At 35.1% G+C, this 72,089-nt stretch overlaps 1 protein-coding gene across 1 annotated transcript; it reads right to left on the reverse strand.

The window, feature by feature from the left end:
* Positions 1 to 10,608: 10,608 nt before the first annotated feature.
* LOC306885631 (RNA-binding motif, single-stranded-interacting protein 3-like) lies at positions 10,609 to 51,956 on the reverse strand. Its single transcript, XM_079442291.1, has 11 exons — positions 51,639 to 51,956; positions 35,673 to 35,827; positions 32,448 to 32,506; positions 29,193 to 29,284; positions 20,156 to 20,313; positions 19,208 to 19,287; positions 16,671 to 16,774; positions 15,352 to 15,395; positions 14,444 to 14,540; positions 12,904 to 12,954; positions 10,609 to 11,829 (listed from the first exon to the last, which is right to left on the reverse strand). The coding sequence occupies exons 1-11, from the start codon at positions 51,711 to 51,713 to the stop codon at positions 11,665 to 11,667; spliced, it is 1,080 nt and encodes a 359-aa protein (XP_079298417.1). The 5' UTR covers positions 51,714 to 51,956; the 3' UTR covers positions 10,609 to 11,664.
* Between the last annotated feature and the right edge of the window lie 20,133 nt (positions 51,957 to 72,089).

Genomic DNA, 72,089 nt, shown 5'->3' on the forward strand with positions numbered 1-72,089 from the left:
GGGCCCAATGTATGCAGGTTGTACCAGTGGGCCCTGTTTGAAATTGTTTAATTTATATATTCATTCTATTTATTTATGCTATTTACACAATGTTTAAGTTTTTTCAAGTTTGTAGGTCCAGGTACAGAAACCGTATAATCAAATGTAAAATAGCACTGCATAGTCTTTACTGTAAAAATTAAATATACAGTCAAACCAAAATTTATTCAGACACCTTCAGCAAGAATTTGTGGGTATAATATGTCACAGTTTACTTTATTTTGCTATACTCACGTACGTAAATGAACTATAGTGTCCTACACCCACTAGTAAAAAGATTATATATATATATATATATATATATATATATATATATACACACTGCCCTCCAAAAGTTTGGAAACGCCCTAGAAAAGTGGGGTTTTGGACAATATTGGCATGAATCCTTTTTAATTTGTGATAATTTTGCACTGATACGAAAACATATTTTATTATATAAACAGTTTATATATAGAAAAAACTTAAATTTTCGATTCATCAAAATATCCAGCATTAGCAGCTATTACAGCTCTGCATAATCTGGGCATCCGAGCTCTCAGTTTATTCAATCATTGACGTTGAATTGGCAATCAATTGTTGAAGCTGCAGTATTAAGGTGTGCTGACCCAGAAATCTTTAAAAACCTGAGCCAAGTTTAAACCAGTAACCAGGCATCACAGCTGGCAAAGGAGCATGTCTGACTTTGACATGTATATTGCCATTATTATGTTTTATTGCTGGCCTTCAATGATAAAGGCAAATTACTTTAATGTATCTGGTGTCTGAATAATTTTTGGTTTGACTGTGGATTAACCATTCTTAAAACTACAAAGTAATTCAGTCAAGAGCAGTGAGTGAATTTCTTTCATTTTCATTAACATTGATAACACCGGCAGCTCTAATAAATTAGGCGGGGTCACTTTTTGGAGACCCCCCCCCCCCCCCCCCCCAGCCGTGGGCACCTATAATCGTCAGCACCTTTCACCCCACTAGCGACGGCCCTGCCAACTGGTCACGTGTACAAATTATTTACCATACTACATATCTTCTAAAAAGCTCATCTGACATATTTGCAAGCTTTCACTGCAAAAATGACAATTAGGCCTATATTCGTGGCAAATCTGAAATTGGACTGGATTCATTCGGATTGATGAAATTTGTAAACATAGGTTTATTTATGAATATCAATTTCTGTCTAAGAAAAGACTTTAACTTTTAACATTTCAAACAAGAGATGGCGAATCCATTACACACGAGCATTTCTTTCAAATCTTTTTATTACTCAGATCTTCTTTAAAGAAAAGCCAAGACATAAAATGTTTCCTATTCACATTTATCCTCTAGAAAACATTGAAAATAAAAGCACAGAATCGAGAACAATCACAGATACTTGAACCCATAAACCTGGACACACATTCACCTGATCTCCGATGGGTCCCGTGGGTCCTGCTCCAAATGCTGGTCTTAGGTTTCCGCTTTAAATAAATCCTAAAACCTGTGTGTTTTCAAAGTAGAATCTCTTCGCATTGACGTTTTTGTGTTGAATTTGCGATTTCACATTGAATTGGTCAGGCTTTGTTCTTAAAACGGTTCTTAGAAAAAAGTTACACACTGTTCAGGCTTTTCTAAGAGTGAGTTATAAAAGCTAATGATAAAATCATAAAAATGTAACTTTTAAAATAGCTTATAATATGCCTATAAACAAACCAACATATAAACTTACTAAAATCATACAATGTAAAATTAATAAAAGACAATTAAAATAAAACAAATAAAATAAAAATAATATAAAAATAAAGTGAAAATAATTGTAAATGAAAACCAATCAAATAAAACACTTACTAAAAATCAATGTAAATAGAAAAAAATCAAATACCATCAAAATATATCACAAAACAATTTTAATAGCTATTTTAAATGATAAAACTTGTTACAAGAAGCAACATATATAAAACCATTGCTAAAAATTAATTTTAAAATATGACATCAAAATAAAACAATTTAATAGTACTTTTAATTTTTTTATATATAAAACAATAAAGAACATCTAAAAATATAAAAAAATACATTTAAATAAAATAATTTAAAAAAAATACATTTTTATTTTTAATTAAAATTCTAAGGTGATATGTACTGAGATTATGAAATTAAAAATTAAACTTCGGTGCAGATATCTTTGTGGGCATTGCGCTAATCGCACCTTCTCTCTCACTTTGCTTCCTGACAGCTCTAAACTAAACTATAACAATAAAGGTAAAAATATAAATCTTAAAAATTAAACCCTTAAAGCTAAATCACATTTAACTAAACTGTTCTGACATTCGGACTTCAATATAACGCAGCACATATGATTGTAGATGCAGATGGGAAGAAAACGATCTCAAGAATGCGTCTTAAAGTTCAGACGAGGCTCAAATGACGTCCTGACATTCGTTTAACTTTAAGAGAATAAAAACGCTGTAATTCTCAGCAGCTCCATCATCAAAAAGCCTGTAAGACTCACAGTTGGAGAGTGTGTGTCTGCAAACGGTGTTCACACACTGCGGCGTCACTCCTCTTCTGAGCATCTCGGCGCGGTCAGCTGCAGATCAATGCATCTTGTGCTCAACCAGGAGATGTCAAGCGTTCTGACCGTTTTCTATGGTTTTCTTGTAGATCACATTCTACTTCTACAACGTTCAAGTGTGCACTGTACTGACACTTGAAGAACTAGTGTACTTGACTTAAGAAAGACAATTAATTAGCATAAATCATAAAAATGCACAATTAAAATAAACCTCATTCAAATGAAAATCATCAAAATTCATTCAAATGTAAAATTAAAATAACTTTAAATTGTAAAAATGTAAACATTTTAAATTATTAAAATGATATTAAAACACTTACTGAATTAAAAAAAGGAAATTAAATCTCAAGAATTGAAATTATACAAATACATAATTAAAATACATAGTTTTAACAAGAAATTAAATCATAAATCATAATTTTGACAGTTAAATCATAAAAATGTTCCTAAAAATTATAAATCACAAGTCTAATTGAAATAAATGATTAAAATAAAAACAAAACAAAAAAATTTAAATCATAAAAATGGGAAATTAAAATCAATAAATTATTAAAATAAAAACAAAAAATAAATGTCTTACTAAAAATTTGTTAAATTAGAAAAATGCTAAATTAAAACATAAAAAAAATTAATAAAATAAATTTGATTTGATTACCTTCATGTTATTTGTCCCTTAACCAACGTCAAAGAACTGCGAACGTGTTGTTAAACTATTGAAATATTCATTTGAAAATCTTCAATTCTTCAAGTATTTGAGGTCAAAGGGGTTCGGTTGACAGAATGCTTTTAAAGAATAAGTTGTTTCTCAGATTCAGTACGCTGGTCTGACTCTAGGCCAGATCGGTCTTGTCCTAAACACCAATCGTACGTGTTGTTGAAGACTAACAGCATTCAGCTAATGGCCTGTGGCAAGACAAATGGAGCTGTCAGGCCTAATCGAGTGTCTAAAGAGAGATACATCTCTAACACCAAACCAGCTCTTCCTCAGAGAAGATGAAGCATGGACATCATCTGATCAGATTCCTCCTTTACTGTTCAAATGGGCTTTCTGGAAACTGTGGATCTCACTCATGATTGTACAGAAAGAGATGCTCAATAATCAACTGGTTAACACGATGCAAATAACAGAATTGAACACAATAATAAAAACAACAACAGCAGCTGTAGAAACAACATCAACATACTCAGAGCAAACGATCTGCAGAAAGTTTCTTCTTTGGTTTAGAAACGAACGCTTTCATTCATAACTACACAAAACTACAGGAGCTATTTCTTCTATTGCTTTAGACTGACTGAGTTCAACTATCAGCATCAACAACCACTCATCCTTCAGCCATGTTTTTAATTTGTGATGGGTGAGTTCATTTAAATATAGATTCAACAGCAAATTGATCGAATTAAATCTTAATGTGAAAAAAATTATAATAAAAAAAGCAAAATAATACTAAAAAATGCAAAATACATCATTAAAAAAATACTAGAAAATAAATAAATTATAAAAATTTTAAATAAAAAAATAAAACATTACAAAGCAGGCTAAAACATTACATTTAATTAAAAAAATAAGGTTTAAAAGCAAATATAATATCTACAATGGAAGAAATGTATATAAAATGATAAAATATTACAAAGTAAAAAGATGATATATAAAAATTGATATATAAAACAATTAGAAGATGAAAAAAAGCATGTTTATCAATTGCAGCAAACTGCTGTACTGATTTTCCCTCTTTGTGAAAATTAATGTTCAGTAAAATAGAAATTAATTCAGGAAAATTATAATTCCCTCATTTTTCTTCTGATGAATAAAATGTGATATCAGGATTCAGTCCCAACGTGATTTACAAATGATAACTAAATTCAGATGCATTCAAAATTAAGGCAAATTTAGATTTGTGTAAATTCTTACAAAACCAAGATTTTACAGAAGAAAATCAACAGAATATAAAAATGTGATAGCTTAATATCTGAGGAAGACGATACGTGTTCTTCTTTTTCATTTTACATCGTATCCACGCAGTGTTTTCATATTTATGAACTCTCCGAAGAAGCTTCAGTCCAACAGACATAAAATAAAAAAATCAAGCAATAAACCTCATCCGGTCATGAAGCGGCCCTGCGGAGTTCTGCAGTCCAGGGGGAACGAGGCAAGTCAGTGTTTTTGGTGCTGAGGTCACCTGGAAGTTCATGACGTGTCTGATCTCCATCAGAAGGCCACGCTGACATACATTCACCTCTTCAGGATGCTATCTGACAACAACACACAAAATCAGATAGAAATGCAGCCTGGTCTCATAAAAATACGTACCTCTGTGCGACACCGTTTTACGTAGCTTACTGCACGTTTCGCCGCAGTTTCAAAGAGAAATGTCCACTGAGTGGCACTAAAACACCGGTTAAATACGTGAACCCTGGCATGTTTTTATTATGTTGCTACAGGTACGTACTGCGGTGGTTCAGAATCCAAATATCCGGGGTCTGTCCCTAAAAGTTAATGCTCTATCGTGTTGGAAATACGCCTTACACCAAACCCAACCCTAAACCTACCCGATAGTGTTAACACATGCAAAACTGGTATACAAACGTATTTGTTGATGCAACCGTGCCATTTCAACTTCCTTTTATGCAGATTTGAACTGCTTTGTCGAACCATAGTTACACGGGATTCGAACCGGAGCTCCTTGCCTCCTAAGAACAAAATTACCGTCTATGAAAACCCATAGATACGAGGCTGGATACGTGTAATGCTAACGTTCAAAAGCATCAGTTTTCAAAATCTCCCAGCATATTAATATCGTTTTGAAGTCTTAACATGATATTCAAGCAATTGTTCGAAAATTACTCTTTATTAATCAAAACTCTGCAAATTTGTGTGAAAAGCAGTAAAAGGTGTCAGTTTTACTGCCTCTAGTGTTTGTTTCTTTAGGAAACTGCAGTAATATGTAGTTATTGGTTCGTATTTCGTGTTAAAAAGTGCACCCAGGTACGTAAATGCCATGAGACCAGGTTGTAGAAATGCATCTGCACAAACTAAACTGTAAATGCAAACGCAAAGCAAACACCGTGAGAGTGTGTGTAGTAAATTAAGTAAATGAAGCAATGCTTGTTAATGTTAGTAAATGCATTAGGTATCATGAACAGGTATTTTACAATGTTTATATGAATGAATTAAATGTTTACAGCATATAATATTATATCTATTTATACAACTTTATATTACATTTACATTTATTTCTTCACTTCTACATGCACTGATACATTTTTACAATTCAAGTTAGTATATTTAATTTACAATTATTTTTTATGCCTAGATTAATTATTTTCATTAGATAATGCATTAACTAACGTTAACAATTTTAATTCTGTTTTGACCATTAAAAAATATAAAATTAATTGTAAGGTCTTCAGTAATATGGATTAAAATAATTTATTCACACAGTGTACAAAATAGCATTTATTTAATTTATTATAAAATATTATTAAACATTATATAAAATATAAATTTTTACATATACTAACATTTGTGCATGTAGTTAACATTTAATTCAGTATAATTGTTTTATCTAGATTAATGATTCCCAATGTATTAAATGCATTAACTGCTGTAAATTTTATTTTCCATAAAAAAAAAAAAAAAAAAAAAAATTATATATATATATATATATATATATATATATATATATATATATATATATATATATATATATATATATATATATAAAGACCTGTAAGGAGGGTTTTATATAGCTTATTTTTAATTTATTAATATATAACATTAATGTTATTTTTTACATATACTGACATTTATCACATTTCAAGTTAGTATGTTTAGTTAATTTAATAGTATATTTTTATACCTAAAATAATGACTCTCAATGCATTAAATGACACATTAACTATTGTTAAGTATTTTAGTTTTGACCATTAAAACATATAAATGCCTGTATGGTCATCAAGGTACATTAAATTAATTTATTAATATATACAATAACGTTTATTTCATTAGTAAATAATATTACTGTTAGTATATTTAATTTAGAAGTATATTTGTTGACCCAGATGAATGATTAATGACTTGATTAACTGTAAATATTTTCTATTAGTTTTGACCGTTAAAAAAATTTGAAAGGCCAGTACGGTCATCAGGTTGTGAGTAAAGGCTGTAAGGATGGCTAGTGTTGGTTTTGTCATGTTTGTTAAGTTGATAGTGTGTAGGGTGCAGTACACAGGACGTAGTGCGCACTTGGACTGGTAGGAGCAGGCTTGAATGTGGTTGCTGGTTTCCATGGTGATCTGTTGCTGTGCTACATGGACATCCTGTGACGAGGGAGTTTCTGCACCCTGAGAACAGGAAGTGACATCGTCACGCAGGCTGAAGTTTAATTAAATGATATCATGTGCCATGCTTCAGAGTGAAGTGCAGCATTATGTTCATTTACACATGAGCTGCTCATGATCCAACAGCATTTAGATAATTTATTAATACAGAACATGAATGTTAAGTTCTACAGTTACCTTCTGCACAAATTGTGCCGCCCTAGTATTTATGTAACTCATGAAACATGCATGATTTACCTCTACAGAAAGTGCTGATGGAGGGACCGGCGTTAACTGATGGATGAATGTTCCTTGCATAGCTGGAGCCGTTATATACTGAAACAAACACACACAGCAGACACACACACACACACAGATCAGCACTGGATAACATACACATGCAGTTCTCCTGCTGTCCTGATCGAGAGCTGCAGATCACATTGTCTTTCGTGTGTGTGTGAGTGTGTGTGTGTGTGTGTTTGATGGATGGTTCAGCTGTCTCTCAGAGTTAAAGGGTGTGGTCACGGTTATTAACATCCTGTACAGGAGCGCAGCATAAACTACAGCAGTATCACAGCACTGAAGACTGACTGCAAACACACACACACACACACACACACACACACACACACACATACACACAGAGACAGACAGACAGACAGACACACACACACACAGACATGGGCTATTCATATTTAAGCAGGTAAAAGGTCTGGAGTTAATTCTAATGGCTCGTTTCCACTGAGCGATATGGTTTGGTACAGTACGGTAAGGTACGCAATTATTAACCACTGTCAGAAGTTGTGAATGGTACCAAAAAGCAAACCACTTCTTTACCATTCCATTGGAGTACCTAGCACAGAAAAGGGTACCAAAAGGGTGGAGCTAAACTCATAACTTAATAAACATTGATTGGTTGAATCACTTTTGCGTGATACAAGGGGATAAAGTTTCTCCTTCGCTCGTTCCGCTCTGTATATTTACATCAGAGTGCGCAAACACAAAAAATACAACCCTGTATTTTTTAATTTTATATTTTCACAAAGACAATAGCAGTTTCTCAATATGCGTTCTTGTCTGCTCTTGTGGACCCAAAAACCCGTGTAATTTTCTAAATATTATTGCTGAAATGTAGTTTTAAGAATTTTTCAGGTGAGAATGTAGTTGTTTAAAACTCAAATCTGTGGTTTATTTATAAAGATAGCGCCTATTTGAAAATTTGCTATGCTGATTTCGGAGCTCCAGGCGATCATCGGGCGTCATGTATCCGCCTCGAGCTGCCTTACACTCGGCTAGTCCTTCAGACATTTGCCACTGGCTCTGATGTCTCTGTAGTGATTAAACATGAGATGCAACTCGTTTTGTGTATATTTAACAGGCATTCGTGGTCTCATTAATCTATTATTGGTTCCTGGTCATATCGTTTTGGCTGAACACAAAGTTATATATTTATTTTGAACTTTGTACCGTAGTACAGCGCTGACTTTGTAGCATACGTTTGACTGAATTGTTTGTGTTTGTCTTTACTTCCTCTTATATAAGCCTCTTATACTTTGTACTTATACTTTTATAATGGCTATTACTGTTCATTAAAACTGACATTTAACAAAAAGAGGCAGAGTTGTGCTTATTGTCGCGCTTTATCATCGATCGCTACTTTCCAGCATACACCACGTCTATCAAGTAAAGGGTACTGTTGGCAGTGGAAACGCAAGCTAGATCAGGGTGTTCAGTCCCGAACCGTACTGTACCATACTGACCCGTACCACTCGGTGCAAACAAGCCATAAGTGTGCCATTTGTATTTGGAAGCTGTTACTTTGAACCCACATCGTGTGGTTAACTATAACTATAACCTGAATATGTTGCAGCTAAAACACAACTTGTGCCTGTGTCCAAATTTATATGTACCTGACTGTAGTTAAGTATATAGTCTACTATTATAATCTGGTGTGTAATCTGGTATACAGTTCAGTATATAGTTTGTTATATAGTCTGGCGTATTGTTGAGTTTATAGTCTGCTATATAGTTGAGTATATAATGTTATATAGTCTGATATATAGTTCAACATATATTCTTTTATATAGTTCAACAGTCTGGTATATATTTGCGTATATAATATGCTATATAGTTGAGTATATAGTGTTATACAGTCTGATATATAGTTCAGTATATAGTCTGGTATACAGTCTGTTATATAGTACAGTGTATAGTCTGGTATACAATCTGGCATATAGTTCAGCATGTAGTCTCTTATATAGTCTGGTATATAGTTCATAACAGGCTATATACTTCACTATATAAAGGACTATATAACAGTCTATATACTGACTGTATAGTCCAGTCTATATACAGACTGTATATAGCTGGTATATACCAGAGTGTATAATGGACTACCGTATTGTCCCGAATATAAGACTGTTTTTTTCTTGGAAATACATCTTAAAAAACACGGTCGTCTTCAGGGCCGGAGTGGGACTCATTTTCAGCCCTGGAGTTTCAAGCCTTAGACTGGCTCACTTTTTTTTTTTTTTCTGCAGGTATTTTCAGTGCCTCCTTTGCGCTTTCTATTATCCATTTTTATCTATTATTTTTTACTTTTATTTGAATTTTTTTTTATTTGAGCAAGGAGCTGCTGTCAGGGGTGACAACAGATAATTATGTCATCATTAGGTTTGCCAATTAACTTCAGAAATGGAAAATAAGGGACAATTGTGATTCTTTATCTTTTATTCTTTGAGAAAATAGTGTTTATTCTTGTATTCTTGTAGAAAATAAAGTGTTTATTCTTTAAGAAAATACGGGGCAGAATAAGGGATGCTCCAAATATTTGTCCTGTACCATAATGTAGGCTATTTGCCTGCAGTTAAAAAGAAGTAATAATCTCAGAAATAATCACAATTATTCTAAAAATAATTTTAATGTCATACAAAAAATGTCATCGACTTGTGCAAATTATAGAACTGTGATAATTTAGGAGGTGAAAATACTGTGAAATTACATACAAATGGAAAGAAATTTGAAAGCATAACAACTGAAGGTCAATGAAACGTCAGTCAATAAAGCATTTTTTTTTTTTTAAACAATGGCACTTAAAGTTTTGAACCAAAATATGATTGCAACTATAGGCTATAGCCTTTGAATGAATGAAAATGCATATTTTTTCAATTAAAGAAAACTTAGAGAGTGTGGTGCTTCTGGTGCTTGGATTAATACTTTAATAATGAGGTTCAAGTTTAAGAATAGGCTACAAGAAGCAGCCGGCAGAGGATTCCGCTTGGTCTTAAAGCCTTCCGCAAACGGCTACTTCACACAACAATGATCATTTGCACAAGAAGTATGATTAATTATCAATTGAGAATTTGTTATTGATATGGTCATAACAATGGATATTTTGAATATCTTTTCTCCTGGTTATTGTTAAGAGAGGGAGCTGAGGGAAGTTCATGTTTTTTTCGGTCTTCATCTTTGTTTTGTGTATAGGTTAGTCAGCTCTTTTAATCCTTTAGTTAGCTGTGTTTTGTTTGTTATTTTAGGCTACACTCACTCTAATTAAACCTTACTTTCTGTTACAACCCAGGTTCCGTACTTAATAAATGGCAGTTACTGTTTCTTTAAAGAATTGTTGCGTTTTCACTCCAGGGCTGAGGCTTGAAGTGTTTCTCTTCTTGTTTTTCTTTATCTGCCTATAATTTTTTTTTTTATTTGGCTAATTTCTTTCTTTGTTACGCCTCACAATACCTCTAGACTAAAAAGAGGACGTAACAAATTGGGGGCTCGTCCGGGATGAAAACAATAATAAGGGCTGTGAGAAAATAATAGATAAAAAGAGTGGGGCTGCTATGAGTGCAGGCAGTCTAGGGTCAGCCATATCAACCCAGTGGCATGACAACACCGGGGCCCTCGCGGCCAAAAAAAACAGACCGGCCCACCGGGAATCCTCCCGGTGCTTCCGATTGGCCAATCCGGGCCTGGTCTTCTTATATTCAGGGTCTAGACTTTGACATGTCAATAAAACACCCACAACAATAGGTGGCGCTAAATACGCATAAAACGAGTGTGTCGTGAAATATGTAATGTAATGTGTGTTGTGAAGATCGTGAGTGAAAACACAAGAAATAGAAAAGCTTACAGCAGCACGAGTCCTGACTGTCATGTTAGCCTGATGGGACCAAACTTCCTCTGTAAGTGATTTTAAAACATAAGACAGTACCCAGATTTGAAGACTACAATAAGATTCCCTACTGATAATAAAATTTTGGTAGGCTACGATGAGATGGATAGCCTAAATATTATATAATTCAGATGGGCTACCTGTTATTTTTATGCACTGTAAAAAAACATAAAAAAATTGAGCCAACTTACAATTTTAAGGCAACCAGCTTTTTGCAGATTTTTGAGTTCTCTCAACTTGTAGGAGATTCTCAACTTTTATACAGTCTAGTATATACAGTACCAGAGTGTATACTGGACTACACAGTCTGATATATAGTTCAGTATACAGTTTGGTATATTGTCTGCCTTTTAGTCCATTTTATAGTTGAGTATACAGTACCATATATATTCTGGTATATAGTTGAATTTTTAGTAGGACATATTCCAGTATATAGTCTGGATATAGGCCGGTATATAATCTGGTACAGAGTCATACCTTTAGTCCGGTATATAGTCTGGTAAATACTCTGGTATTAAGTTTGATATATATTAATCTGAGCAAAATCCACTTATACCATCTGACTGTAGCGTTGATGTTCTTGTGATATTTAGTGTTGAGTAAATGTGAAATCAGAGCAGAGAACATATAAACCCACATTAGCAGAAGTTCCCAGGGTCAGCTGACTCATCTGTTGTGTTAGTGGAGTCATTACGGCTGCTGGAGGCACGGATACAGTGCTGTGTGTCTGTAGGGAACGCTCATCAGTCCAGCTCTAGAGCACAGACACAGAAAACATACATAATTAACATTTACTCACCGAAAAAAAAAAAAAAAAGACCATGTCATTTTTGTCTTGTTTTGCAGTTAAGATATCTAAAAAAATGATGCATTTACTTAAGCACAACTGCACAATAAATGAAGACTTGTTTTTATAGATTCTGTGATTAGCTTTTCTGTACAGGAAGGTTTTAAATACGTATAAACAAGCCAAAATAAGTTAAAACCTCACAGTGCAGCAAGACAAAACACACACACACACACACACACACACAAAATACTTTAAAGTTTGATGTCTAAAATAAGCAGTGTTGCTTCATGTAAATCTATAGTTTGGATAATTTGTAGAAATTTTGTAAGTGGAAAACCAAATAAAAGACACAGATTTGTTTTGCAGTGTCCTTTTTCTTTTTCACATTGATAACATTGTGTTCTTCCTGTAGAAATAAAGAAGGACGTCTACATCCACATGAACCCGGTCTCCAGAAAGAGTTACAGTCAAGTCGATGAGTTTGTGTTGTGTAAAAATAAATGAAACTTCAGCACAGAACACACTGATATTGATTTAGTGAATGTCATATAACCGTGGGTTATGGTTGGCTGATTCCATATTGTGTGGCTGATCTGAAGCGATCCGTCAGTCTGGTTTCATTTCAGTGACTGAACTCAATCAATGACTTTAACACGGCAAACACTCCAGAAACAGCATGTTATAGGAGTTTATACGAGAATAAGTCTGAATCAGCAGCTAACTCGAAGTCTAAAACTACACAGAAATATAACGCTCTCAGAGAACTGCACAAACTCATATTACTGAGATAGTCGCACAGATATTGCCTCTGCTAAACTCTGAAATGCATCTGTGAAACTTTTAGCATGTGCAATTTAGCAATTCAAGTTCTCTCAGAATCAGACGGACTGAGCAAAAAACATTTTTCCACAGTCATTAGTTTTTCATGATAATTTTCAGCCTCTCTAATGCAATTAAGGAAGCTGTTTCTGCTACTGTATCTTTAAGGCTTGTGTCTGTAAATGGTCATAGAGAGAGGACAGGTCAGAGGTCACTTACTGTCGGCTGCATCACATACTGCTGCTGCGGCATCCATGCTGTGCTCTGAACCTGAGAGGAACAACAAACAGCCTCATCCAGCATTCATAAACCATAAAAACTGTCCACACACGGCACATTAAAGGGTTATTATCGCTAACTAAAACTACAAGCATTAAAAAAATAAATTGAAACAAACATTAACTGAAAAAAAGAAAAAACTTATTTCAACCAGTAGCAACATTTTCCCTTGATGTATTAAAACTATGGAATCAATTTTCCACCTAAAGTATTGCGGTCACAGAGAACAAAAAAACTAAATAAATAAAAAGCATGAAAATATATTGCACAAAATAAAAAAATCAAAGCAAAGTTCAGATAGTAAACAATGGCCATGGAATGAAAAATAATAAGCATGAATCAATAAAATAATGCATTTTAAATAATAATAATAATAATAATAATAATAATAATAATAATAAGCATTAATCAAAACATTAAACATTTAAAATCATATTGAACAAAATTGAAATATTTATGCAAAATTATCCAACTTGCACACAAAATATTTTTTTTTACTTGGTTATATTTCTCAGTTTTTTGTGCTCAGATATTTTCTGCTCATATTTTCATTTTTGTATGTTATGTTGTTTTTGCCTTTGCTCTTGTTTCCACATTCTGATATTGTTTTTTTTTTTCAAATCTTGCGGTTAGAGTTTCATGTAAATCAGGGCGGGCTTAAGCTTCATCATTGGTCCACTAGTTCTTGATTGACAGCTCCCATATAAAACAACTATATGAGAGCTATACAGAAAATCGATCCCAATATAATGTACAGAATGTGATGTTTTGTTCATTTTTAGCAGTAAGAATTCAGATCAAAACTATTTACAAAATATTACAAATCTTACTCTGAATTGATGAAAATGCAAAAGCAAATCAAACAGCAGTAATTAATTCATATATACATTGACCTAAAACCATATTAGAGCTGTAGTATAAAAATATATTCATATATGCACGCATAATTTGCATACACAGGAAACAGAGAGCGAAAGGCTTCATATTAGTGCTAAATCTGTGCTTGGTGTGAACTGATCTTAGTGAAGAGAAGACAGTGATGAAGATGATGCTCCTCTGCTCCGATATTGATGAATCAATTTGAGAGTGATGGATCTCTCTCTCTCTCTCACACACACACACACACACACACACACACACACACACACACACACGTGCACTTTAATCATACATGTCTCTCTTTCTTACTGTGACTCTCTCGTTCTCTCATTTGATAATGACATCTCCTGTGTAATTCGGCTGTCAGAGCCGAATTGAACAATTGAATTGAATTGAACAATTGAACCCAGAGACAGTCGATTCTTCACCTCTTGAAGATGCTGTGGAGATGAAGGTGTCTGTCCCTAACGGGTTAACGGCTCATATTCATTAAATGAACCAAGACGAGTTTCCAGATCAGAGCTGTAAGACTCGTTCATTCATGAGCTGCTCTGATACTGAAATCACACACACACACACACACACACACACACACACTCACCTGATATGTGGAGACGGGTGAAGTGGTGATGAATGGAGTGATGGACGCTTGCGTGATCATCCGGTTAGCAGTGATGCTGTACGGAGAAGAGTAGAACCTGCACAGAGACAGAGATTATACACACACACACACACATTTCACACAATTAACAAACATAACTTTAAATTTTTTTATAAAAACTATATAGACATTTGAAGAATTTTTGAAGAAAATAAATAAAAATATATAAAGTAAACTTACTAAAACACAAGTTGCTAAAACAAAATAAAAAAATAAAAAAAATAAAACCTCTCTGAATTACATGAGGGTGAGGAAATATCGCTTATCCTTTACACTTCAATTTAAAAGTATAATGAAATATTAGAGAGATAATAATTTTAATGCTTATAATTAAAAATATCTATATGAACGTAAAATATAATTGCATATGTGTGTGTGTGTGTATGAATAAATCATAAATAAATGATAAATTATTATTTACTTTCATGCATGTTAAATTTGTCCACTCATATGGGATGAAGACATGTTTTTAATTCAGTTACTGTGAATTAATTGAATTTACAAAAAAAAAATCATATTACTGTATTTTTGTCACTGTATGTAAATGAATCATGGGTGACAATATATTCAACATGAAATGACAGTGCATGTTAAAATCATGCGTTCACACACGCTTCAGCACACAAGTGTGTGTGTGTGTGTGTGTGTGTCCTGCAGGCGGCGCTGTGATGAGACCGTAAATAATCAGAGCCGTGTTGCTCTGATCTCTTATCAGACAGGATGTTTTATTAGGAGACAGACACAGGAAACAGGAAGTGACAGATTTCCTGCCAGCAGAACACACTGGGAGAGATTATCTTTCCTCCTGTCTGTGTGTGTCTGTGTGTGTGTGAGCGAGAGAGACGTACCCGTTTTGCATGACAGCAGGGTCGTATGTGAGTGTCATTCCCATCTGCAGAGACACACAGAGAGACAGAGATGTGTTAATAGGGTCCAAACCCTCAGACACTCCATCACTCAGAGAGAGACACTGATTATATGAGCTTATGATAATGAGAGTTTGAAACCATCATAACCAGATGCATCCAGTGACAATGTGTCTCTCAACACTGAGTGAAAATTCTGCTTGACCAAACAAAATCACAGCCAATCAGAACATGCATGATGATTAATATAGAAGGATTCTGGATCAATACGATTTTAAAGCGGGCGGAGCTACACAGTTTGACACAAAAAGAAAGAAAAAGATGGACTAAACGTCTTAATGCTTTGATTTACAAGAGCTATAGGTTATATGTATATTTTTACAGGTTATATTTGTACATTTGTAAACAAATAATTTACATCTTATGTTTCCTCCCCATTTATTTTTTAACAAAACTAATATTTTAATGAACAAAAATGTTCTTATATCATTCATAATATCAGTAGTATTTAATATTTATAATGTCATTAGATCTGTGTTTTGGAAATGTTCAAATATTATTCTCTTAAAAACAAACAAATGATCAAATGGTTAGGACAAAAATTTACATTTACTTTTTTTTACTAGTAAGTTATATTTGTGCATTTGTAGACAAATGTAAGACAAAATTAAAGACATTAAAGAGATCAAAATTTAAGACAATTTAAATATTATATAAATTTATATTTATATATATACACATACACACACACAAATTATACATACATATAATTTATAGATATCTTTTAGATATATAAAAAGAGTAGTTATTTTTATATATCTAAAAATATAATAAAAATATAACTTAATAAACATTTAGATATGTAATATATATATAATAAACATTTAGATATGTAATATATATAATAAACATATACATATATATATATATATATATACACACACACATATACACATATATATATATATATATATATATATATATATATATATATATACACACACACATATACATATATATATATATATATATATATATATATATATCACATTTAAGCTTTTTTATAATAGTACATTTGTAGACTAATATAATAGTATATAATATAATATAAAACTGAAACTATTGTAAATATACTGAACTCTAGGTTGTCTCTAAGCTACAGAAGCTCAGTGGAGATGAAGAGCAGCTGTCTGCAGATGTTCACTGTGAGTCTGTGCTGCATTAGAGTGACATGACACGATGATGATGAGCCTGATTTCCTGTAAATGACTCACTCTCTGTGTGTGTGTGTGTGATCCTACCTCTCCTTCCCTCCACGCTCGGCCGTTCTGTGGATATTTACTCTGAGTTTGTCTCTTCTTCTGACCGCCGTCAGCAAACTTACACAGCAGCGGTTCAGACGGACCTACAGACAAACACCAGAGACAGAGACTGAAGCTACAGCAAACACACACACACACACACACCTCCATCTGTCCATTTCACTAATAAAACTACACACAGAAAGAAAGAATGAAGCTAGTTAGATAGGTAGAGAGATAGAACGATATAACGATAGATAGAACGATATAACGATAGACAGATAGATGGAACGATAGAACGATAGACAGATAGATAGAACGATAGACAGATAGATAGAACGATAGACAGATAGATAGAACGATAGACAGATAGATAGAACGATAGACAGATAGATAGAACGATAGACAGATAGATAGAACGATAGAACGATAGATAGAACGATAGAACAATAGACAGATAGATAGAACGATAGATAGATAGACAGATAGACAGAACGATAGACAGATAGATGGAACGATAGATAGATAGACAGATAGACAGAACGATAGACAGATAGATAGAACGATAGACAGATAGATGGAACGATAGAACGATAGACAGATAGATAGAACGATAGACAGATAGATAGAACGATAGACAGATAGATAGAACGATAGAACGATAGATAGAACGATAGAACGATAGACAGATAGATAGAACGATAGAACGATAGACAGATAGATGGAACGATAGAACGATAGACAGATAGATAGAACGATAGACAGATAGATAGAACGATAGACAGATAGATAGAACGATAGACAGATAGATAGAACGATAGACAGATAGATAGAACGATAGATAGAACGATAGAACAATAGACAGATAGATAGAACGATAGATAGATAGACAGATAGATAGAACGATAGACAGATAGATGGAACGATAGACAGATAGATAGAACGATAGACAGATAGATAGAACGATAGATAGAACGATAGAACGATAGACAGATAGATAGAACGATAGAACGATAGACAGATAGATAGAACGATAGACAGATAGAGGGAACGATAGAACGATAGACAGATAGATAGAACGATAGACAGATAGATAGAACGATAGACAGATAGATAGAACGATAGAACGATAGATAGAACGATAGAACAATAGACAGATAGATAGAACGATAGATAGATAGACAGATAGACAGAACGATAGACAGATAGAACGAACGAACGAACGATAGAACGATAGACAGATAGATAGAACGATAGATAGATAGATAGATAGACAGATAGATAGAACGATAGACAGATAGAACGAACGAACGTTAGACAGATAGACAGATATACAGATAGATAGAACGATAGATAGATAGAACGATAGAACGAACGAACAAACGACAGATAGAACGAACGAACGAACGATCGATAGATCGATAGATAGACATAGATAGAACGATAGACAGATAGATAGAACGATAGATAGATAGAACGATAGAACGAACAAACAAACGACAGAACGAACGAAAGAACGAACGAACGATCGATAGATAGACAGATAGATAGAACGATAGACAGATAGATAGAACGATAGATAGATAGACAGATAGACAGATAGATAGAACGAACGAACGTTAGACAGATAGAACGAACGAACGAACGATAGACAGATAGAACGAACGAACATTAGACAGATAGACAGATAGATAGAACGATAGAACGAACGAACGTTAGACAGATAGACAGATAGAACGAACGAACATTAGACAGATAGACAGATAGATAGAACGATAGAACGAACGAACGTTAGACAGATAGACAGATAGACAGATAGATAGAACGATAGATAGATAGAACGATAGAACGAACGAACAAACGTTAGACAGATAGACAGATAGAACGATAGATAGATAGAACGATAGAACGAACGAACAAACGACAGATAGAGCGAACGAACGAACAAACGACCGACCGACCGACCGAACGAACGAACGATAGATAGATAGATAGATAGATAGACAGACAGATAGATAGAACGATAGAACGATAGAACAATAGACAGATAGATAGAACGATAGATAGACAGATAGATAGAACGATAGAACGATAGACAGATAGAACGAACGAACGATAGAACGATAGACAGATAGAACGAACGAACGATAGAATGATAGACAGATAGAACGAACGAATGTTAGACAGATAGATAGAACGATAGAACGAACGAACGTTAGACAGATAGACAGATAGATAGAACGATAGAACGAACGAACGTTAGACAGATAGACAGACAGACAGATAGACAGACAGACAGATAGATATGCAGACAGACAGACAGACAGACAGACAGACAGACAGACAGACAGACAGACAGACAGACAGACAGACAGACAGATAGATAGATAGATAGATAGATAGATAGATAGATAGATAGAGCCAACACTTATGAAACCAAGAACTTCATGAGCTATGAAAGATCTTAGCAATATCACCAGAACAGGGTGCTGAGCGTTTCTCGTTCTGTAGTGAACCGAGAGCGCTCACAGCTCTACCTGGGGTTCCTGCTGCAGTCTTGAGATATTTGCCATTGAAATGCTGTATGACAACTTCACATTTCTCTGTGGACTCCATCCTGAAGAACAGCACACACACAACTGGAATAAAACACACAAATACAAGCAAAACCACAGCAGGACAACACAGCATTGCGTCGTTTAAAAGCTTTTAAAAGAATTACAGTAAAGCATTGATTTCATTATGGCTTGTGTGATTTGTTTAAAAATCTTTTTAAACAAGAATTTGCACATGAATTCCAAAAAAAAAAAAAAAAAAAAGAATAAATAAAATAAAATAAAATGAATGCATGTGTATGTTTTAGACCTTGAAATGTGAAGGTTTATTGGCACAGTAAAACAAAAATAATACTTATTTAAAATAATAATAGTAATAATAAATTGTTATTCAAATCAGAATATGTTTTAGACTTTACAACATATAAATAAATATTAATTCACATTGTGTATTATATAAAAATACTAATTAAAAAAATTTAATAAAATTATAATAAACTATAATAATAATAAAAAAATAAAACAATTAGAAAAATAATACAAATTATAAATTAGCACAGAGATGTAACTGTTAGGAAATAATATAATATAATATAATAATATATAAATAAATCTATACATACAATTGTTATTTAAATCTGCATATGTTTTAGATTTTACAACATACTCATTAATATAAGTAACTATAAATCCACAGCGAGTTTTATTATGCAATCTTTATAAAATTCAGAAAATGACCCTGTCTGCACAAAAACATTGTGTCCTGAGGCTCTGAATATAAATTTGCAGCTGTTGAAATGAAGAGGCAGTTGTTGACCCTCATTAGCACAGAATAAATCAGCACACACACTTGACTTCTCTAAAGTCTATTAAACACTCAGTGTAATGAGGGTTTGATATGTGAACACACACACACACACACACACACACCTGGCGAAGCCGACACCTCTGCTCACGCCGCTGGCATCCCGTAAGATCCGTGTGGAGATCACGTGACCGAAGGGTCTGAGCAGTGTCTCCAGCTCCTGGTCCTCCACAGAGACGGGCAGATTAGACAGGTACAGGTTAGTGGGGTCCTGCTCCTGCTGCTACAGACAAACACACACACACACACACACAGATCCGTCAGGTTACTTACACACTTCAGTCTACAGAGCTCTCGAGCCTTCACTGTGAGACACATGCATTTCAAGCAGTTCACACACTGTATTTCTCACACTGAGAAGTAAGGGACACTTGTCCCGCTATACACAATTAATGGCAGAGGGAAGTTCTCTGCTGAGGTCATAGCTGTCTTTGGTTATACAGAGTTAATACAATAAAGTTTTATTTCTATACCACATTTAAAACAACTGCCATTGACCAAAGTGCTTTCCAGCGTCAGTAATAGGACTCTATGAAATCCGTTTCGTTTTTCCCCAAATTCTGAATGTTCCATTTTTATTTTTCTTGACTCCTTTCTAATGATTAAATTACATTTTATTAATCAAAATAAAGCAAAAAAAAAAAAAAAAAAAAAGCATGTCTAAATCAAAATCTTGAAACTTATACAATTTCACGTCAATTTATTAAAGGTTTTATAAAAATGGCATGCTTAGGGCTCTATGAAAGGTTTTATTTTTTCCTCTCCATATGTTTTATTATTATTAAATGATGTGTTGTAGCAAGTCTAATTGTTTGAATGCATAAAACTTAATTTATTCAAATTTATTGTTAAAATAGCTTTATGATTTTTTTGTTTTTCCTCAGATATTCTGTGTTGGTGTGTATTTAAATTGTTCTGGTTATCAAATGAAAGCATACAATTTTAATTTGATTTATCTTTTAATTATATAAAATCAAGCAAACTATTTTTTTTTTGGCAAACAAAGGGGATTTACTATTAAAATGAAAACATGGAAGAAATGTGTGATTATTCTCTAAAAAATAAAGTTTGATTCATTTTAGTAGTAGTCTATGTACATTCTACTGAACAATAGTAATATATTCCTGGCACAATGTCTTTAAGTTGAACTGGACTTTTATTTTGAAGGGTTGCCGTGAATACCTTTACAGTTCTGTGTGTATATGATATGACGCTAGTTTTACTCGAATGAAATGGTAACATGCTCATGAAGTGACTCTCAGAGCAGTTCTGGAGATGTTGTTCATGTGGTTATGTCCTCGTTTAGTGAGACGGCAGACGCTGAAGTCACTGCGAGCGACACACACTTCAGTGTGTGTGTAGTAAACAAAACCACACATCCGCGCCATTCATTCACACAGACACGTAAAACATGCAGGATTCATATTTAAACGGTATTTTTGCAGCTTAATATTTACAGATACTGATCCATATTGCCATTTAAGTGTAATGACCTACTTTTGATTAATTAAAAATTTGAAAAATTCCGTGACATTCTGCATTATACAGTAAATTCCATTTTAATGACTCCGCGATTCCGTCCACGTTTTCCGCATCGCAGAAACCATAGGACCTTACATTAAATACAGTCACAAAAATAAAATTAAACATTGAAAGTTAAATCCTGCACGCTAATCAACTCTAAAAGTCATACTAAAAAGATACGATTTCAATCTAGTCTTAAAAGCATCCTCAGATTTAATATGCATGGGAAGAGGGAGCAGCCGCTTAGAAAGCCCCATCACCCTTTGATTTTAATCTCGTTTTAGGAACATGAGGAATCATCTGACTCGAAGATCTCATATTTTTTGTATTTTTTGATACAGGAATCAAAAGGTCAAGGATATATTTAGGGGAAATGCCTTGCAACGCTTTAAAAAGCATCAACAAAACCTTAAATTAAATTCTAAATTTTACAGGCAACCAGTGTAAAGAAACCAAAACTGGGGTAATTCTCTCTCTCTTCTTTGTGCAGCATTTTGTACTAATTGAAGACGAGATAATTGACCCTGTGAAACAGAATTACAGTAATCAATGCGTGAAGATACAAAAGCATGAATAACGGTCTCCCGGTCCGGTCCACAGAGAGAACTGATTTCAGTTTAGAAATAATTCCGGGTCCAAGATCCAATGAATTTTTTTCTTTTTTTCTTTTAGCATTTTGATTTTAGGATTCCCAGACGAAATCGCTTGCCTGTGAAAAGATAGTGAGAGCTGATGTTGAGGAATATAGTCAAAAACTCTCCAACTGCTTTGCAACCAGAAGCTTTAACTTAGCTTTGGCTCCTGAAACGCAACATACTGCGTTTTTATATCACTTTTGCATTTGTTAACACTATCGGGCAGGTTTAGGGTTGGGTTTGGTGCTTGTAGGGGATATTTCCAACACGATAAAGCATCTTCTTTTAGCGACACTCATCGGATATTTGAATTATGAACCAATTCGATACGCACCGGTGCTGCAGAAATGTATTTAGAGGCACATATTTCAAATGAGCCTGGGTTGTCAATGTGATTGTGTTGGAAAGATGGCGTGACTGGCACAGGAAACACTGACTCTGTGTGTGTGTGTGTGTGTGTGTGTCATCCTGTTGTCACACACTCAGTCAGAACAGATTCTGTTTTTCATGCATGTTCCTGGTCTAACTGTGAATTATTTATTGGGCCCTATCAAAAAAGTTTGGTTACCCTTGAAGAAATTGACAAATATATTACTATTTTGAATGTAATACCAATATAACTACTACTACTAATAAAATAATTTAAACATTATTTTTTAAGGAATAAAGTTTGATTTTTAGTTTCTTCCATGGTCTAATAACAGTAAAGTTGTACAGCACTTTGTTTGCCAAAAATTTAATTCATTTGATTAAAAAATTCAATTAATCACTAACGTTGTATGCCTTCATTTGATTACAAAACAGAATTTCAGAAAAAAAGAATATTATTGAAATAAATAAAAGTTTTTAATGAATTTCATTGATCAGTCGTGCCTTTTGATTGATAAAGTTTCATTTAACCATTAAAATGGAATCCAGAAACATTTAAAAAAGATTTATTTGGTAAATTTGGTAAAAAATTGGAAAAAAAAATTGAGAAAAGAAAATGTATTTCATAGGGTCCTAAAAATGTTTATTAATCATGAAAAAATAAATAGTTGGTAAATTGTGTTCATGTTTTCAATAAACTGTTAAAACAGAAATTTATATATAACCCCCCCCCCCCCAAAAAAAACAACAGAATCCATACAATTATATGAAATAAATAAGTAAGGCACATATTTCAAATGAGTCTGGTTTGTCAATGTGATTGTGTTGGAAAGATGGTGTGACTGGCACAGGAAACACCAACTGTGTGTGTGTGTGTGTGTTTCATCCTGTTGTGTATACACACACTCGGTCTCCACACATATGGGCTTTCAGACGCTCAGATTTGGCTGTCTGTGTGTGTCTGTTGTTGAATATGATGTAATGTAATAATGAATCTGAGCATGAGAGCAGAGACTGAAATCTACTCTAATCAGAGGTTAATGTGAGTTTAAACGCTCAGTCTCATCTCTCCTCATTTCATTTCCTCTCATTCTCTCTCTCTGTTAAACTCTCCGTGTTCTTCTCATGAAGAGACGCTTCTGTAAACAGCACCTTTAGAAACCTCTACGTCTTTCACTCTCAGATTAGTCTCTCAGTTACCCTGAAGCCCTTGCTGCTGTAATTACACTAATTGGAGTCAGACGGCAACAGTTAATTAGAGGAATGCAGATGAAGCATAAGACACATTTATACGCTACACTATATTTTTCCTGTCTAACAGAGTCTTTACTACTGAGACTCACTAATTTCTTGTATGAGGAAAAATAACTGTCTCAGCTTTACAATCAATGCAAAATACTCCAGTATAGTTATGGTTTAGAAGCTCACGCTACGTGCTGATTGTTTACAGTGATGCATAATTCACACAGAGCATCATGGGAATAAATACAAATCTCTATTCCTATGAAAAACAGCACAGCCACAGGCCTAATGAACGCCGGATCATCCCGCCATTCCAGCTGATCGAGGAAATTTCCATTTGATTAGCATCTCATTATCATATGATTAGTGAATCGGCTGAGTCACACCTGAGAATAGTGCAGAAGAAGACTATATGAAATCAGACTCTATTGATATTTCTCATGCATGTTCCTGGTCTAACTGTGAATGATTTATCAGGCCCTATCAAAATTTCAGTTAACCTTGAAGAAATCGTGAATGTTCTAGTAACCGTAAATTTGTAAAGAAATTTTTATTTGATTAAAGTGCCCCTATTATGGGTAATGAAAGGTTCATATTTTGGTTTTGGGAGTCCCCAACAACAGGTTGACATGCATGCAAGGTCAAAAAACACTGTATTTTTACCTTATTTGTTCAACGACTCCCAAATGGTTCGTTCAAGGATTCATTTTTCCAAACCCCTCCTATGCGTGACGCTAATCTGCAGTGATTGGTCGATTTAATTTAAAGCAGTGTTTGTGAGCTTTTAACGCTCCAAAAGCGGCACCTAGTGGCAAAGAATGAATTTGCATTTTCATTCAGACCAACTTGAAAATCATGTTTTCCCAGGTCTGCAGGCGCAACAAGTGGGCGGGCAATATGTTTGATGTTGACATCAGCATGAAACGGCTTGGGATTCGTTTTAAAAACGACTTGTTTCAATGATTCAGAGTCGACTCTTTCTTTTGAGAGACAATACCTTTATACACGGTGCACTTTCAGATTTAAAACTTTGCAGGATGTTTTCATTCACTTAGAGCTGTGTTACACACTGCATGAAAGATCATTTTCAAAAATCCAAAAGGGGCACTTTAAAAGATTCAATCAATCTATAACATGGTATGCATTCATTTGATTACATGACCATTTCTCTGGGGAAAAAAATCATATTATTGTAATAAATAAAATAAATAAATTAATCATGCTTTTTGATGAATAAAGTTTCATTTAACCATTAAAATGGAATCCAGAAAAAATAAAACAAAACAATTTGGTTAAAAATATAAATAAATAAATAATAAAATAAAATGGAATTTGAGAAAATCAAATCAAATGTATTTCATAGGGCCATAAAATGTAATTTTTATTAAATATGTAAATACATTGTTGTTAAATTGAGTTCATGTTTTCAATAAACAATTAAAACAGTCTTCCAAAAAATTAAAACAGAAAAAAAAGAATCCAGAAAAAGTTATATATAAAAAAAAAAACAGAACTTGAATATGAAATGGAATTTGGGATAAAATAACATGTATTCATAGGGCCCTAAAAATGACATTTTTATTAAACTTTTAAAATTGCATAAGTTTTATGATTTCAATACATTAGGCCATTCTTGGGCAGTGGCGGACTGGCCATCTCGAGCACTGGGAGTTTTCCCGGTGGGCCGCTGTACAATATGGGCCGGCCCTTTGCGTAATAAAAAAAAAAAAAAAAAAAAATATATATATATATAAATGGATTGCAGTAAATGTACGTATATCCTTCCATCGGCCCGGGCCGCGCAGCCCACTTCATTCAAAAATTATAATTAATATAGCATGTTTCAGCTCAGTGCAGCAGCTCAAAAGCTCTCGTCAAAGTCAAAATGTTTGAACTAGCCAATCAAAGTGTAGAAGGCGGGATTTACCGTTCACAGACGCTGAGCTGAGCTGAGCACGACTTGAATACGAGCTGAGGTAAGATGTAAGCAGCTAAACATGACGAGACAATTCAGCAATATTTGCCAACCGTTTAGTTAAACATACATACATTAATTTTCAGAAATGCAAACTACTACTGGCCTTTTCACATTTCTCAGATTTTAATGCCGTTATTCGAATCGTCACAATATAGGCTACATAATGCAGTTTTCAACAGACATGAGATAAGAGTTAATGTAAATCTGATTTCACGTGTCTAAAAAAAAATGTTTAAAAACCTATAAAAATCATTCTCGATCTTACTCTAGAACATTACAAATGCTGATGACTTTTGCTTTCGAGTGCTATGCATAGGAAAGTAATTTATATTATAGGCCTAATAAGAACAATAGCCTAATATTATGAAATATTACACTTAAAATAGTGTTTTTCTATGTTTTAAAATGTAATTTATTTCTGTGATCAAAGCTGGATTTTCAGCATCATTACTCCAGTCTTCAGTGTCCTTCAGAAATCATTCTAATGCTGCCTAATTTGCTGCTTAATTATCAGTTATTATTTGTGATTGATTATTAATAATGGTTTTATTATTGTATAATGGTTCTCAGTTAAAGATCAGCATTTATTTGAAATATAAGTACTTTGTAATAAGTGTAAATATCTTTATTGGCACAAATCAATTTACTCAAAGTCCCTTTTTGTATTCTATAATCTTTGATTTAATGCAACATTGTTGAAGAAAAATATTAATTTATATTATTTGATCTTACCCAAGACTGAATGGTATCACATTTTCCACAAAAATATTGTGCAGCACAACAGTTTTCAACATTGATAATAATCAGAAATGTTTCTTGAGCAGCATATCAGTATATTAGAATGATTTCTGAAGATCATGTGACACTGAAGACTGGAGTAATGATGATTTACAATATAGTCGCATAGAAGACAGCTGTTTTAAATTGTAACATATATATATATATATATATATATATATATCACAGTATTGTTTACTGCACTACAATTGGAGCTTTATTCCTGAAAATGATAGATGTCAAGCTCCTGCAAAAGGACCAATACTGTATGATGACCAATAGAAAGGACCCATAAAAACAGTCCACATTCTGCACTATTCCAGTCTTCTAGACAATACTGGAGCATCGTGTCATATGGACTGATAATATTGGTATTTAACTTTAGTGATATTAAACTGTCCCTTGTAAAAATTCTCAAACATTATTTACTATTTGCCATATACACCAGAAAAGACTAATTATAATGTCAAGAATATGCCACTCATTTATGGTGGGCCACTCTGTGCCAAAAAGTCCAGGGCCACTTTTTGGCACCAGTTCACCCCTGGACTTGGGGCAAAAATGCCACTAAACTGGACAAAAATGCCCCTGCACAAACAAATTAAATCTATTACGTTTGTGAATTTTGAGTTTATTTGCCTACATGTCACCCATGTCTGCTTCTTGCCTAAACAGGTTTATGATGTTTAATACATTTAGCTGCTTTTAGCCTTACCCTGGAGTTGGTTCACCCTCTGCCTATGCACTGGGAATGCTTTTTACTGACTGAAGGTTTTTATACTACTAAAACAAAGTCTAGAAAAACTTAAATGAAAAAAAAAAAAAAATGGAATCCAGAAAAATGAATGTAAAAACAGAACTTGGAAAAAACTAAATGGAATTTTCGGGGAAAATAAGACTGATTTCATAGGCCCTAGAGACTAAGTGTGCAGTTTTTCTAAAGAAAAAAAAATCTTTCAAATTTAATAACTTTCTCCAATTCCCAACAAGTTTTCTTTTCCCCTGATGTCATCTGGCTCAGGAACAGACGGTGAGTTCTGAAGGGCAAACAGAGGGAGTTGTGGGTACCAGAGGAGACAGATGCATTATGGGACGGTTCCCCTGCCTCGCTGGTCTAATTACAGCTCAAGCACAGTGTGAGGCCAAATACAGACAGAAACACCCCCTGACTCTCAGAATCATCAGACTGTGTTTACATACGGCAGATTCCCAGCGCATTAAAGCATCGTTTACATGAGCGCCACATCCATCACAAACTAAAGCTCTGCGTGTGAAGAGACAGCGTGAGAACCAGAGCTCAGCTCCTCGATGCGTTTAGAGACTCACGTCAACCCTGTGTCAGGAATCTCTCAGACAAACTAATTAACACCCAACTCGCCTGTCAAACACTAACGAGAGACAGAGAGAGGAAGTGCAGTGTTTATTACGCTCGCAGAGGAGGCACTTCACATGAATATTGAACAACCGTGACTTAAGCTTTAGAGCACTAATGGTTTTCATTGTGGGAGCTAGTAGAAAAAAAAAATTGCTACATGAAATAAGCATAAACTGAAATAAAATTAAATACAAAAACACACTTAATTCTTTCAGCATTTCTCATTTTCATTTAGTTTAACTTGATCTACAAATTTATATATATATATATATATATATATATATATATATATATATATATATATATATATATATATATATATATATATATATATATCTCATAATAAAATGGCAAAACAAAATAAATGACTAAAAATTAAAAAAAATAATAAAAACTATAATAGTATCTCAGTGACTCTAAAATAGCACGGTAAACAACTAGCTTTTATCCAGGGACACTGCATTCATGTTATACTTTATAATATCAGTTCATGCAAACCCATGAACGTGACGCTGCTGTATGAAAAATATCAAATGTGCAGAAACAAAATGCAGATTGACATTCAACATTTTCTATAGCTCAAGCGCCTCTTTTTCGTTGTCCAGGAAATGTAAAAACATTTTGAAAGAAATCTTCAAAATATATATATTTTACTCAGCAAGGATGCATTAAAATGGTTAAAATTGGGAGTAAAGACATTTATAATGTTACTAAATATTTCTATTTCAAATGAATGTTGTTCTTTTCATCTGTGAATCCTGAAAAATAAATCGTCACAGTTTCCATTAAAATAATCAGCAGCACAACGGTTTTCAACATTGATAATAATCAGAAATGTTTCTTGAGCAGCAAATCAGCATATTAAAATGATTTCTGAAGATCATGTGACACTGAAGACTGGAGTAATGATGCTGAAAATACAGCTTTGATCACAGAAATAAATAACAGTTTAACATGTATTCACATAGCTATTTAAAATTGTAATATTTCACTATTTTTACTGCATTTTTGATCAAATAAATGCAGCCTTGAGCAGAAGAGACTTCATGCATCTCTTACATAATGAAAGACATTCACTTGCTCTAAAGGAGAAAAGAGCAGTTTACACACACTAACTCTGACTCATCAGTGACTCAAACTTTAAATATTTAAATTAGTCATATGCAGTTTAAACAGCTGTGAGGATGATGAAGATGTCTTACCTTTGCCATCTGCGCCTGCACACCGGTGGCCTTCAGAGACGAAACGGCCTTCTGCGCTGCTGCTGGACAGTCAAAGTCCACGAAACCATAACCTACAGACACGGCACTACATTAATGTGACGTCACATCACCAGCGTTATCAAGCCTAGTCCACGTATTTAACCAAAAAAAAAATTATTTGTAAATCGACCAATCACAGTTCATTTGGTGAATTAGATTTTTTTTTTAAATGCATTCACCAAAGACACAACATTCTTAACTGCCATCAAATAATACAACAATCTTCTAAAAAATATCTACATAAATAACTAAATATTATAACATCCAACTCGTTTTAAATCCACAAAGGTCAGTTTTTGCTGAATTCAAAATTTTGTAACATTTTAGACAGGCTCTTTAGAAATAACTTGACTAAAAGCATGACGTCAAAAGCTAAACCGGTCACAACTAAAACTTTGTGCGATTTTATTATGATTATTACTGCAATCAGGAAACTCAGAAGCACAGACTTCGTGGTGATTTTCATTGATCTGATGAGCAAATCTTCAAAAACAACCGCAATACAGTAAGACAATACCAAAGCCTGTCCTTTTTTCCTGAAGAAAAAAATATCCAAGTATTTGAGAACTTATGATTTTTTTTATTTTTTTTCAAGAAATGTATTTAGGAACGTTCTTACAAACTTCTTGGAATTTATATTTAGAAATTTCTTAATTTCTTTAAGCCAAGACACCCGTAGGTAAATAAATAACTAACAGATTTCACCATACAAGAATTGCAAACATTTTCTGAATTAACTAATTAAAAATGCACATACTTGCATACATTTCCAGAAACTAATTCTGAACTTTGGATAAAGCCAGGTTGAGGATATTTTAGATGTCTCTTTTTATCACTCCATAAATCAGAAAATACTGTCAACAACCAAAGAAAAATACATTTTCACCATGTTTTTTAGGAATAAAATGTTTAAAATCAAGCAAATGATACATTGACAAACCCTACAGTAAAAGCCTTCAGAATAAAGATTGGAATAAAACGGTAAATTTGGATGTATATGTGCTGCTGATGTGGAGAAACAAACTCATTTTGAGCAAACTGCCTATAAAGATATGCTTATAAGTGCCAAAATAAAACCAGGCAAATGACATATGACCTTCAGAATATACAGTAGATAAGAATAAAACCAAGTTTTGGTGTGTGTGCTGCTGAATGGAGAAAAAAAACATCTGAAGATGTATTGATTGACATTGAAATCCATAAACGGAAACAGATCTACTTTCATCTAAAGATGAACAGCATGTCATGAAAATCCAAATAGACTACAACCTAAAAAACTGACTACACTTAAAAATAAAGGTTCAAAAAGGGTGTTTTTGCAGTAATGCCATAGAAAAAACATTTTTGGTTCCCAAAAGAACCTTTTAGTGAACAGTTCCTAAAAGAAGACCCATCCGAATCCATTCCACTGCACTTTTCAAAGATAGGAAAAGAAAATTATATAAACTAAATGTGTTTTTCATTATCACACCACCAGCGTTTGAGAAACACCTGAAGGTGAACACCCTTCGTCTCCATGGCATCGTCTCCATGGCAACAACCCTTAGACTTCACTTTCCTCTTTAGCGTTCCCCATTTTTCCTGACCTCATCCATAACCGCGAGCCGAGAGGAAACCCCCAAACCTGATTAATGAGTTATGAGATATTTATGAGCGATCGCTCTTTCCCACAATCCCTCGCTCCTCCTTTATTTTCCATCACACCTTCATTCTCAGGGCTGTATCAGCAGATAAGGGTCACACCGGTGTTAATTAAAATTTCATGGCAGATTAAATGAGTACACACACACACACACACAGTCTTTGGATTAAAGCCCGTCAGCGGCGGCCTGTTATCCAGGAGAGATGAAGGTTTAATTAGAGAGAAAATAGGTTAGACGACCCTCTTCACAGATCAAATCCTCAAATCCTTCCTCATGGACATGGAAAAAAAAAAAATATCATACAAGCAGAAAGTTTTCAGAGTGAAACATTTGAGAAAAAAAGTTGTAGAAGGGCTAGTTAATAAACTCTGTAATTGTGAAGCATGTCACGCATATTATTATTGGCATGCATACTAGCTCTAAAGTATGCAGCATGTATAATGTGCACAATATGTAAATTCTCTGTATGTATGGACAAAATTTGCCCAAATGTGCAGAGTAAAATGAGTACACTGTATACTGTATTCATCAATGAAATGCACTACAAGGTTATAGTCAACATTTATTTTTTTGCCAAAAATGCTGTTTTTTTTTTTTCACTTCAAGAATTTCAAGAATCACTTGCTTAATTAAAACGTTCATGTGTAGAAGAAGACATCTATAATTTGTAATTTAAATGTTTATCATACTATACTGCATGCAATTTTGCATACTGTTTTACAATAAAGTAGAAAATAAAACACTAAAGTTTATTAGAGTAGGTTGTACAAGAAAATACCGTTTCATCTTTTATACTTCAAAATGCCATGTTTAATTTCTTCATAATTATTTGTGAAATTGACAAGCGATTTCTGAGTGAAGATAGTTTCCAAAACACTTATAATGAAGGTTTCACAAACTCTGATGATAAAAAGCAAACAAAAATAAATAAATAAACATCACATTAAAGAAGATATATTCAGGAGTAATGAACCAGTACATTTAAATTTTAAATGTACTAAATCTTGTTGTGTTTGTCATTTTTCATTTAATTATGTTATATTTAAACTAAATGAAAATGAGAAATGTTGCCCTGGCAAGTAGCTGAAATAAAAAAAGTTTAATGTTCTTTTTTATATATTTTATATTCAGTTAAATAGTATTTTATTTACCACTTTTTTTAAAGGATTTAATTAACTAATAACCCTGATTCACACAGGACATATTCAAGCAAGAGCACATCATCATCAAATCTCAAAGTGCATGCTGCGAGACGCTGAAGAAACCGATAAACATCCCTTCAATAACAAAACTGACAGATGATCTATCATAAACATCTGCACATAAGGAAGAGCTACAGACGATCATGAACATCTCTCACAGCAGACAGTAAACGCAGCGCTGAAGATGATGATGATGAATGTGTTTGACAGACTTCAGCTCTTCAGTCACTGTCTCTGAAGCTCAAACACTATATTAAAACTAAAACTACCATCTAGGTGAACATCATTCCTAGTTCAATTGCCACAAGTGGTTTATCTTTATATAATAAAAGCATAAAACAGGTGTTTACCTTTGCACTGGTTTGTGTTCTTGTCCAGGATGGCCTTAGTAGACATTATTTTCCCATAGCTGTGAGGATAGAAGTGATAAACATAACCAGACATTTAAAAAACATTGATGCAAAAACAGCACAAGTATTTTTTATACAGTTTACACATGTGCATATACAGTTTATACTTGAGATTTTGTTTGTATATTATGTTTGTGTAGTGGCAGTTCCCATTTGTGTTATTTTAGTATAATTGTTATATTATAGTTTTTGTTAACATTTTAGTTTTATATTTTGTTTATTACTTTAATTTTAGCCATTTTTTATTAAATCATTTTTATAATTAATATATTATATTATATATATATATATATATATATATATATATATATATATATATATGTCTATTATTTATATATTTAATCATTTTAGTTTTAGTCATTTCAGTCCTAACTATAAATGAAAATGAGAAACATTGCCATGGCAACTAGATGGATTAAAAGCTTTTGTTTTTTCAATTAACATTTATTTTATTTCAAGAACAATTTTTATCGTTTTCATTTTAGTTAACTATAATAACCATAGTTCTTACAGGTATCTCATGTAGGGTTAGTATTTCCAGCTTTATTTGCACATTTATAGGATTTTATTTCTCCACTGAAATAATTTGTCAATCAAGGTTTATTGCACCCAAAACAGTCAGAAGTTAATTTAGTACAACTTCAGCAGCTGTTTCTACTTTTGTACCATTAAATCACAATCCTGATTGATTTGCTCTTTAACCTGAATAGTAAATGTTGTGTAAATATGGCTGCATAGTTTGTGTAGTTCAGTCAGAGAGTTATCTCAGCGTGTGTGTGTGTGTGTGTGTGTGTGTGTGTGTGAACAATGTTTACAATGTTTATTTATATAGCACATTTAAAACAACCAAAGTCGACCAAAGTGCTGCACAGAGTATGCAAACAAAGTCAACAAGTTTATAAACAATAAAATTAATATATATATATATATATATATATATATATATATATATATATATATATATATATATATAAACCACAAATATATAAAACACAAACTGTAAAATGGATGAGATTTGCTAAAATAAAAATCATTGCACAACAAGTCAAAAAATATTAAATGCCAAGGAGAAGAGATAGACTTAAAGACAGATAATGTTGAAGCAGTTCTAATATGAATTGGGAGACTATTCCACAACTTAGGGCCAACAACAGAAAAAGCACGATCACCTCTATTTTTGAAACGTGCCCTGGGAACTTGCAATAAACCAGAATCAGCAGATCTGAGAACTCTCGACTGAGTGTATGATTGTAACAGATCAGATAGGTAACGTGGAGCCAGATTATGAAGAAATTTGTAGGCAAACAGTAGAATTTTAAAATCTATTCTATATTTGACTGGCAGTCAACGCATTGAAATCAGAACAGGCGTGATGGACTCATATTTGTGCTTCCCATAAAGAAGCCGAGCTGCAGCATTTTGAACCAACTGTAGATGAGAAACGCATGACTGAGGAGCACCGATATACAGTGAGTTGCAGTAATGCAATCAAGAGGTTACAAAAGCATGCATAACCATTTCAGACTTCTTTAGAGACAAAAATGACTTCACCTTCGTCAAAAGACGAAGATGATAAAAACAGGACTTAACCACAGCATTTATCTGCTTACCAAATTCAAGATTATTGTCGAACCATACACCTAAGTTTTTTGCACATGTAGTTCTATATGGAGTAAGAGGTCCAGATTCAAAACGATGTACACAGTGGTCATTTGAGCCAAACAAAATAAATTATGTTTTACTTTCATTGAGGCTTAGGAAGTTACTTGTAAGCCAACGTTTTAGTTCATCTAAACAATTTAAAATAGGCTTTAAAGCCTGCTTGTTATCACGCTTCAAAGGGATATATATTTGTGTGTCATCGGCATACAGATTAATTTTTTCATACTGTAAGAATGAAATTTTCCATACTTATTAAAAATCAATCCTAGAGGAAGCATGTAAAGAGAAATCAGCACTACACCAAGGATCGAGCCCTGAGGGACACCAGATTTTAAAGATATTTCAGATGAGGAGTGGTTTCCAATACTAACAACATACCTCCTATCTGTGAGATAAGAACGAAACCACTGCAATACCGTGCCCCGAAGGCCAACACATGTTTCAAGACGTGATATATTATGGTCAACTAAATCAAAAGCAGAACTGAGCCAAAGCCATAGACTGCCCAGTGTCAGTAATTTGCATGATGTCATTCAAAACTCTTAAAAGAGCTGACTCTGTGCTGTGACAGGATTTAAAACCAGATTTAAATTTTTCAGAGATTGAATCGATGGTCAAATAAGACTGAAGTTGATTTAGAACCACTTTCTCTAACATGTTGGAAAGAAAATTCAAGTTTGAAATAGGACGAAAACTAGCTGCTAATGTGGAATTCAAACTTGTTATTTTAAGATGAGGCCGCACCGTGGCAAGTTTAAAGTCGCCAGGTACAGTGCCAGTATAAAGACATTTGTTAATAATAGACAACAGATCGGGGCAACGGTCTCAATAATCTGTCCAAGGAAACGTGAAGGAATAACATCCTGAGGACACATAGCAAGTTTTAGAGTAGACAATCAATTAAGAGTATTCAAGTTTACAGGCTCAAAGACAGACCGAGTGGAAGCAGTGATTGAAATATCTGGCATTTTATATGCCAACAGAGTCATCAAAGATGTCATTTGGGAAATCTTATCATTATCAAGTCCTCACAAAGAGAGACCGATGTCTCAGGAAACAGATTACCATTTGGGCAAAGAACCATCAACCATGGAACAAAGGATATTTGGCTTATGGCTATTTCTTAAAATTAACTTTGTGTGTGTGTGTCTCGGTCTGTCATCTTTTCTCCAGCAGGGATAATTGTGCAGTATCCTACAATACACTGGAAACACTGTTTGCGAGAAAAGTCAGAATTGCAAGATATAAACGGAGAATTGAAACAAAAAAGACAAAACTGTGAGATGTAAAAATGAAAAATTTCAGAATTGCACTTAATATGACAGAATTAACTTAATTATGAGGAAAAAATGTCAGAATTGCCAGAAAAAAAATCAGAATTACAAAATATAAACTCATAATTATAAGAAAAAAATCTTATCCATAGTATACTGCACATTTTCACAATGCAGGAGGGCTTTACGTTGACCTTCAGAGTGTGAAAGTGTGTGCATGTGCACTCACGGTTGGCAGAGTTTGATGAGGTCCTGGTCTGTGGTTCCAGGTGGAAGTCCTCGTATGTACAGGTTGGTTTTGCTGAGCTGCTCCACTGCATTCTGACTACAGCTGCTGCTTCCTGGACTGGGCGGGGCCATCGGATGAGGGGGCGGGGTATATGGCTGTAAGAAAGAGAGGGGCGTGGTTAACCTGAAGGTTCTGAAGAATGTAAGTGTGTGCGATTTAAAGCAGTGCTGTGTAGACCGATCAGTGTATGACATAAAAAATAAATAAATAAAACAGCTCCAGTTCACATTTAAATGCCATTTTATTTTTATTTACCTATACATTTATTAATTTAGCAGACTTTTACAACTATATGTCCAAATTCGTTCATCTTAGTTTGTGCAACACAGGGTTATTACTGATAACTAAAATAAATACATTTAAAAACACGTTTAATATGGATAAAGTAAATATGAAAAAAATAAATTTTACATATACATATATATATAAACTATTGCCTTGGTAAATAATTGAAATACATTTAAATTAAGGCAATATAATTAAGAAATAAGCAGAAATAAAAAGTTACACTGAACTAAAAATTTAATTAAACGATTCAAATTATATATAAAACACAACCCAATTTAAAAAAAAAAAAAAAAAAAAAAAAAAAAAAAAATTATACACACACACACGTTTGTTTTTGTGAAAAGTGGGGACATCCCATAGGCGTAATAGTTTTTATACTGTACAAACTGTATGTGCTATTGCCCTACACCTAAACCTAGCCCTCACAGGAGACTTTGTGCATTTCAACTTTCCCCCAGAAAACCTCACTCTGTATTTATAAGCGTTTTGAAAAGTGGGGACATGGGGACAATGTCCTGAAAAGTCACCTTCACCTTGTAATACCCGTGTCATACCTGTGTCATTATACAAATTTATGTCCTCATTTGTCACAAAAATGCGCACACCTACACACACTAAATTAGTTTAACTTAATGTACTAAAATAAAAAAATACAATAAATAAATAGGAACTATAGAAATATTTTTAAAGAAACAAATTTCAAAAAACACTAAAGAATTACTAAAACTTTAAACAAAGATTAAACAATATACATAAATTCTCAATAATACTAAAATAGCTGATATATAATACTAAAGTAGCACTGGTGCAGCAGGGTTGTGGGCAACAGCATGACAATAGTTTGCATGTTAAACTGTGAAGCATGTTTCTGGATCAGACAGCTGTGAATCAGACATCTTTATAGCTGCATTATGAATTACTGAAATAGACTTCTTCACTATATTCCTGTGTCTCTGTCCCTCTCCCACGATCCTTTGCTCTCTCTTGGCCGCTGTCTGTCTGCAGGAATTTGAACGTCCCACCCCTGTGATTAGCTTTGTTTTAAAGGTCAGGAGTTTTACACAATGAGGCAGAAAGGATCAAACCACACACTTTACTCTCCACACACTGAAACAGATGCAGAACACACAACGAATAACCCACATGCTGCTGAGGGATGAAGACAGACGATAAAATGTCCTTCAGTAAGACACTCATGTGTCTCAGTCTGTCAGGAGAGGACAGGAGTGAAGCTCAAACACTATCAAAGAAGAATGAGCAGCAGGAAGGCCACAGTCAGACTTCTGACCTGCTCCACAAGCTTATGCTGACCGTCTGATTACATGCAAATCAGATAACAGCGCAAACATGGAGAGAAAAATGTGCTAAATGCAACCTGCACATATGCACAGAAATGCAGCCAGAAAATGACTGAAAGAGTGGTACAGTTTTCACTGGATTCATGGAGGTAGCAAATAAATAAATTAATTTAAATGAACTGGTTCTGGAGCAGAGATCTTGGGATCCGAGGCCCTCCCTGGGCCAGTCGTGGTAATAGCAGCCCTTCCAGGGCTTAACTTGACAACCGGATGTCTCTGGTGGAGCAGGCGCTTGAGGGCACTCTGGAGGAGCGGAGCTGGCTGAGACCAGCGAAGACGAAGGACGATTGGAATTAGGAGGATCTGTGGTCCTCCCTGGACTCAACGGGGAACTGGATTCTCTGGGATCTGGAACAGCACTCCTGGCCGTGACTAGAGGACTGGATTCTCTGGGATTGGGAACGGCACTCCTGGGCATGACTCGAGAACTGGATTCTCCAGGACTGGGAATGGCCCTCCTGGCCATGACTCGAGAACTGGATTCTCCAGGACTGGGAATGGCCCTCCTGGCCGTGACCTGAGAACTGGATTCTCTGGGATCAGAAACCGCACTCCTGGCCGTGACTAGAAGACTGGAATCTCTGGGATTGGGAACGGCACTCCTGGCCGTGACTAGAGAACTGGATTCTCTGGGATTGGGAACGGCACTCCTGGCGCTGTCGAGGAGCGGGCACCAGAGGGCGCTGTTGATGCGCAGGCACGGCTAAGTGACTACAAGGGGCTGACACTGGAGGGCGTTCTGGGCTTGAGTCAGCGGTGGCCGGCGGCTTGTGACGCTTGAGGGAGCCGCGGATGGCGGCATCGAGTTCTCTGCAGACAAGCGATCTTGAGAGAGCTGCGGATGGCAGCGTCGACCTCCCTGCGGATGGCGGGCTTGTGAGAGCCATGGACGGTGGCAGGCTTGAGAGAACCGCGGAGGGCGGCGCCGATTTACCTGCGGACGGCAGGCTTGAGAGAGCCGCGGACGGCGGTGGGCTTGAGGGAGCCACGAACTGCGGCTGGTTTGTGTTGGCCATGAACGGCAGGCTTGAAAGCCTCACGGATGGCAGGCTTGAGTGAGATGTGGTCGCAGGTTCTGAGCTGAGGACCGGACTGGTTTGGGGAGCTGAAAACAGAGGGTGGAAAACAGATTTCAGTGCTGACCGGACAGATGTTATAGCAGGGTCTGCAACCTTAGCCCCCAAGTCAGCGCTGTTCGAAACCCACTTCCGGGCTCAGGGAAACACAGGAGGATTGGTGTGGTCTGGACCACTGCCCAGGCATGTAGATTCTGGACTGATGGGCTTAACAGGTGGTGACAGGTGTGTGACTGGCAGGCTGGGTTGGTAAGCGGTCGGCAGACTTGCCTTGAAATGGATGGGACGAAGGGGTGATTCTTCCTGGCTGATGGTGAGAAGACGGGATCCACTGACAAACCGAGCCAGGTTGATGTAATTGGGCAGAGTCCAGCTGGACCCAGCCCCTGGCATCTGCAGAGCGATCTCTTCATCCAAACCATTCCAGAAACAGTCTAGAAGGGTTCACCGGTCAAGGGAAATCTGCTTTGAGCAGGTGAAGAACTCATGGATATACTCCTCTAGGGGACGGCCATCTTGATATACAGAACATAGTTGCCCAAGGGGATCCATATGATGATTCTTGTATTGGTTCTGGTCTTCTGTCACACATTGGATGGAGAGGCATACGAGGATGAGTAAGGTAAGAGCTTCTTTATTAAACAAACTGAAGGCAACCTCAACAGGTAAGTGCAATAACTCAAATTTCAATGAAGCTCAATAAAATGATCAATTAATTGTCCTTATCTTTCCCTTTAGTAGAAACTTCCTCAACTGGATGAAGACATCCACAGAGCCACAGGGATCCAGCAGGTAAGTGATAAGACAGACAATGAGCTCGTAACCTCGAGACCAGACAATGATGGTATGGATTGAGTGAAGTATTATAGGGAGCTTGATTAGTGGCAACAAGTGAGCAGGATTCCCTGATGGAGGTCAGGTGTGAGTGATTACAGATGGAGTGCAGATGAGTGGCAAGAGGGATGCTGGTAATTGCAGTGCAGTTTGACTGGTGACTGTGACAAATTTGTTACCTCGCTGACTTAAAATTAAGTTTATTCAACTCAAAAAAATTTAGTTGTTTTAAGTTGTACTATGTGAAAACTTAAATATTTTAGTGGACTAAAAAAAAAAAATAATAAAAAAAAATAATAAAAAAAAAAAATAATAATAATAATAATAATAATAAGGCAGTGGGGTAACAAATTATTTTAAGTTTTTTTTTTCAATTTGATTTTTTTTTTTTTTTACAGTGTGATAAAAAGAAAAAAAACAAAGGAGGATCTTGCGCTTGGTTCTATTCACATGTAACATGATTTCAAGTCAATAATAGAATCAAAGGGCCTATGGGATTTTTTCCATGCAGACATCGTTTAGCTTGTAATTAAAAAAAAAAAAAAGTGAATAAATTAGTGAGGTACTCTAGGAATTAGGAATTTGACATTTTAAGAGACATTTTATTTCTTGTCGATCAACCAATGTAATATATTTACTTTCTTGTCCCTGTGGCCTTCAATATGTGGGAAGACCAATCGGCAATTAATTGCATTAATGAATTTGTATTAATGAACACAGAAGTGCCATAAATAGAGCTGATAGTAAATCACCTGTTGCCCAACTTTTCTTTGAGTTAAACCATACAGTTAATGAACTGTCATTTTGTGGAATAGATACTTCCGATGCATCATCATACCAATTTTTGAACTGAAAATATTACAAACTGAAAGTGGATTTTTTGTCTTAACACTGTATAACCAAATGGTTTGAATGAAGATTTCAATCGGTCTAGTTTTTTTTATAATTATTCCTTTTTTTTTTTGTTTCTCTCTCTTCTGTATCTCCTCTGGATATATTTGTAAATTGCCAATGACGTAACTGATATGTTACTGATTCATTAATGGAATTGATTACATATGTGTGTGTTGATATGTGAGGAACTGAATATAAAAATGAACCATTTTATTAGTATGTGAACACTGAGGAACGTCCTGCGTGACTGAAACATCTGTTGATTTTAATAGGCACTTAGCACTTTATTTCACTTAATGAGAATAAAGAAGATTGCAAATATCTCGACATGTAATCCTTTTTGTTCTTTGGTGGATTCTTAGAAAAAAAGGAAACACAATTATTATTTTAAAATTTACACTGGATTCAAGGTTATTATAGTTAACTAGAACTAAAACCTAAAAAATTAAAAAAATGGTTTCAGCTAGTTAGTTCAGCTTTTATTTCAACAAGGCAAATTCTCTTCATTCAGTTTAAATTTATATTCTAAAATTAAAATACTATATATGTCAGGGTATCCGCGGGGTATGAAGGAGCGAGGAGAAACGGAGAATCTTCAGTATACACAAATCTTTATTACACAACGTGGAAGACATTTAACAGCAGACCAGAAACATGGGGCAAAACACACTATAAATAGACAGAACTAATGCGGGGCAAACGAGACACACCTGGAAAATAATCAAAACATGTCTGGGACTAAATGAACAGAATGGAGACCAAACAAGAACAGGAAAAATTAAATAAGGACATGGAAACCCCTAGGGAAAGAGACACACATGGCAGATCGGGCTCCCTCCCGGTAGGCGCATCCCACGCCGTAACAGTTCTACCAGGGAGGGGGGGCGGACGCCCTGAAGGCCGGTGCAGGGCAGGAACAGCGAGGAGCTTAGAAAGACCTCCAGGGCAGGTCAGGGGAGTCGGGTGGCCATGGCAGATCAGGAGCCTCAGGAGGCCATTGCGTATGGCCCCCCCCAAAAATTTTCCAGGGGGAAAATATGATGTCTGGGGGGGGCGCTCAGGAGGCATGGACTCTGGGGGGTGCGGGCACTTGAGGGCACTGGCGAGGAGCGGGCTCTGGAGTGCGCTCTGGGGTAAGGAGAGGTGCCGAGAACTCCGGGGATAGTGCCTTATCCAGGAGCTCTGGAGTTGGAGCTGGCTGGCTTGACATACTCTCTACCGGCGGGCTTGCAATACACTCTGCCGGTGGGCTTGGGAGAGCCGTGGACGGCGGCGGGCTTGCGTGGGCTGCGAACGGCGGTCTGGATTTCCCTGCGATCGGCGGCTGGGATTTCCCCGCGAATGGCAGGCTTGGGTGAGTCGCGAACGGCGGCTTGGATTTCCCCCCAAACGGCGGGCTTGGGTGAGCCGCGAACGGCGGCCTGGATTTCCCCGCAAATGGCCGCCTTGACTTCGCCACAGACGGTGGCCTTGAGTTCCCCGGGAACGGCGGGCTTGGGTGAGTCGCGAACGGCGGCTTGGATTTCCCCCCAAACGGCGGGCTTGGGTGAGCCGCGAACGGCGGCCTGGATTTCCCCGCAAATGGCCGCCTTGACTTCGCCACAGACGGTGGCCTTGAGTTCCCCGGGAACGGCGGGCTTGGGTGAGCCGCGAACAGCGACTTCCATGCCCCAGAGAGGAGGGGAAAAAGGCAAACAAAAACTTAGGAAAAGACGGCGAAAACAAAACCTGGGGAATGACGCCACTCACTTGTTTTGTTTGTCTGCTGTTCTGTCAGGGTGCGCGGGGAACGAAGGAGCGAGGAGAAACAGAGAATCTTCAGTATACACAAATCTTTATTACACAATGTGGAAGACATTTAACAGCAGACCAGAAACATGGGGCAGAACACACTATAAATAGACAGAACTAATGCGGGGCAAACGAGACACACCTGGAACATAATCAAAACATGGCTGGGACTAAATGAACAGAATGGAGACCAAACGAGAACAGGAGAAACCAAATAAGGACATGAAACACCTAGGGAACAAGACACACGTGACAATATAGACATTTAAGAACAACAAAAACAAACAAGAAAACAAGAAAAAAAAATTATAATGCAAAATATTGAAAGCTATAGTATATAATAACTTGATACTAAAATAACACTGATTTAAGGTCTTTATAAAAAAAAATATATATATATATATATATATATATATATATATATATATATATATATATATATATATATATACACATTCATACATATACACACAAGCAGTATATAAAAAAATAACAATTTAGTTTATTAAAAAAAACAAAAAACAATTTAAAATATTTGTATTTATAAGATAGAATAAAAAAGCAAAAATAAAATTCTAAATTTATTCATCCAACCCCAATCACAGCTTTCATGATCACTAATGTACATAAACATCCCTTCAGTTTACCACTAGCTCTCTGTAGGTGAATAACACAACGTTAACTACATCAGGCAAATAAGAGAGTCACAGACTCTGAACACACATCCTTCATCTGCTCTCATTACAAACATAGACTCAACAAATAATGATAACGTCACCCAGAGCATTCAACATCATATATTAGGACAGACGAGAGAGAGTGTGTGTGTGTGTGTGTTTGTGTGTCCGTCATTCTGGGACAGTTCATGTTTAATTGGCTGCATTCTTGAAGAGTCTTTTATGATTCTCACAGGAAGGATCGACACACACACACACACACACACACACACACACACACACACACAAGTATTTGTAATTTCATGTTTAAGCTCCATCAGTCTTGTTACTTTCTCACCTACAGCTCAGCATTATACCCCAGCTCATGATTAAATCCTGTTCAATAGTAAGGTTCATCCACCTAGTCCTACCTCTGAAACAATTTACACAGCCACAAATAAAATACTAAACATCTGATGTCACAGATGCGGAGCACAGAGCTGAAGACACATCAAACCTGAAATATTAAAGCTGCATCAACACCTGATAAAGAAACCAGTCTAAACACAATCTGACCACTACAACATGCTTCGAATCTTCAAGAGACTGAAATAAAGCGATATTTATCTTTAACTGACAGACATTCAGAGCTCACAAACCAGTCAAAATCCGACAGAAACTCACGATTCAATTCAGTTTTGATTCAAAGAGTCACAATGTGATTCCCAAATGATTATTGATGCAACTCAGCGTTTGTAGGACTGCAAATGAACTTCAGGTGAACTTCTATTTAAAAAAAAATAATACGTTGGATGCATTAAAACGCATCTGCTCTGATCCACTGAGAGAAACAAAATCAGCAAATGACCTTGTATACTGTACAAAATGATTAGCCATACACATACACACAGAAACTTAAAGTTCTTCACAGCAACCCATCAAAATAAAAGTTCAGTCTAACTTGAAGAAACTGTGACAGAAATATATTACTCAATGCAATAACAGCACTACTGCTAATAATAATAATCATATTAAAACAATGAATAATCACAATTTTTCTTCTCCTTTTTGTCAAAAAAAGAGAAAGGGTTTGTTTAATTTTCATTTGAATAAAACAAAATATCCCTGCATTTATCTACCTGAAAAATAAAAAATACACAACTTTATATTGTTAAAAAAAATAACAAAATGAAATAATAATAATTAATAAAGCTGTTTTTATTAAATCTATTAATTAGAGATGCGATTGATTATTAAAATTGAATTAAACCATTAAAATGGAATACAGAAAAATGAAAACTAAAAACACAGTGGTGAATAATAAAACAGAATTTGAGAAAAAATAAAACACATTTCATAGGGCCCTAAAAATGTGATTTTGTCACACTTTTAATAAATTGCTGTTAAATTGTTTCATGTTTCATGATTCATGAGTTTCATTATTTCAATTAATTAGATATGATTTTTGATTAACAACATTTAATTGAACCATTATTAAGAGTCAATAAAAATGAAAACAGAGAAAAACAATTGAATCCAGAAAAATTATAGCGAAAAAAAATTAAATGGAATTTGGGAAAACAAAGGATTTCACAGGGCCCTACAATCCTGAGAAAAAAAGTCAAAATTGTTAAATAAGTCATAATTAACTTTTATTTTTTATTCTGTGAAGGAAACAGAAAAAAAACTGAATTGAGAGTTTATATCTTGTGTCCTCAAATGTCCCTAAAGGGAGATTTCATCAGATTTAGCTCACTTTGTCCACACGCTACAGATAAACGCACAGTGAATGCATATGAGAGGAAGACGACACTCGTTCAGCATAATCAGTTATGATCAACTCAGAATATGGAGAGATCTTTGACTGAATCTTTACATGTTGACACATTCATTTGAGCTCTGAGCTCATCTCACACACACACACACACACACACACACACACACACACACACACGGGAGATTGGATTGGTTTCTCTGCATCTTCACTGAGGAGGTCTGGGTCACTCCTCAATCTGTGCAGGTCAAGGCAACAGCAGCAAACACACACACACACACACACACACACACACGTGCGCGCATGCTCTATATCATCATTAACCGCCTCTGGACTACAAAAATTGATGGCTCATTTCAGACGGAAACACAACAATCTTCCAAACAATCAATCAATCTGAAATGTTTTTATGTCTGGTGAAATGTTTTCTGCGGTCAAATATTATTATTATGAGTAGTTATTAATCAACAGAAATGTAATTTGACAGTATTTTTAAAGGTGATTTTTGAAGCAAATTTGCAAAAGATTTGAAACATATGTGGAGTTAAAATACAATGTGATTGAAATTAAACAATTAAATTGAAATTTAATAATTAAAAGCTAAATTCATACACTACTGCTCAAAATTTTGGGGTCGATGAGATTTTTTGAATGAAGTCAGAAACTGCTCACCAAGGCTGCATTTATTTAATCAAAAATACAGTAAAATCAGTAATATTGTGAAATATTATAATAATATGAAATAGATGTTTTCTCTGTGAATATGTTGAAATGTAATTTATTTCTGTGATGCGCAGCTGTATTTTCAGCATCATTAGTCTTCAGTGTCACATGATCTTCAGAAATCATTATAATATGCTGCTCAAGAAACATTTCTGATTATCAATTTTAAAAACAGTTGTGCTGCACAATATTTTAGTGGAAACTGTGATACATTTAATTTTTTCAAGATTCACAGATGAATAGAAAGTTCAAGAGAACAGCATTTATTTGAAATAGAAATCTTTTGCTACATTATAAGTGTTTTTATTTCCATAAAAACGTTTTGTTTCTCACATTCTCTGCTTTCACCTCAAACCTGATTTTCATGACTATGGTGATGTTTCCACACTTCTAAAAACACTAGGTAACGCTGCCATGAGGTTGTTGTTTTTTCTTCTTCTAATAAAGCTGCTAAAGAAATCACTAAATTTGATGTTTTTCTCTCGTCTGATGACTGTAATCAATCTCTATATATTTTTTTCTTCTTTTGGAAATTCATGGCAATGCCATTGTGGATTTTTCTTGCGCTATTGGAGCAAACGAGAAGGTAAAAATCATATTTGAGGATCCTGGAACTGTGGAAAGGGCCCCTGATACGTTTTTATGATGATGAGTCCTGCTCAGATGTGACTCTCTCATGAATGGTGAATGACTGTGCACATATGTTAGTGTTCCTGCTGTTTTCATAGTAATCAGAGCCACAGCTGTGTGTGTGTGTGTGTGTGTGTGTGTGTGTGCTTTATATGTTTGATCCACCGCTCACAGAAGAACCTATTCTGATAGAAAACCACACAAACTAGACAAGCTCTTACTGGAACTCTACAAATATATAGCCAAGATACACAAGAGTAACCAGAGATCATTAAGCACGGCCACACACACACACACACACACACACACGCACACACACACACACACACACACACACACACACACACACACACACACACACGCACACACACACACACACACATACACATACACACACACACACACACACACACACACACACACACACACACACACACACATACATACACACACACACACACACACACACACAATAATGCTGTATGTGTGTCTCTGTGAATGATTCTGGAGTTTCTCTTTAGTTTCCTTCTCTTCTCAATGGATCTCACCAGTGTTGTTATAAAAGAAATTGAAATCAAGCTAAAATAAAATACAAATATCAAATGAAAAAATTAACCCAAATGACAATATTTCTAATATCCATTTAGTAAGTTTTTTTCTAATTTAAATTTTATATCAATAATAATAGAAATAAATATACGATTTTATTACAAACAACTGAAACAAGTTTAAGCTGAAGCACTAAAATTGCAGATTGAAAAGGTAAATCAACATAAAACACTATTTAAAAAACGTTTTTTAATTTAAATAAAGCTAAAATATAAATATTGGATGAAAAACTGAACCCAAATGGCAATTAGAAATGTTGCAACATTTCTAATATTAATTTGGTTTACAGTAGGTTTTTATCAAATATTTATATTTTATATAAATAATAATATAATATAAAGTAATATAATCTGTTTGCAACTAACTGAAATAAGTTTAAGCTTAAGTCCTAAAATTACTACCTGAAAACTAAAAAGTAAAAGAGTATAAATATTTTTAAAAAGAACTAATAAAAATAGCAAAAGCACATACAATTAGTAATTAAACAAAAAATGAAAAGTGAAAATATGAAAATAAAAGCCAATTCAAAATATTAATAAAATACATTTATAAACAAATCAAATATATGTATATATAAAACCGTACTAAAATAAGACTGGATCTCTTCCATTCTCTCTCAGAAGGGATGTGAAACTATATTTAGTGGCTTGTTTTTGTCCTGTTTGTCTGGACTGTGACTGTAACTTCCTGAAGAATGAGACACGATCTGATTGGCTGAGGATGAAGGTCATTCTGCTAAACACAAGTCCTGTGTGTCCCTCATTAGCATATGCATATATAATGACTTAATAACCGATGCCACCTTTTACTAGGCTGTTTTATTACAGGAATATTTTAGCCAGACCAATGACCGACGTCTTCTCGCTGTATCAGGACATTAATACATGTCATCAGAAGGACAGTGAATGTCTCCTTATTTTACAGCACTTTTAATCTCATCCCTGTCACTGTGATTTTATGTAGTAAACGTTTGGAGTCAGTAAGATTTTTTTGGTAAAGAAATTAATCATTTTATTCAGCAAAGATGCATTAAATTGATCAAAAATAACAGTAAAGTTATAAAAAATATCATCAACCCCAACCTTCTTAACAGTAGTGCATAAAAAGGTTTATATTCAAATAAAAGTTGTTTGTGTGTGTGTGTGTGTCTGTCTGTGTGTGTGTGTGTGTAAATGCTTTCAAAGGTCACTGACCAAGCTCAGATTTCAGATTTATAATGTCACAGATGTGTTATTGTGTGATCTGAGTTTGGTCTCAGAGGAGAATCATGGGAAATCACAGCTAACGTTTGCAGCGCTGCTGTCCTCTGTTGATCACATATTAAAGGTCAGTGTTTAGTGCCACAGATTCTGTGTTTGACTGAATGTTCAGAGACACCGGATGAATTTATAACAATCATAAACACACACACAGAACAAAGAAGAAGAATCAGAGAGCTTGTATGATTTACAGACTCCTGCACAAGATATCATGCGATTACCTTAGTATATGAACATGTCAATCATTAATTACTACGGTATATATCAAAGTACTATAGTAAAACCATGGTACTTGTGTAGAGAAAAGATCATGTGACTTTCCCTTGTTCAGCTGACAAATGTTATCTCGTAACATCTGCTGTGTGTTTATAGGCCGTGTTTAACAGCACACAGATGTGCAGTGTTTCATATGTGCATCATTAAAACCCCTTCAGCAAAAACTCACACACACACATACAAATAAACACACACACACACACAGTCACGCATTCACTCACTCACTCACCCACAACACAACACAACACACACAAACACACGCACACATGTTGGTTTTTGTGGTTTATGGGGACTCTCCATAGGCGTAATGGTTTTTATACTGAACAAACTGTGTGTGCTATTGCCCTACACCAACCCTACACCTAAACTTAGCCCTCACAGGAAACTTTGTGCATTTTTAGATTTTCAAAAAAACACCATTTAGTATGTTTTTTAAGCCTTTTGAATTACGGGGACATAGGCAGTGTCCTCATAAACCACCTTCATATTGTAATACCTCTGTCATACCCATGTCATTATACACATTTGTGTCCTCATAAACCACATAAACATGCACACACACACACATGCACTCTCTCTCTCTCTCTCTCTCTCTCCTCTCTGTCTCTCTCTCTCTTTCTCTCTCTCTCTGCATGCGTCTTCATGCTCTGAATATCTTTGTGTGTCTGGAGGGTGTGTGTGTGTGTGCGCGCGTGCGTGTGTGTGTGTGTGTGTGTGTGTGTGTGTGCCTACTGAACCATATTTTGGGTACAAATTTGTACAGTAAAATGCGGTAAACCTGACGAAACCTCCATTTAGGGACGTCCTCATTTGTAAAAACAGTATAAAATGTAAATACATATTTATAAACTAATTTAGATATATTTGAAGAGGTCCTTTTGGGGACCTCTTCAAATGTAAGCAGTACAAAAAGAAAATATATATATAATTGAATTGAAATATTTATTTATGTTTATATTATGATATATCGTTTGGGGACATCCGCATTTGTAAAAACAGTAAATATATATATATATATATATTGTTTTAAAGTATGTACATATATATTTATAAATAAATATATATTTTACAAAACCTCCTTTTTTAGATGTCCTCATTTGTAAAACAGTATAAAAAAAAGGAAATAAATATATAAAATTATAAATACATTTATACATTTTATAAAACCTCCTTTTGGGGATGTCCTCACATGTAATATGTTATATGTACAAATACATTTATAAAGTTTTTTTAAAAACCTTTTATGGTCATCCTCTTTTGATTGCATTGTTTTTAACTAGCTGTGTATAAAAACAGTAGAAGTCTCTGCAATGTCCATATTTAGAGAGCTAAATAAATGTGTGACGCTCTAGTGATCCTGACACGGTCTTGCTATACAAGAGTTACGAGAAAACGAGTGTGTGTGTGTGTGTGTGTGTGTGAGAGAGAGATGCCATATGCCACCAGCACAGATGTATAACACTGTAAATTACACTGATGACCTCACACACACACACACACACACACACACACACAATAATAAAAAAAATGAATTAAACAGACCTCAAAATCAATAGATGCATTGAAGACTACATGAAACTACATTTAAAGTCAGTAACCAGCATTAAATTACCGTGTAAGATAAATGTGTGTAACTAGATAGTTAACATTAACCAGGAGCTCACAATTTAGAAACAAACTTATAAAAGATAAGTATTACTTTCTGTAAAATAACTTTGAATATGAACATCGATAAGAAAAAAAAAAGACTTTCTACCATAATATAATGAAACAATTTAAACTTAAAGCTGGTTTATAGTTGAATGAGATTCATAATTGTTTTACAACTCTGAGAGTTATTGAATTAACCGAATTACATGAAGCTGAATTATGATACAATTGTCTGATTTACAGTATGAAATGAATTCCATGCAATATTGACACTGTCACTAAACTGAATTAACATGAAACTAAACTGAGTTGAACAACGACACTATTTCTTTCTTTAGAGCTGCTTCACAGCTGAAATGTTTGAATTTTGAAACATTGACACTGATATTGAAGTAAAGTGAATAAACACAACTAAATTAATTATGACACTATTGTAATCTATAGGTGTTTTAAAGTAAATTGAAATAGTTTCATAATTGATTAACTTGGCAGCATTGACACTTATTTAACTAAATTGACCAAACAATGATTTTTCAACTAAATGTAGTTGAATTATGACACTATTGCCCTTTTTAAAGCTGCTTTATAGTTTATTTAGCATTTGTTTTATAATCGAGGACCACTGCTACATTAACACTGTCAGTGAACTGAATTAAATCATCATTAAACTGAGCTGAATCACAACACCATTGTACAGCTGCTTAAGGAACTGAATTGGTTTCCTAATTGAATTGTGTAACTGTGACAGTTCTTGAACCGAACTGAATCAACATTGAACTGAGTTGCTTTACAGTTTAAATTAATCTGTTTCATAATTGAAGTTTGCAACACTGAATGAGACTATTCTTCTGTAGAGCAACTTTATAACCAAACTTGTTTTATAATTGATTAATTTTGCAACATTTACACTGAACTGAATCAGCATCAATCTAAATTAAGATAAACAATGATTGTTATCTTCTGTGGAGATGCTTTATAATTAAATTTTGTTTCATAATTGATGAATTTTGTAACATTAACATTGTTATTTTCCTGTTTTGTATCTGCATTGTATAAAACCCCATAGAAGTAAAAGCGCAATATAAATACTGTAAATGTGACTTGACAACTGTCAACTTGTCCTGTCAGTGTCAAGCCAGTGAATACGTCACTAGCTGTTTCCATTCACCTATTTTTATGCGCATTTTGGGATATTGCATGATAAAAAAAAAAAATAAATAAAAAAACGCTGGATGGAAAGGCCAAGATGCACATAAATTCCAAAAATGTATGCACTCAACTAAGTATACTGAAAAAAAAAAATATTAACTGAATTTACTAAAAAAAAAAAAAAAATGAATGTAAGTGGTTGCAATCAATTTATTTTAGCTACATTTAAATAAATACATTTAGTTGACTAACTTACTTTTTATTTAAATGTTTTATTTAAAAGATAAATTGTTTGCAACAACTTACCTTAAAATTTTTTTATCATTTTCAGTGTAGGATATTTTTTTTTGATCCAGTAAGAAATCATAAACTATGATGGAAACACTTTTACTGAATAAATTCCTTAATGCGCATCAAAAACAGACATGTGACTTTGCGATGGGACGGCATAAAACAGGACCAACCAACAAACCGATCTCATTGCACAGCATCTGAAAGACTGAAATGCTAGTTTTGTCATTCTAATATGCTCATATCATTCTAATATGTCATTCTTAAGTCTCGTCAAAGTGCTTTGTTATAATTAAGTCCTAGAACTGCGTTTCCAAACAGCAGATTCCGAGAATAAGATAACTGCGTTTCGTTTGCACGCTCTGAAGCTCGTAATTTATTGTATACACAAATTATTATATATAGTGCCTTCTCCTACTGCCGCAAATTTACATTTTCTTCATGATATTTAGCCCGAAGTAATCAAGAAGTGACGATTTTGTTCTCTTCAACTCCCTGGATGGAAACGGTGCTTTATTCGCAAATGTTTTATGCGATATTCCAATTTTGTGCATAAGTTTAAGTCGTAACTTTGGATGGAAACATAGCTAGTTTCAGAGAGAGGCTGAGCAGAAGAGAGAACAAAGAGAGAGTCCAGCGTCTCGTTACCTTGCTGTGAGCGCAGGGTGGATAGTAGCAGGTGTAGTGCGGGAACATCTGATGCTGCTCCAGCGTCTTTCCCATGAAGCTGCAGTCTGGAGTCCGGAGCGCCAGTCCCTGACGAATGAGTGCGAGGATGATGAGGATGCTCTGTCCTCCTCCGCTGAGATACTCCAGCACTGTAATCCAGCACAGACGCGGAGCGGTGAAGGAGAAGACAGGTGGAGGTCCGGGATCCGTGCGAACGAGAGAGCATGTGCTCCGTCTGTCAGAGGAGGAGAGAAGAGGAGTGTCTGTGATCTGTGTGCTTTCTGCTCCAATAACAGAGTCTCTGTTCAGTGGCTCGACTGGAGAGAGAGAGAGAGAGAAGGGGTGCAGTCCCTCTACTGGTGATAAATGAAACTATAGGGCAAGTGTCAAACACAGCAGCTGTTTTAAAACCTGACTAGACAGCATTTTTGTGCATTATACTTTTGCAAGCAATTGTTTAGCAGACACTGGTTTAGTTTATGCATGCAACCTCATAATCTGTCAAATAATATTGAAAAGCCTTCATGTAAACACCTCAATCGATCCGAATGGAATTTCTATCAAACTATTAAAAATAGTTTTTATTTGCGGAGATACAGCTGGAATAAAGGTAAAATATAAGTCAAAACCTTAAATGAAAATTAGAAATGAAAGAAAAAAATAATAAGTTGATATACTAAGGCCTGGTTTCTCAGACAGGGTTTAGACTAAACCAGGATTAGGTCATAGGTAAATTAGGACATTTAAGTAATTTTTTATAAATGTAATTTAGGAAAAAAAAAAAAACATTACTGGTGTTCATCTTGAGACGAAACAAATTTTATGATCAGTCAGTGCAAGTTTCTTTCAGTTGAAACAGCTCAGACTTGCATTTTAGTCTGGGACTAGTCTTAAGCCTTGTCTGTGAAACCAGGGGAATAATTATTCAGATTAAATAAATAAATAAATAAATAAATAAAACTCTAATAAATGTGACAAAACTGAACTATGAAAATTAGAAATGTTGCCTCAGCAACATACTGAAAAATATGGTTAAGTACTGAAATTAATAAAACTACACCGGAAATATAAAAAAATATTTGCTGAAAAATAATTTTAGTAATGAGCTAAAAAAGCTCAGACTAATAATAATTAAAAACGCAAGGTTGTTGAATCAGATTGTATAAATATAAGATTATAATAAATATAAACCTAAATTGGAAAAAAAATACTAAAACTAATGAAAAAAAGACAATAGCACATAAAATTACTAAAACAAACTAAAATAAAAATGCAACTGAAAATATAAAAATGAAAGCTAAATAATAAATGCTATAACAGTAAATAACAAATTGGATTGGACTCATTTGGATTGACAGAAATCAGTGCATGTAGACATTTCCAGTGTTCCTCAAAGAGCTTTTAGATGAGCTGTGCTCGCATTATTAAAGCTACATGTTGGTTTTATTAATTGTGCTGATTAAAAGTCTTCAAACACACCCTCTCATAAGCCAGGAGGAAATGAACTGCTTAAATTAGACTTGAATCACCTTCTTAATAAAGTGATGAACTCTGAAACACTCACCTCAGTGCAAGCGTCTTGAGATGGTCTTGATTTGGATGTGCTCCACAGCAGGGTCTCGTTTGGTTTATGGATCAATACCGAGAAACAAAAACAAACGCTTTGTTTAATCCTCCTAAAAAACCTGAAATACAAAGACAAACATGTATACACTCTTGAAAATAAAGCTGCTAAATGTTTTTCCCAAAGAACTCCTCAGTAAACAATTCCTAAAAGAAAGTTTTTTTTTTTTCATTGTGTGAATAACATTTGAATAATCTAATAACTTCATTTATTTGTTTATCCCATGTTTTTGTGTGAACTATCAAATAACATAGATAAAATATTAGATTATTTTAAGTTTTAAACATCAAAACAACAACCTGGTCTCATGGCATTTATGTACCTGGGTGCACTTTTTAGCGAGACACGAAATACTTACCAATAACTACATATTACTGCAGTTTCCTAAAGAAACAAACACTAGAGGCAGTAAAGCTGACACCTTTTACTCCTTTTCACACAAATTTACAGAGTATTGATTAATAAAGCGTATTTTTCGCACAATTACGCTACGACTTATGCTATATGCTGGGAGATTTGAAAACTGATGCTTCGCTACATTTTAAAACGCATTAATTACTGAGTAAAAAAAATAAATAAATGAAAAAACCAAACTGGAAACTACTGCAGTAAATAATGGGCAGGAGAACAAACTGGTGCTAAAATCACAAGAACGATGCAGATGGACAGACAGGCGTTAATGATGCAGACCCAGCTGAAAACCAAACTCCATCTTATTCTGCTGAAGTTGAACTCGAAGGAAATGAAGTGAACCCCTGGCCATGTTTATGCTCTATTCCGTGTAAGCTGTGTTTGCCTAGGGAGACCACACTAGCCGCTGGACATCACTCCTTCCCAAGCATATAGAGGTAAGCTAAATACTTGCATCATTGCACTGGTGGTTAAAATGAAGCTTTGGCAGTTTAGCAAAAGGTTTTATACAAATTAGCCAAAAAGACAGTGGTGCAGGGTGTGCGATATCGTCTGTGATAATATCGTAATTGTTATTTTAACGATGTGCAATTTGATTTAGCCAAAAACCAAACTAAACCCTGCTACCGTGTGTGGAGTCTAGTATATTAGTGCGCGCGCGTGTTCTTTCACTCTTAAAATGCATTTAAAATAATCACAAAATTGAAGATATAGGGGCAGAAAATGTATATTTATATAATTCCATATAGTACATCAATATCACACAAAGAGTGCCATTTTTCTCCAAAAAATAGCATGATTAGCTAAATGCCACTTCAGATGAAGCTTCTGTGTTTCCTCTGCATTGCAAAGATGAATTGTGTTAATATTGATTTAATTTGCCTGGTCACAGCCCAGATATCTTATTATTCTAAATAACTGATTCCTTTCATTAAAAACAACCAATTTGAGATTTATAGGCCTATCCCAGGGGTGTCAGCCGCAGCCCTGCCGAGTTTAGTTCCAACCCTGCTCCAACACACATACCATGTAGTTTTCAAACAAGCCTAAATAATTAGATTATTATAGATATACCCTAATTAAACACAACTGATCCATTGTTTAATTAGGATTATATCTATACTGTGTAGGGCTGTGGCCATCCAGGAACTGAGTTTGACACCCTTGGCCTATCACATTGTTGCGTCCAAAATTCCACAATTTTTACTCTGAGTAAATTTTAAATGAGCTACTTTTTACTTTTACTTGAGTAGATTTTTAGACTAGTACTTTTACTTAAATAAAATTTCATTAAGGTAATTGTACTTTTACTTGAGTAAAATATTTTCGTATTCTTTCCACCTCTGGCATCACACATATCCAGCCTCGTATCTATGGGTTGTTACGGTACGTGGGTTGTGGTAATGAACGCCCCGACAGGAGTAGAAAAAAGGAGGCTTTTAATCAGCTTCAACACCGTAGTACAATAATGAACTTATTTACAGACAAAAACCAAGGGAAAAGTCAGGACTTATAAAGGGGCTGGAACAAACGAGAAAACAAGATAATTGAATCAAACACAGGTGACGGGGATGATAGATAATGGACGAAACCAGCGGAGGCGAAGGATAGCTGGGCGGAACCAGCGGGGACTCAGGAGGGTACTTGCGAGGAGCAGGCACTAGAGGGAACTCAGGTGGGCTGGACGGGACCAGCGGGAACTCAGGTGGGCTGGACGGGACCAGTGGCAACTCAGGTGGGCTGGACGGGACCATCATCGCCGTCCTGGGCGGCGGGACCATCATCGCCGTGAACGGCGCAATGTTCATCGCGGGCTGCGGCGGTTTCCTCATCGCCGCCGGCGGAACATTCATCGCCGTGTGCAAGGCTCCGGCTCTGGGTCGGAGGCTCTCCAGACACCGGATTACTGCTTCTCTCCAGTCGAGGTCGGAGGTGTCTGGGAGCTCTCGCTGCTGGTGGTAAGTGAGCCCGAGCCGGAGCATCATCTTGAGGCTTCCTCCTTCCAGTGAGCTGGCGAGGGCGAGAGGCGCAAATGCCATTAAAAAAACTCTCTGGGTCCTGGATGGCGTGAGCCAGATCAAAAAATTGTGCGAGCTCACCTATATTCTTGTTTCGGTCAGTAAATCTGTTACGGTACGTGGGTTGTGGTAATGAACACCCCGACAGGAGTAGAAAAAAGGAGGCTTTTAATCAGCTTCAACACCGTAGTACAATAATGAACTTATTTACAGACAAAAACCAAGGGAAAAGTCAGGACTTATAAAGGGGCTGGAACAAACGAGAAAACAAGATAATTGAATCAAACACAGGTGACGGGGATGATAGATAATGGACGAAACCAGCGGAGACGAAGGATAGCTGGGCGGAACCAGCGGGGACTCAGGAGGGTACTTGCGAGGAGCAGGCACAGGAGGGCACTTGCGAGGAGCAGGCACTAGAGGTGGAAACTCAGAACTCAGGTGGGCTGGACGGGACCAGCGGGAACTCAGGTGGGCTGGACGGGACCAGCGGGAACTCAGGTGGGCTGGACGGGACCAGCGGGAACTCAGGTGGGCTGGACGGGACCATCATCGCCGTCCTGGGCGGCGGGACCATCATCGCCGTGAACGGCGCAACGTTCATCGCGGGCTGCGGCGGTTTCCTCATCGCCGCCGACGGAACATTCATCGCCGTGTGCAAGGCTCCGGCTCTGGGTCGGAGGCTCTCCAGACACCGGATTACTGCTTCTCTCCAGTCGAGGTCGGAGGTGTCTGGGAGCTCTCGCTGCTGGTGGTAAGTGAGCCCGAGCCGGAGCATCATCTTGAGGTTTCCTCCTTCCAGTGAGCTGGCGAGGGCGAGAGGCGCAAATGCCATTAAAAAACTCGCTGGGTCCTGGATGGCGTGAGCCAGATCAAAAAATTGTGCGAGCTCACCCATATTCTTGTTTCGGTCAGTAAATCTGTTACGGTACGTGGGTTGTGGTAATGAACGCCCCGACAGGAGTAGAAAAAAGGAGGCTTTTAATCAGCTTCAGCACCGTAGTACAATAATGAACTTATTTACAGACAAAAACCAAGGGAAAAGTCAGGACTTATAAAGGGGCTGGAACAAACAAGATAATTGAATCAAACACAGGTGACGGGGATGATAGATAATTAACTAATGACAGGTGGAACTAAAAATGGGCAAAAGGAAAACTCAACAGAAACAGATATGTTACATGGGTTTTCAGAGACGGTAATTTTGTTCGGTAGCTCACGGAGTACGGAGCCATGCGAGGAGCTCCGGTTCGAATCCCGTGTAACTACGGTTCGATAAAGCAGTTCAAATCTGCATAAAAGGAAGTTGAAATGGCACGGTTGCATCAACAAATACGTTTTTATACCAGTTTTGCATTTGTTAACACTATCGGGTAGGTTTAGGGTTGGGTTTGGTGTAGGGCATATTTCCAACACGATAGAGCATTAACTTTTAGGGACAGACCCCGGATATTTGGATTCTGAACCACCGCAGTACGTACCTGTAGCAACATAATAAAAACACAGCAATACGTACCTATATCAACATAATAAAAACATGCCAGGGTTCACATATTTAACCGGTGTTTTAGGCCACTCAGTGGACATTTCTCTTTGAAACTTCGGCGAAACGTGCAGTAAGCTACGTAAAACGGTGTCGCACAGAAAGTGCACAGAGGTACGTATTTTTATGAGACCAGGTTGCAAAACAAAGAATTCCCCTGTTAATAATGTTAAATCTTTCAATTCAAGTAAATATTATTATTTCAATTCAAAGCTGGCACACTTAAGGTGAATACAAAACAAAATCTCATGTAATATTTAGTTATATTCTCCTGAGGTGGATGATCAAATGAAGGTTAAGTATCTACATTCCCTGCATTTATTGAACAGAAACAGTACTTTATTCAGGCCAAATGTTGCATTGTATTGGAGAACAGTGGCATTTACATACTGTATGTGCATGTGCAGACAAAAGCAGAAGCATGTGGAGCTGTAACACACACACACACACACACACAGCTTGTTTTGAGATGCAGTCAGATATGACAGTGAAAAAGAGAGGGGACCTGATGGAAATAGAGCAGAACGGATCCATCTCTCCTCCTCTGTGTCTCTGTGCGCTGTAGATCAACAAAACTGAGTGCGTGTGTGTGTGTCTGTGTTTCCCATGAGACTTTATCAACAAATCAGGCGCTGTTTAACTCCAGGTGTGTTTGATTTCCCAGCTGAACTAAAGCTACAGCTAAACTCCATTCACTTCCAGTCATGTGCGTGTGAACGTGGATGAGCGGAAACATGAAAACATGTGAAGAATTTCATCTTTCACTGCGTACCAAACAAGGTTATTATAATTAACTAAAAAGAAAACCATTAAAAAACTAAAATAATCAGACATAATAATAATAATAATAACAATTATCTGGAAAAGGCAGCTTATTTTATTTCATCTAGTTTCAGAGGTAACATTCCTCATTTTTATGTAGTTTCATTTTAAGTATAAATAAAATAAAACTAATAAATAAAATTGTTAAAAATGATAGACATTAAAACACTAATTAATTTCTGAAGTGCTGTGATTAAACAGGACACTGTACGGTGGCTCAGAAGTGCAAAACAAATCACGATCCTGAAAACAAAATAACGAATTACAAATGCAAATGCAAATCTAAAAAACAAAATAACAATTCAGAAAACACTACAACAATTCAGAAAACATTATAACAATTCAGAAAACACAACGACAAATCAGACAAACCGGAAGAAGTAGGTATAGTTTGAGACAGCGCCATTGGTTTGGGAATAGATTGCTCACCACTGACTGGATGAGACATCTGTCAATCAAGGGGTACAGGAAGAACCAGAAGAAGAAGAGCAGAGTCAACTGAAGCATCAGCTCCAATTGCACAGATGGTAGATTGTGTGTCAATGTGTTTTTTGACGTGATCGACCCGGGTTCGATCCCGCCTTTTGCCTAACTTTTTTTTTCTCTCTTTTCAAATCTCGTATTGCATCGGAAAGGCAATAGTCAAAGGAAATAATCAAAAAGTTGAAAACAAAGTATCGAGTAGGGTTAGGGTAGGTGTAGGGAGGGCTTTATTGTACCAATAAGGTGGCAATGGCGCTGTCTCAAACTATACCTACCTCTTCCGGTTTGTCTGATTTGTCGTTGTGTTTTCTTACTTGTTATAATGTTTTCGGAATTGTTGTTGTGTTTTCTGAATTGTTATTTTGTTTTTTAGATTTGCATTTGCGTTTGTAATTCGTTATTTTGTTTTCAGAATCACGATTTGTTTTGTTTGCACTTCTGGGCCACCGTAACACTGTCTGGAGTATCCTTATACAGAGATGAACTTTTTAAACTACGAAGAGCCAAAAATCACCTGCTTTAGGGCTGTGGGTGTAAAATAAATGTTGTATTATACCCAACTATATTATATTAAAATGCACATTTAAAAAAACAAAACATTTAATTTATATTCCCTATATATATATATATATATATACTTAGTGGTGTCAAACGATTAATCGCATCCAAAATAAAAGTTTTTGTTTACATAATATATGTGTGTGTTCTGTGTATATTTATTATGTATATATAAATACACACACATACAGTATATATTTTGAAAATATTTACAAGTATTTACTTGTCTATATTTATATTCATATAATTTATATTATATATAAATATATTTAAACATATATATTTTTTTAAATGTATACATGCGTTTGTATTTATATATACATAAATATACAGGTGCATCTCAATAAATTAGAATGTCGCGGAAAACTTCAACTCAAATTGTGAAACTCGTGTATTAAATAAATTCAATGCACACAGACTGAAGTAGTTTAAGTTTTTGGTTCTTTTAATTGTGATGATTTAGACTCACATCTAACAAAAACCCACCAATTCACTATCTCAACAAATTAGAATACTTCATAAGACCAATACAACATTTTTTTAGTGAATTGTTGGCCTTCTGGAAAGTATGTTAATTTACTGTACAGTATATGTACTCAATACTTGGTAGGGGCTCCAGTAGCAGTCCAGTTCTTTTTCTCCACAGCCCAGGTAAGACGCTTCTGACGTTGTCTCTGGTTCAGAAGTGGCTTGGTAGCCCTTTTCCTGAAGACGTCTGAGCGTGGAGACTCTTGATGCACTGACTCCAGCTTCAGTCCACTCCTTGTGAAGCTCTCACAAGTGTTTGAATCAGCTTTGCTTGACAGTATTCTCAAGCTTGCGGTCATCCCTGTTGCTTGTGAACCTTTTCCTACCCAATTTCTTCCTTCCGGTCAACTTTGCATGTAATATGCTTTGATACAGCACTCTGTAAACAGCCACAGCTTTCAGTAATGACCCTCTGTGACTTACTCTCTTTGTGGAGGGCGTCAATGTTCGTCTTCTGGATCATTGCCAAGTCAGCTGTCTTCCCCATTATTGTGGTTTCAAAGAACAAGAGATACCCAGAATTTATACTGTAGGGATGGTCATTAATTGAAACTCAAATGTAAATATTCTAATATTTTGAGATACCGATTTTTGACTTTCATGAGCTGTAAGCTCTAATCATCAAAATTAAAACAAAAAAAATTTGTTTTCAAAAACATTTGAAAACAAACAACTTTTGAAATGTTTTACTTTACAATGAATCTAAAATATATGAATGTTTCACTTTTTGAAATAACTTACAAGAAAAATGTACTTTTCACGATATTCTAATTTATTGAGATGCACCTGTACATAGCACACATACATATATGTAAACAAAAACTTTTATTTTGGATGTGATTAATCACGGTTAATCGTTTGACATCACTATATAGTGATAATAAAAAAAATAATAAAATTCATTCAAATTGAAAGTTAAGCAAATTAAAATACTGTTGTTTGTTTGCGCTGTTCCTATTTTTTCCTGCTCTCTTGTGATAAGGCATGGTAGCTAAATCAAAGGTTATCATGGGCCAACTTTGGCTCTGGTTTGAGCACATCTGTTCTATTGTTTTCACATGATTATTCATAATGTAATATGTATCAATACATCATATCATATTGGTGGGTTAAGGCAAAACCATTGTTTTTTCATACAGTTTTTCATGCAATTTTGCTTCCATAAACATCTTCTCTCAGACTAATAGAAAGTAGTTGAAATACACATGTACAGTAAGTGTTTTCATTTTATTACACTTCATATTTAAATCTGTACATCTTGACTGATCTTGCATTTCAGCAGCACTTACATAAACCAAACTTACAGTTGTATTTGTATCTATATTCTGAAGGTTTTTACTGAGGGGTTTGTGCACATATCAATCACCTTCATAAAACCTTTTATTCCCCATAAACATGGTAAAAACTAATTCTCTGGCTGTTGATGGTATTTAAAAAGATAAAAAGAGAAATCCAAATTCCTCTCTGGGAAAACCTTAAACTCTATTGTGTCAGTAAAATTAAACAAGAATTTTGCACCAATATTAAGGCATCTGTTCTGGATGAAAATTACGTATGAAAGTGAGTGATAATATATCAATTGTCTGTTACTGTGTTCTTTCACACTATTCACCTGTAGTGTCTTTCCGTAAGCAGTCAGTTGATTGTTTGTTTACATTTACTATATTTTGTTGGTGTTAAGAAATCATACATTCATTTTTGCAATCCTCATGATTTGATAGATCTAAGACTCAAGATCTGATCAATGGAAACTTCATCAGTAATATCCCCATCATCAGCGTCAGCAGGACACATCTAGACTTGCGTTTCATATCTACATATCTGAATAAATCAGAATAACACACATAAACACTCACTTAATGTCAAGCACACGTGTGCATATTAGAAATCATTCCCAGAAGCCCCTGCGTCTCCAGCAGAACTTCACTCTTGCGGAGTCACAGGACCGATCGTGTTCTGGGGAAGGAGGTAATCAGATGCTCATCAAAAATTAATACGGTAAAACGGCATAATGGGGTCTGATATGAAATCTGCAATTACCTCTTATGCTCATATTACAGTAAATGACTGACACCACAAATAACACACACAGAGACTACTGCACATCAGACTTTCATTGTTTTTCAGTCAGGTTAATGATCTCCAAACCCAAAACCAACTTTCTCAGAAACCTGCGCACATCAGTAGATTTACATACAACCAGGTGGACCATTTAGGAGCCGATCTGCTGCTCAAGAGACATTTCGGATTATTATCATGTTTTTACACTTAATATTTTGTGGAAACCATACACTACAGTACCATTCAAAAGTTTGGAGTAAGACAAAAACAATTATACTTTTATTCTGCAAGGATGCATTTAATTGATCAAAAGTGACAGTAAAAACCTTTATAATGTTACAAAAGATTTCTATATTTAAATGCTGTTCTTTTGAACTTTCTATTCATCTGTGAATCCTGAAAAAAAATAAAATGCATCAGTTTCCACAAAATTATTAGGCAGAACAACTGTTTTCAACATTGATAATAATCAGAAATGTTTCTTGAGCAGTAAATCAGTATATTAGAATGATTTCTGAAGATCATGTGACACTGAAGACTGGAGTAATGATGCTGAAAATACAGCTGCAGATCACAGAAATAAATTACATTTTAATGTATGTTCACATATAAAACAGTTATTTTAAATCTCAATAATATTTCACAATATAACTGATTTGACTGTATCTTGGTCAAATAAATGCAGCCTTGGTGAGCAGAAAACATTTTAAAAAATTTAAAAATAAAACTGTTTTAGAAAATATTAAGATATAATTAAATATTATTTAAAATAAAAAAAGCATAAAGCCTTTTTCAAAAGACATTATAAAGTAAAATAATAATACATTTTAGTTAAACCTCACTTTAAGTGAGAACATTTGATCTTCCATTCTTGCCGTTTGTGAATCTGCAGCTTTATTCTGAAAGTGCTTCTGTTGGTCTGAGGATGATGATGATGATGATGAAGAAACCTCATCTCATCTGCACTTCTTCACTCCTGAAGCTCAAGCTGAACTGCTCTCATACCGGCAATTAAAAGAAATCACAATATACACACCAAACAAACCAAATATTCTTATAATTCTGCACCAAGTGCTCCAATTATATATTGCAATGCTCTCTTCCAGTCAGTTCTATCAAACCTCTACTATAATCCAGAACGCGGCAGCAAGATGAATTTTTAATGAGACAAAAAGAATGCACGTCACACCTCTGTTTGTCAATTTGCTCTGGCTACCAATGGCGGCTCGCATTAAATTCAAGGCATTAATGTTTGCTAATTTACTAACTGCTTGTTTTCTTTAAAAAAAAACAACTAAAACTAGCTTCTCTATTCTTTTTTCTATCTAGCTAAAAACAAAGTTGCTCAATCAGTGAAAACTTTGCTCAAGAATTGTAGGTCAGCCCCTTGAGAAGCTATGACTCAGCTTATTATAATAATTTGTTAAGACTGGCTAATAATATAGTTTCTGACCCTAATCATGTCCTGCATAATGAGTTTGAATTATTACCATCAAATCGGAGGAACAGAGTTCCAGGATTTAACAAAGTTAGGCTGAAACACTCTTTTGTGCATCAGGCAATCCTGGAGTTGAAAATCAAGAGTATTGTGAACATGGTGTAGTTGTATAAGTGTAGTAAAGTGTAAGGCATAATGTATTGTTTAAGTGTGTTTTATTCCTGTATGGATGAAGTGTATGTTGTTGTTTAAAGGATGTTGATTGTTGTAGACATAGATACTCTCATGCAAGAAAAATTTCAATAAACTGCTATATCATATATCATATCATACTGCGTTAGGCTAACTGAGACTTGTCATAGCACTTGCATATCATTGCTCTTTTGTTGATTTTGATTGCTTCCATTGTCCTCAATTGTAAGTCGCTTTGGATAAAAGCATCTGCTAAATGACTAAATGTAAATAAAAGCACGTCACTTCCTCCATCACCTCATTAAACTCTACTTTCTTGTGCTTTTCTCAGTTGTGGCTCATTCTCATCGCTCCGTTTCGCTCGTGTCCATCTCCGCCGCTCCAGATGGAATTATGTGATGGAGAGGCAAGTGAGCAGCCTTGTGGGATATGGCACAGACATGCTGTCCGATGTGTGCCATCCCTCCATCACTCCTAATAAACTGCTGTGCCGGGGGTTCTGGGTAATTGAGCTACTCACAACACTGAGGGCCGTGTCAGACAAACACACAAATCAAGAGTGATGGGGTCCTGACACACCACAGGCCCCTAACACACAGACACAGACACAGACACACAGAGCTGGTGTGCAATGCAGGATTTGGAGAGTCATTCTGGACAGGTGTGTATTTGTTCACAGTGCAGAAAAAACTTTTTTTCTGAATAAATGCTCAGATTCAGATTACCAGCGTTCACAATCCTCACACACACTCATCCGTAACACACATGAAGCAAAAACAAACAACACCTGAGATAACCAGTGAACAAACATTCAAGCTTCGACAGACAAACTGAATGCATTAAATGTGCAAATGTAAAGCAAACAATTCCATCTAAACAGCTTTAAACATTACCCATAATTCCGGACATGAGCAGAAAGATGAAACTGTAGAAGGAGAATTTATTGTTTGCATTTGACAGATGGTTTTATACAAAGATACTTGCACTGAATGTACATCTGATTAGTTCATGCACTACTGGAAAAGCAAGAAAATAATCAGCAGACACAATATTAAGATAAATCATAAAAATGTAAAATAAATAATTTTAAAGTAAAACAACCAACATAAAACAATTAGTAAAAAGCACACACACACACACACACATATATATTGAAGGCTTGCCAAATCAATGAAATATTAAGCTAAAATATTTCTAGTAAATAATTTAGCTTTCAGGGTTACATCTGACAAAGTTTGGGAATCACTGATCTAGTATAGTGTGCACTACAGTGTGCAGTAGAACCATATGAAGAGTCATATTCTGGTCATTCTCACTCGGTGTTCATGTTGTCTGGTTTTGAAACTACAGTTTGCCTTCAGGGACACAAACGCAGCCCATAATGCACAGGGAAATGGAGCCGTTTCCATGGTGATTACCCAGGCACCTGAGGTGCGGCTTCCTGATCTCTGCTGGATCTCATTTCTCTCTGTTTCCTCTTTTCAGTCTCTTTCCTCCCGTCGTCCCTGCGCTCTCTCTGTTTTTCGGAGCGGTCAGTATAATAATCCTGTCATAAAGTTGCTCAGATGGTTTCTTCCTGTTTAAGTGGACGGATCGCAAACAGAATAGTCTTTTATGTCAGGCTTTAATGCTGTATAGAAATACATCTGTTTCCCTCACAATTTAGACCTTAAATGCCCAAGTAATCTTAAAGGAAACATATTTACTTCATGCAGAAGACAGATAATCAGACGCTGGTGTTTATGCTCCGCTCGTTTCTGATTCCAGCCACGTCCGCTCAGACAACAGAGGGCCAAACAAAGTCTGCATGTCTAAAGGCCTGTCCGGGCCGAAGCACAGTGCTCAGCTGAAAATGCCAGCGTGTGTTGGAGGGTCGTGAGTTACAGCCCGGCACAAAACCAAACCAGAAACGACAACACCGTCTGAACCGCATGTGAATGCACTGCATTAGAGTCACCGCAGCGCTCTAAACATCAGTTTACTGTATAAACACCGCATGCTCACGAGGTCTGCAGGAGTCTTCTGATGCACACTAATGCAGATTTAGTGAGGACAACGCTCAAATCAATTAATCCAAACATTTCCAAAGGCAAAACTGGTGAAATATGCAAATAGAGGTATGAATATGCATAACGAGGAGGGGTCTAATAAACATGCTTCCTTTAAAATGGAAATATTTACTATTAAAAATATTTCTTGTTAAATTATTATTATATTAATTACATTATTATTAAATGTTATAAAAAGTATTTATTATAACATTTTATAAGATATATTTAATACATCACTAGTTTCAGAGGTGAAGAAAGTTATTTCGATGAAAGATTACAAATAATACTTTTTTTGGATAATATTAAAAATTATTCACACAAGGACATTAAACAAATAAGCAATAAAAATGATCAATTAAAATAACTTTTGAACAAACAAAAACTTATCAAAAAAGATATATGCAAATACAGTGTCATAAAACGGTCGGGCTCCACCGTCACCCAATCACAACGACCTGTCACCTGAGTTCTGAACACCTGCACCTGTCACGCATCCAATCACCTCATTATCAACCAGTACAAAGGCACACACCTCACTCAGCACATTCGTCCGGTCTCGTACTCACGAAGTAGACTCTGTCTTAGTACAGCCTTCTAGTATACTTACCAGTGAAATGCACTGAAATACAACATTACAGAAGAGAAATGGGTTGCAAATGCTTGCCTCAAAGCCTCTTTCCTGCATGTTTTCTCCTACAAACCGAGCAACAACTCTGAACGGTTGTGAGTGCTGAACAACAGCAGGCCATAAATCGTGAATAAGGAGAAGGGCTCTTTGAGTAGTGTGTGAATGGAGCGATGTGAAATCAATGCTGTTTGGACGACACACATCAGACATCAGCTTCACACAGATCTCATCTCCAGCTCAATCCATAAATCCATCACTCTTAATCCGGCGCCTGAGAACCGCTACAGAAGACGGACATCTGTGTTTGTCAATGAAGCCGAACCGGAAGCCAAATCCTGTTCAAGGAACTCAAATGTGTTTTTGGTCAGCGCTCGAGAAGCTGAAGGCCAATCGCAGAGTAAGCCATACACGTGCATATTCTTGCATTCAGAAACCGCTAAGACGCTGCAGAACACAACTGAATGTGGAACATATTGAGGTGCGTTTTTAAAGGGTTCATCGGATGCAAAAGTTGTTTGAACATAAATGTGTGTTGGAAGTGTGGGTACACATCCATCCTATAATGATAAAATCCACCCAGTTTTTTTTTTTTATCCCTATTTTAAAATCCCCTTTCTCAAATCAGGCTGTTCTGAGATTCCTGTCAGAATGACGTAGTTCTGCACAGGCCCCTCCCACAAGAGTTGATTAACAAGACCGTCTTACCTTAGACCCGCCCTGAGTGAGCTGAGAGCTGTCCGTGTGAGGTGTTTTGTTGTCGGACGTAATAATGAACATAGCAGTCGTCATTTACTCCCGACATCTGAGCCACTGAAGACACAGAGTATTAACGTTACTTTAGTTTCGAAGTGAATGCGCTGATCCTGATCTGCCTAAATGCGTCTATGTTCACGCGAATCATTCGTGATCCAACTTTACCTACAGAAGAAGTGAGTATAAGGGTTTTTTATGAATCTTTGCAAATCGCCTTTCCTAATAATGCGCTAGTTAGCCGGTTTCGCAGCTGAAGTTTACAGTCTGCTCGTCACTCCACGGAAGAGAGGGGCGGGGTCAGCAGAGCTCATTAGCATTTAAAGCAACATGGACTAAAAAAACAGCTTGCTGAAAACAGAGCTGATTTTGACAGGGTAAAGAAGGTGTTTTTTACAGTACCATTGAGAAATTTTAACCAAAGTATGATATAGACTTTTTATTAAGACCCTAAAGAATCATATCAACTTGTGGAAAATGGGCATCCGATGACCCCTTTAATAAGACATCAGATTAGTTTCCAGTAGTTCATCATTTAAATGTTACAAACACATTAAACTCTGTCAGACAAGTGTACAGATGCTGCAGTTGTGACCCACAGCTAGTTCTGTTTGGTCCATTATTTTACCAAGATAACAAATAAACTTAATACATAAATAAATATAATAACAAAACTATATAGACGTTTTTTATAGACACAAACACAACAAAATTAATTAAAAAATAAAATGAATAGAGAAAATATGAGACAACTAAACAACAGAAAAAAAAAAAAAAAATACAAAAACAAAAAAACTAAAATTAATAGAGAAAATTTCAAATAAAATCTAAAAATAGCTAGTTGTCAAGGCAAAATTTCAGATTTTCATTTAGTTTTAGTTGATGTACTATAATAACAGCTCAAAATAAAACCTACAACTTAATAAAAAATATTTTTAAGAGTGTTAATTCAATGAATCATTTTTTTTCAGTGGGTGTCTGCACAAGACTAATATTATGTTTGACAGTATCCACTCAGAAGCTCATTAAAAACGCCCCCCGCGTCTCTTCATCTGCCTTATGACAGAATATTACTGCAGCCAAAGCAAGAGTCTCAATCTGTCTGAGATACTTCTCCTGTAGTGAAGCACAGATTGGCAGCAGAAAACAAAGCGTGAGATAAAGAAAGCAGGTGTAGTGATGACGATCAGATTTCACACAGACAGCAGATTTTAGCAGCGCCGCACTGTTTATCAGGGGAATCTGATATATCTGCAAACGCAGACAATTCATGAGACGACTTCAGGACATCACGGCTGTCATATTTCACTGAGATTACAAACATACAACAAACTCTCGGTGCTGCTTTAACAAGTGGCTAACTATACAGCACTCAACTTCTTTTTAAACATAAAATACTGTATTTTCTACTTTAAGGTTTCATGTTTAATTCAATGTATTACTTGCGGTTTCTTTGTAATTGTTCGTGAAATTTATTATTAATATCTGAGTGAAATGGGTTTCTGCACCAATGTTTTTGTCTTGTTTTGTCCAGTAAAAAAAAAAGAAAATCCTCCTTGAATCCAAACTAAACCGTAAATCTAAACCGTTTCATTTTAGGATCATTGAGATACTATTACAGTTTTTACTAATATTTTATTTTAATATTTTATAAAATTTATATTTTACAAAATATATTTTACATTTTTATTTTCATATTATTTTTATTATAATATTTTAATATAATTTTTTATATTTTAGTTTTAGTAATTTTGTGTGTTTTTTTTGTTTTGTTAATAGCCATTTTTATTTCAGTTTTAGGTATTTTAGTACATCAAGTTAACTAAACTAAATAAAACTTAATGTAATTTTATTTCAAGTAACCGTTTTTTAATGGCTTTATATTTAGTTTCAGTTTTAGTTAACTATAATAACCCTGATTTGTCAAACAAAATTTAATAACTTACTCCAGCTACAATTTTCAGAAAATATCTAAGTTTATTGGAAACAGTTAAAAAGTCTCATCTGTTAATATTAACTAATGCATAAACTAACATGAACCAACAATGAGCAATACATTTATTTACAGTCTTCAGTATTAATCAATGTTACTGTCAGTTATTAAAATAAAACCGTTAAATGTTAGTTCACAATGCATTACTAATGATCCAAAAACACATTAATAAATGTTAGAAAACACTTAAGATCAATAACTGTTAGAAAGCTTGTTTATATGGAAAATTTGTATATAGTTTAATATAGTTAACTAATGTTAACAAATGAAACATTTAGTGAAGTGTTACTAAAAACTTTCAGATTCAAGAATGAAAGCATAGATGTATCTTATGCTATTTAAAAAAAAAAAAAAAACCTTGAAAAAAAAAAAACATTTAACGTAAATACAATTGAACAATTCCTTTCATTTTTTTTTTTGTCAGACATGCAAAACACGCAGACTTCATATTTAAAAATAAGTCTTTTTGAGCTTTAATAAGACATATTAGACTATATATCTAATAAGTGCACGGCCCTACTTTTTATTCAATAATCTGGTGTTACATGGATTATTATACTGATGTCCTTGCTACGTTTCTGGACCTGGGAACATTTCAGTTGCATTGCTGTCTATGGAGGGTCGGAGAGCTCTCAGATTTTAATCAGAAATATCTTAATTTGTGTTCTGAAGATGAACGAAGGTCTTTTAGCAAGTAATAAATGACAGAATTTTAATTTTTGGGTGAACTATCCCTTTAATGAAAACTATATAGATCTGAAATGAATAAATGATGCACAGATTAATAAATAAAATACAGACAAAAACACAACAACAAAATTACAAACTAAAATGAAAAGGAATATAGAAAATATAAAAATAAAACTTAAAAATAGAAGAAAAAAAAATGGCCAAATTCCTGCATTATACAATTGAATTTTTAGGACAACATTGCATAAATCACAATGAATTAATATAGTTAACTAATATAAGCAAGTTTAACTGTAATTGTAGCATTGCTATTTGAAGTTAGTCTGCTGTAGACTGCAGTAACCGGGTGAGAAAAGCTTGAAGGTGTTTGGCGTGTAGGCCAGCGCTGGTCCTGCAGAAGAGCCCGGGTGATGATAAATCAATGTGATGCTCAGACAGACAGTTTAAGCCCGAGCGCTGACAGCAGAAGCACAGGAACGAGGGATCAGAGTGTCTGGATGCTTTCTACTCCTGCTCTGATAAACATTTCACATTTCAGCCGCTCTCTCTGTGTGTGCCAGCTCACCGTTTCATCAGTCCAGTGGGAATAAGTCTGATACACTTGCAGGTTTTCTTGTGTTTTAGTGAAGTTTGGACATGCATTATACAGTTCGGAAGAGTTTTGATTTAAGTTTTAATTTTAATTTTAATTTCAAAACTGATGATTTAATCACTGTCAGTGTGAACGTCCATTCAGTCTGTTAAAGTCATTACTCACCTAAAAAAAGTAACTGTACATTTTTTAGTTAATAATTTAGTGAGATTTAAATATAGAGACCTAAGAAATCTGTTTTATTTTTTTCACTAATTCCATTTAATTTTTTGGAATTTCAATTTATTTATTTATTTATTTGATTTTCATGGTTAAATTCAATTAAAATTTCGATATTAAAAAATAAAAAGCATGTCTAATTAATTGAAATCAAACTTGTACAATTTAACAGCAATTTATTTTAAGTTTAGGGCCCCACAAAAATCAGTTTTATTTTCTCCCTAAATTCCGTTTCATTTTTCCCAATTTCCAGGATTTTAGATTCGATTTTTTTTTAATCAATTTAATTCATAAAACTTTATCAGTAAATGTTTAAATAAAATTGACAGTAATATATATATATATATTTTTAGAACTTGTGTTTTCCTTAGATTTTTCTGGATTACGATTTATGATTTAATAGAAATGTACAGTATTGATAATCAATTTAGGGCATAAAATAACAATTTATTAAATTTGTAATACAATTTAAATGTAACAGTTATTATTATTTTATTTTTTTGGCAGACATGCAAAATATGCATATTTTAATAGCCTTTTTGAGCTTTAATATTTCAGAGAAACTAGTCCATATCGTGATTTAAGTGTACAGATATACTTTTGATTTATTGGTCCAAAAATTCTGTGACATTCCACGTGACTTAACACAAAAACCACTACAAATGCTTAAAGATGCAAAATGCATAAGCTAGCATCAAGACAAAAAATTAAAAAATAATAAAAATGTGATAGTACGTCCCAATTTGATACGTCCTGCATAAGCTTGACTGCTAGCGTATGCAGTCAAGTACAGGTAAGTGCACTGCAGACATATGCAAATCAGGATGCAGACCTGAAGACTATTTGTATTCAGAAACACTCAGTTTAACACTCAAGGGGAAATATCTTGGATCTTTCAGAGCACTGTGAACAAGCTCTCTGGTTTGTTGGATGAGGGTTTGTACACAAACCAAACTGTGCAAACAGGAAGAGCCTGTGTGACCTCTCACATCTCAAATACAAATCATCTGAGGCCGTGTTTCTACTTCCTGTATAACGTCCAGCGGGACACTTCAGACGGCAAACAGAACAGAGACTAAAGAGCTTCCCAACCCACACTGAACAAGATCAAACTGAGTGCACTGGCTCAGGGAGGAAATATTTGCTGCACATTTGCAGGAGGCCGTAAATATTGTATTAAACACTCTGTACTGCCCCCACATGGACATTCAAACACAACACACTCACTTCAGAAAAGAAGGGTGCCATTATTATAATTAACATAACATTTATATTCAACTTCTTTTATATTGCATGTTACAGTAACTTACATCTTTATTTTGACACTTTAAAAAAAAATAAAAAATCTCAATGATTGCTTGAAATTCCACCTGAACTTTTAAGTTAATATTTAATTTTAACAACACACTCGTACTCGTTCATACTTCTGATGTTGATTAAGGGTCACATGACATGCAGGTAAACAAATTAAATGTTTTTTTTTCAAATGAATAATGTTTTTTTTTTTTTAGTAAGCATTTCATTTAGATTTTTTTAAATGTAGATTTTAAATTACATTTTTATTATTTAATTTTCAGAAGGCATTTTAAAATTATTTTATTTTAAGAATTTAACAATGCATTCATTTCTCTGATGTTGATACTAATAATTATTAGCAGTAGAAGTACGTTCTAACTCTAAATATAAAAATGAAGACAAATACATTACAGCTGTAAATTACAATGGTACTATAAAATAAAACAAATATTTGATCATTATAATAATGAAATGTGCTATGTACTTCAAATCATGTCACCATCATCTCTATACTGCTTTCTACAATATGGGCT

Source organism: Barbus barbus (assembly GCF_936440315.1).
Source record: "Barbus barbus genome assembly, chromosome: 19".
NCBI lineage: Eukaryota > Metazoa > Chordata > Actinopteri > Cypriniformes > Cyprinidae > Barbus > Barbus barbus.

What these genes read in the sequence shown, in the direction of transcription:
- LOC306885631 (XM_079442291.1), bottom strand. Translation starts at nt 51,713, where the DNA reads ATGGGAAAGACGCTGGAGCAGCATCAGATGTTCCCGCACTACACCTGC. An exon ending in CTCATCAAACTCTGCCAACC is followed by an intron (nt 32,507 to 35,672) that starts GTGAGTGCACAT and finishes CTATCCTCACAG; the next exon opens with CTATGGGAAAATAATGTCTA. An exon ending in GAGCGTGGAGGGAAGGAGAG is followed by an intron (nt 15,396 to 16,670) that starts GTAGGATCACAC and finishes GTGTCTCTGCAG; the next exon opens with ATGGGAATGACACTCACATA.